Source organism: Hypanus sabinus, chromosome 8 (genome assembly GCF_030144855.1).
Source record: "Hypanus sabinus isolate sHypSab1 chromosome 8, sHypSab1.hap1, whole genome shotgun sequence".
Classification (NCBI taxonomy): Eukaryota; Metazoa; Chordata; class Chondrichthyes; order Myliobatiformes; family Dasyatidae; genus Hypanus; species Hypanus sabinus.
Genome location: NC_082713.1, coordinates 75,930,471 through 76,002,559, shown reverse-complemented (window position 1 = coordinate 76,002,559; position 72,089 = coordinate 75,930,471). Strand labels below are relative to the sequence as shown.

At 45.6% G+C, this 72,089-nt stretch overlaps 1 protein-coding gene across 1 annotated transcript; it reads right to left on the bottom strand.

The window, feature by feature from the left end:
* Positions 1–11,901: 11,901 nt before the first annotated feature.
* Positions 11,902–58,056, bottom strand: LOC132397765 (proteolipid protein DM alpha). The gene is made up of 7 exons (XM_059976531.1): positions 57,959–58,056; positions 23,926–24,112; positions 22,179–22,335; positions 15,929–16,097; positions 14,934–15,007; positions 14,143–14,208; positions 11,902–12,366 (listed from the first exon to the last, which is right to left on the bottom strand). Exons 1-7 carry the CDS (start codon positions 57,960–57,962, stop codon positions 12,286–12,288), a joined length of 738 nt encoding a protein of 245 aa, XP_059832514.1. The 5' UTR covers positions 57,963–58,056; the 3' UTR covers positions 11,902–12,285.
* Positions 58,057–72,089: the final 14,033 nt, after the last annotated feature.

The window sequence follows — 72,089 nt, the reverse complement described above, 5'->3', positions numbered from 1 at the left end:
GGTTTGCCATTGCCATCTGCCGGGTGAGTTTTTCAAAGAGATCACCAGCTCTTAACCCAGCACGATATAAAGTGTGCAGGGGAGCCGGCTGGATTCGAACTCGGGACCTCCCGCCCTGCAGTCCGGTACTGATGCCATTACGCTACATTATTGTATTGTAAGACCATGGAAACTGATCCTAAAGTATCCAGTCAAACCCCCATCCCTACAGATCAGTAGACACATTCTACTTGTATCCAGACTGTTGAGGTCACCCTCATTCCTCTCAACTCTACCGAATACAGAACGAGTTGACCCAAGCTCTCCTCATATCGTAGTCCCACCATCCTGGGAAATGATTTGCTCTTCATCCAGGTAAGTTATGACTGCCCCTAGGGCTAGGTGAGGAGACGATGAGTTTGGGTATCATTAAGACGCTGAATGGAAGTCGTCCCTGATCTGAGCCTGCTACTAACAATCAGTGACAAAGCACAGCTTGTTACTAATTCGCTCTCAGGGTAAATTGTACTAACTCACAAGTAAAGCCAATAGAAAAGTTGGCTTTCTACAGAGAAATTGTTGAGAGCTTGGGTATTGCTTGAATTATTGACATTCCTTACAGTATTTGTTTTTAGAAAATCAGTTACAATGAAACAGCACATTCTTGTCATCCCGATTCCTTACTTCATCACATCTTGAACGCTGACCAGCATTTGCCTCTCTTGTTCCTTCAGCCTGGCTGTAAATGAGATGAGGCCATTTGTTATATTAGCTACAGTTTGTATTACTTATATTAAAATTCTCAGCCTTGTGCTTAATTCATTCAGCCGCTGCCTTGCCCTTGTCTCTAATCTCCTGTCCTACAAAACCTTTGAGAGCTCCGCTTTTCTCCAGTCTTCAAAATTCAAGATTGCCTAACGTCATTTCCAGCACACAAATGTAAAGGAGGATGAAATAACTGATACTCCTGATCCAGTGCAGCACAAAAACATAATAAAAATATATATAAATGATATAAATACATAGCTTATATATTGATTGTACATCCATAAAGTGGCTCTAGACATAGGAATGTCTGTTCATAAGTTGACTCTGACTGGAAAAATATTAGTGGTGGTGTGATCAACTGAGTCAGTGGGTGGAGGTGTTGATCGGACTTGCTGCATGGGGAAAGTAACTGTTTTTGGTCTGGTGGTCCTGGTGTGGATGTTACATAGCCTCACCCTTGACAGGGTGTGTGGGATCCTGCATGATGTTACTGGCCTTTCTCTGGTACATTTCTCTATACACATCCTTGAAGGCAGGTAGGCTGGTGCCAGTAATGCTTTGGGCAGTTTTGACTACCCATTGTAGAGCCCTCCTGCCTGCCGCAGTGCAGTTTCCATGCTGTGCATCTGAAGAAGGATGTGAGCGTCAATGTGCATAGTCCAGCTCTTGTCAGCCTCTTCAGAAAGTAGAGACATTGGTGTATTCTTTCTTGATGGTGTAGGATGTGATCTGGGACTGTGAGATGTGCGCTCCCGGGAGTTTGAAACTGCTTAGTTTCCACTGATATAAAGAGGAGTGGGAGTGGTGTGAGCTCCCCTGAAGTTGATAACCGTCTCCTTTGTCTTGTTGACACTGAGGAAGAGGCTATTTGCCTGGCACCAGGACCTGAGCTCTTCCACCTCCCTCTGTAGACCATCTCATCATTTCGGGAGATAAGCCCCTGCGATGAAGCCCACCGCTGTCATGTCAGCAGCAAACTGACAATGTGATTACTTGGAGGGTCGGCCGTGTACTCGTGTGAGCGGAGTGTACAGCAGTGGGCTCACCTGTGTTGAGGATGATGGGAAGGGAGGTAGCAGTTGTGCATCTTCTCTATCTGAGATCTATTCATTAGGAGATCTAACACTCAGCTGCACAGTGGTGCATTTAAACTGAGAATTAGGAGCTTGCTCACCAAGGTCTGGGAGACAAGAGTGTTGAATACTGAACTGAAACCCAGAAACAGCACTCTAATACAAGTGTCCTTTTTTCTCTAGACGTGTCAGCAAGGCCAGGTGTTGTAGGGTGGTTCTGTTGGTGAGCACACTGGTGAGTGCCCAGTGTGGCAGGAATGGGGTGTTTGATACGTGCCAATACCAGCTGGGCAGTAGTCACCTAGACCTGAAGTTGTAGAGTTCATTGTTAGAGGAATGATGTTGACAGAGTTGGGGAGAGCAGCCTGGAGGAGTGAGGTGTTGAAGACGTCAGTGAGCTGAGATCTGTGAACTCTGCTTGGGGTGTTTGTCTTGGTCTCATAGAGTTCCGAGATTTGAAGCAATGCAGGCCTCCCTCAACCCCACCCCACCTGGTCCATTTCTAGATTTGCATCTTGAGGTACAGACATCCCACACATTGGAGTTTCTGTTTCCAAATTATCTGCCTTCCATTATCTCCTCTCCTCCACAATATTCCTTAAAAAAATAAACTGCCCAATCAACCAATTTTTTCCAGAAATCTGAATATCTCTGAATATCGATTGATAATGATGCTCTTGTTAGTGTTAGTTTGATTAAAGGACTTGTTATCATACACATTATTGGAAACTGAAATTTGTGGAAAAGATATTGCAGTCTGCATTTTTCAGTTCCTTGAATACTATTTGCACAAGAGGTTTATATATAACAGATCCAGTGATGACATTTGTCTCACAGACTGAATAGACGGCAGAGAGAGAGCGAGAGATAGAACAGGGAGCTGAGTCACCAGCCCATGATTTAACACACACTGCATAATCTGGTGAACAGTCTCCTTCCAAATGATTGAGGGAATTGGTAACCCCTTCATTTACTGAGTCTCTTTTGCAGTTTCTTTACTGTTACCTTGATTGTATGAAAGAGGGTGTGGTACTGTTTCTCAGCAGCAATAACACTCCCAAGAAGGCAAATTATGGGGAAGCTTTGCTTCCTGATTTTGTAAGTCCTTGGGGAGGGGGGGGGGAAATGGTAGTTTCCAGCTGATGTGTTTGAAATACAACAGAAAAGGAGATTCATGCAGTTGTGAGGATTCTACATAGAAAAGCAGAGATCGAGATGTCTAGGAGTGGAATAATAGTGAATTGAGAATAGGAAAAAAAATTCATGCAAAACAGAGACTGCCCGAGATACTCAACAGGTTAGGCAGCATCTGTGGAGAGAGGAAGAGGTTGAGGAGCTTTCATCATAACTGTGAGAAGTTGGATGTAGAACAAGGTTAAAGTTGTAGAGAGAGGAGGAGGAAGACAGGGATGCAATCAGAGGAGAGGACTTTATCACCTCCACTGACAAAAGATCCTGAATCACAGGAAGGGCTAGAGGAGACTTCAGTCAGATTCTGGCAAACTTTAGCCAAATAATTTCCATGCTCATTATATGACAAATATCACCTTTTCTTTCTGGGATCCTTCACCCACTGACCACATTTTAGAAGCAGGTTATTTGATATAAATGAAGCCTTTCGAAGTTGCAGAATTACATGGTGCAGGAATGAATTTTTCATCCCGCCACATCCTGCTAACTTTTGTGTCCATCTACACTAACGTGCTTTGCCTGTATTGGGACTGTTATCTTCCTAAGCTTTGCCTACTTAGGTGTCTGTCTCACTGGCACTGATTGTATGACTCCACCACCTCTAGTCGTCAATCACTCTCTATGGAAAATACTTACACCTTGGCTCTCCTTAAAATCATTTTTGTTACCTTAAACCTAAGCCCTCTTGATTTTAATATCTCTGTCATGAAAACACAGACTCTATCTTCCAGATCAACACACATGAAATGCTGGAGGAACTCAGCAGACCAGGCAGCATCTAGGAAAAGAGTACACTTGACGTTTCAGGCTGAGACCCTTCAGCAGGACTGGGGATAAAAGGTGAGAAGTCAAGAGTTAGAAGGGAGGGGAGGACCACAAGGTGATAAATGAAATTGGGATGAGGGAGGGGCGAAGTAAAGTACATGGAAGTTGGTGAAAGAGATACAGAGTTGGAGAAGGAGGAATCTAATAGGAGAGGACAGAAGGCCATGGAAGAAAGAAAAGGAGGGAGGAGCACCAGAGGGATGCAATGGGCAGGCAAGGAGATAAAGTGAGAGATGGAAAGGGGACAGGAAATAGAGAAAGGGAGGGGTTATTACTGGAAGTTTGAGAAATCAATATTCATGCCATCAGGTTGGAGGCTACCCAGACGGAATATAAGCTCTTGCTCCTCAAACCTGAGTGTGGCCTTATTGTGACAGTAGAGGAGGGAATGGATGGACATGTCAGAATGGGAATAGGAAGTTTAATTAAAATGGGTGGCCACTGGGAGATCCCACTTTTTCTGGAGGACGGAGAGTAGGTGTTCAGTGAAGTGGTCTCCCAGTCTATGCTTTTCATAACTTTAGATACCAAGGTTCCCAATATTCTTCTTTGCTCCAAGGTAAACACCCAATCTCTCCCCACAACTAAAGTCCTCCAATCCAATCTGTGGATTGGCAGCTGATTGGGCCTCTGTAAATTTCCCCTGGACTGTGGGTGAGTCTTAGACTGTGCTTCCATCAGCAGAAGAGAGAGCCTCTTTTCATTTGGCCCAGGGCAGGCATTGCCTCCCCTGTAGAGACGGAGTTTTGTTTGAGGCATTGGCAAAGATGGTAGGACAATTCTGTGCATGAGGGAGTGTGGGTTACCTCCCAGGGCATCTGTGAGCTAGGAGCATACACAGCTGCACACTCAGCTGGTGTAAAGCAGAAGAACAGTACTGAGTGAGAAAGGACTGGTCTTTCCACAGGGTACAGTACTTTCCATGGCTCTTCCCAGAGGCTGAAGGACAGTTATCAACACGGAGTGGGAGGTGCGTGAACCAAGTTGATCAGCTCCAGCACCCATAGCAATCAAACATGTAATCTGCTTTCTGTGGAGAGCTAAATGCTTGGCAGTGCTCACCCTCCTTTCAGCAGCACCCCAACGTTGACTACACGTACCAGAGGAGGATGGGATGCTCAGTAGTGACTCAGCAGCATTTCCACATTCTCCAGGTACTCTGGTTCTCTCCTACATCCCAAAGATGTGCTAGTTAGTTGGTTTAATTGGTCATTGTAAACCGTCCCTAGCATGTAGGTGAGGGGTAGCTTCTGGAGGGGAGGTTGTTGGGGAGAATAAACCGAGATCAATGTAGGGATAGTGTAAGTGAGTGGTCGGTGGCCAGCATGGATGGCTTAACTATTTCAGTACAACATCATGGGCCAAACAGCCTGCTCAAAGCAACACACTCAAAATGCTGAAGGAACTCAGCAGGTCACGCAGTATCCATGCAGAAGTGTAAACAGTTGCCATTTTGGGCCAAATTTCTTCATCAGGCCTGCTCCATGTTCTGTGTTTAGTAGAAATCTCAGTGAGGGAGACTGAAGCTCAAATGGTCTCCGTGAGAGGGGAGCTTCCCAGCAGAGCCCAAGGGCGCAGTGAGGCATGGGCACAGGCCCAGGCCCACCCTCACATCAGGAGACCTATAGGTGTCCAGCTGCTAATCACTAGACCAACAATCAGAGGGTGCTGGATCAGACCCTTGATTGCTCCTGATCAAAGAATGAATTGTTGATCAATAAGCAGGACAGGATACTCATAAGCGAGGACTGTTCATGATGTCCTCCTTCTGAGGAGACCACTGACCCTATCATAGAGTTACGTAGTGCAGAAAGAGACCCTTCAACCCTCCACAACCTGGCTGACCATTTGCCCATCCATCTTAAATTCAACTTTAATGATGGTAGGTCAGTGTAAAACAGCAGGGAAAGTTCACCCCAGGGCTCAGGCCAATAGTTATCTCTCATCCGCACATACAAAACGATGGAGGAACTCACCAGTCAGGCAGCATCTATGGAGGGAAATGGACAGTTAATATCTCAGGCCAAGACCCTTTGTCAGGACTGAAAGGAGAAAGGGTGGAAGCCAGAATAAATGGGCACCAGGAAGAGGAGAATTGACGAGTGATAGGTGAACCCAGGGCAGGGAGAGAAGCCAGGATGGTAGGAGAGGGAGGAAAAGGAATAATGGGAGAATCTGAGAGGTGATAGGTGGGAGAAGGAAAAGGCTGAAGATTTATCTCCCATCATAGGTGATCAGTGCTGTTCCTGGGAACTTGCTGTGTGCACAATAGGTCAGCCCTGCTCAGCCAGACCCATTGCCAGCCACTTGTGTCAAAGCCACCCTCTGATGTTTCTGTGAGCGAGACAGGGAAGAGGTAATGTATACTGCACGTTAATGTTTCTCCAGCATTTCGTGTGTGATGATCAAAGACTCTTCTGACCAACTGTTTCCATCCCCGTGGTTTAGTGATCAGGCTTAACGTCTCCTTCATCTGCTGCTCATCCAACCCAGCACCACAGCAGCTGCGTTAGGGTTAGGGCTGGTTTGCTGAGTTTGGAGCGGAACAGTGGCACAGTTGGAAGCTCTGGAGACAGGTGTTCAATGCCTGGGTGCTGTCTTTGAGGAGTTTGCACATTGCACCTGTGATCTCGCGGGTTTCCCCTGGGTGCTCTGTTTACTCCCACATCCCAAAGATGCGCTGGTTAATAGGTTGATCAAATTGAACCCAAGTGTGAGGGTGACTGGTAGATTTGGGACGGGGGAAGACAGCTGGAGGAGGAAAGACAGGCTGGTCATGGGGAGCTATCCAAAAAGCTCGACACGGCCAGGAGTTCCAGGAATATTCCTCGGTCATTACCAAGCCCCAAAAACACCAGCTGCTCCGAAACATGACACAGGAAACAAAGGGTTAAATGTTCCTCTCAGCTCAAAACACCTCCTTGTTTTGCATGTCAGTGAAAAGTTCCCATGTTCACGGAACTGATTTCAGAACAGATTAACTGGGAACTGACAAGGAGGCTCCCTCCACATTACACTCGTTTCTTGTCCCATCTTGCCTTTCAGACAATCAGCTGCCTGTTTTATTTATAACAGCCCAAGCCCTTGCTCATGACAGAGGAGCAGGCCATTCAGCCCAATGAATCCACGCTGACTCACTGGAGCACCCTAAGCTCTCCCTGATCCCCCACCGCAATGCTCCCTGCCATCCATTCTCCCCCACATTCCCATCAGCTCCAAGATGCTACCAGGACCCATGTGTAGGGCAATTTACAGTGGCCAATTAACCCACCAATTAGCAGGAAATTTAAACACCCAGAGGCAAGCCATGCAGTCATGGAAGAACACACAAAGACACAGACAGCACACAAGGTCACGACTGAATCTGGGTTTCTGGAATTCAGTGATAATAATATACTTCTTTTATGCATACCTCGGATTTCAGAGGTTGTGCTTTGTCTGTACTGAGAATAATCCCAGCAAAATACATTTTGCTGGGATATTTTTACCCAATTAGACAGAGTGGAGTGACACAGTGCAGAGAGTACAACAGGATTTGGGGCATGGGTTGGAGGGAGAGTAGGTGGGGATGGGGTGGTGTTTAGAGAGAGGAGACGGTGGATGCCTCAGAGGATGGCCTAATCATCAGTGAGGGGTGGATTCCAGAGAAACAATCCTGTGTGCTTCGATTCCTAACCCCATCTCTCAACACAGCAGCTGCTACCCACCCATCCAGCCTCTTGCACCCCCCAGAACTCCACAGCTACCCTAGAAAGGGCACGGCCACAGACACCCACTCCTATCACAACTCACTGTGGCCCAACATAGGTTTTGTTCAGCTACTTATCCCAGCCACCCCAACCCTCAAAACCCACTTTACGCCAGGCTATGACACAACTGCAGCTTGCCTAATGTCTAAGAAAGAGGTGATAGTTTCTCCTGTTCATGTAACCTGTTCTTTTAAAAAAAAACTTCTCTCACCATCTATACAAAATGATCTTTGTTGTGGTATTGTTCAACTCCATCACCACCTTGGGTAAAAATGTCCCAACTTCAATCCCCTGTCAGTCACATCTCCTTAAATGCTGAATTTTTAAGTGTGGCAAGCACTTGTGCTATACGATCTGCCTCCAAATCAGCCCTTGTTCAACCAGGGCCTTTAGTGCCAGTGATTTCAATATTGCTCAGGACCCCGTCAGGCTGCCCTCCGACTAGACTGGGTTTTTTAACAACGGGGTAGTATTTTACAGTCACCTTGCACCAGGACTGAAGAACATTGACAATAATGATCAGCACCTGCACTATTCTCTGCCTTGCTCCTCCTGAGAAATTGTGGTGCACTTTAATCAACATTTTCCATGACATTTATCCCATCCTTACTTCACCTTCAATGGTCACCTGCACAGAACGGCAGGCACAAAATATTCCTTTAGAACCATTCCACTGTCTGCTGCTACCACATTCAACTTGCCTTCTTGGGTTCAAAATAACCCTGTTTATCCCCTCGCTAACTTGCTTTACATGTTAACAAAGCCTGTTCACTTTGACTTTACTTGCTGCTATTTTGCAGGCACTTTCCATGATTTCAATTGCACCTCCACACAGTTTCTACTCAAAGGCTTTCTGCAACACTGAGTACCTTTCTATCCAGTGAACCAACGTCTTGCCTTCCCTCGTTTGTAAATATAAATGTTGAGAAGCACGGGCAAACTCCTTCTTTGAACTGATGATCATGCAACACAGAAATAAGCCCTGCGGCCCAACATCTGTCCCTACTATCAAACACCAACTTTTTCTCTCCTCTCATTCCATCCCCAATTCTCCTACTCACTCAAGACAAATTTACAACAGCCAATTAACCCAACAACCCGCATGTCTTTGAGACGTGAGAGAAAATGTTTACTGTCTTAATGCAGGCAAATAGGATTGATGTGGATAGACAAACATGTCAGCATAGATGTGACAGGCTGTAGGGTCATTTTCTATATTGCACAACTCCGTATGAAACCAGATCACAGGAAGAGCTTGCAAACTCCACACAGACAGCACTGGAGGCTAGGCTGTGTGTCCAACTTCACTGTACGTGGGACTGTGCCATAATAGGATATGGTGCTCCACAAATCCAGGTATTCACTTTCATCCAAGGCACAAGACTTTTTTTTAAATCAGGCATCCAATTCCCAATTGAAACTTGTACAGGCTAGAAATTTCTGGAATTCTTGTCATCAACTCAACCTCTCCTGGTCTCCACATTATCAAAGGTCCAAGATGGCAACAAAACAATTAGAACAGAGGCCTTTGCAGCTTTGTGAAAATACAACTGCTGGGTGAGATCACAAACAAGTCTCCAAAACACAGAGTTCCTGGACCTCCTCTGCCTGCAGCTCCTTGCTCGTCTTCATTGTGTTGACTTCCTTTATGTACACCCACTTGGCCAAAAGGGAGAGGAGGACGCTGACCTGGAATGAAACGATATGGAGGACACTTTCAGGCAGCTACACTCAATATTGTACTAAGCCTCACCCACCAGCCTCCAGTCGAGAGCAGGCACCATGCACAGCAGTGTCCAGAGGTCCATACTTGGCTTCTTGTGGTTACTGAGATGAGGCCTTCAGCAAGCTGGCCTGTTCTGGTATTAGATCTCTTCACAGACCAGGTGAACACCCAGCTATTATTTTTTGGTCTAAAGTAAAATGGATTACTGGCGTCTACAACTGTACTTGAGAGGAACGCCAGGAACTCATTCCTGGCAAATTAAAATATGTACAAGATATGCAACCACACTCAGTGTAAACCCTCATAATCAACGAGTGATTCCCATCTGATCAGGGCTCAAATTTAGCATTGGAAATAGGCCGATCTCCCACAGACATCTTCGCACCTTTCCAAATCCACAGTGAGGTGCCAAGAGATCCATGTAGTTGCTTTTGCCAGTAATGTACTGAGGCAGCACCTTACGAGTGTGGGAGGCCCCATCATATCTTGGGAACAAGCCCTTACATACAAAAGCTTCATCACCTAACACCAAGGACTACTGCTGCCCAGTCATCTACTGCATGGGAGGGTGCTGAGCTAAGGCTATTGATCAAGACCAGATGTACTGCACTAGCTGAATATTTCTCAGCCCTGTACTAGGTTTAGATAGAAACTAAAGTGCTTGCTACAGGAGAGATTAGTCTGGGGAATAAGGAAGTAGCAGAAAATGTAATCATTATTTGTATGTGGCTGTTTCCACTGAAGCAGGCACAGAAATAGCAGGGAAGAGATTGAGAGAATTAAATTTAGAAACAAAATTAATTGTATTGGAACAATTAACGGTACTAAAAATCAATAATTCCAAAAACATGGTGACCAGCTTCCAAAGTTTTGGAAAGTGGCAGCTGTGAATTCAAAAGATGGACTGATCATTCCCTTTCAATCTTTCAGAAATTCTACAAAGCATCCCATAGAATGGAAGGAAGCAAATGTACATAACATTAGAGATAGAAAATGGGAAACTACAGATCATTAGTCTGACATGAGTTGGAAAAATGCAACACTGTATTATAAAATTGGAAACAGGACACAAAAAATAATAGCAGAGCCAAGAGTGCCTCATGAAATTAAAGCATGATGAATTGCCATTTCTGATGTTATAACCAGCAGCATCGATAAAGGGTGAATCAGCGGATATGATGCATCAAAAGACCTTTAATAAATTGCCAAACAAGGAATGTGGAACAACCTCAGTGTAAATGGAATTGAAAGTAAATTTCCTAGCAAGGATACAGGATTGGTTAATGGCCAGTGAACAAACTCGAATAATGGGATCTTTTCCACCTTGGGGCAGTAACCAACGTGGGGCACAAGGATGTTGCTGGTGCCTGCAATATTCACAGTGATTTATGGATCAATACCAAGTATAAAAAGAAGACAAACAACTACAGGAACTGTACTAGAATTAGATGTGAAATGAGAACGTTGGAAACGCTCAGCAGGCCGGGCAGTATGTATGGTGAAAGGAGTAGAGTTTGGATAATGGCCTCTAATCAGAAGGTTAACTTTACGGTTCTCACTCCGAAGATTCTTTGCAATTTGTAGATTATCCATATATCTAAGTTTACTGATGGGACGTAGCTGGACTCGAGGGAGGGATTTGAGAATGATGGGAGCAGAGGTGTATCGACAGGCTGAATGAACATGGCGAATGGAAGACCAGGCAAGAAAATATGGGGTTATACACTTTGGCATATTCACTTCTAAATGGAAAGGCTGAAAAGTCTCGGTGTTCAACAGACGCTGGGAATTCTTGTACATAAACCTCTAAATGTTATCATGACAATACACAAGAAAAAAAGGAAAACTCAAGTCCTTTTGCCATAAAATACGGGACTTTATTGCAAAAGGATATGAGCAAAAGCATCCTTCTAGTCAGATAAAAGTCTTGGTCAAACTGGATTACCATGATCAGATGGTCTCCGTATCCAAAGAAGAATAGTCTTCCCAAAAGAGATTCCTTGGTGGGGGTAGGGAATATCCCAAGGAGAGATTGAGAAGTCTGAGCTGAGGCTATACTCTTTCCACATTAGAAGAATCAGGAAGACCTCACTGAATGATACAACAGTGTGGATGCAGGAACAACACATCTACTACCTGAGTGTTTAAAAACGGGGACCACAGACCAAAATACGGGGGAGCGTAACAGGTAAGTCACTGTTCATTAGGGCTTAATGCCAATTGGTGTTGGGTGGGGCACCAATTTTGGGTATCAAGTCAGCGCAGCAAAGTGAGATAAAAGATCACAGAACAAACACAAAGGGTTGGATGTCCTGTTCCAACCTTCTGTTTCTTATGTTCTCAGGTACTGTATGTTGTCCCAGTTAAAACCACCTTTTGTTCCCTTTCCAAACCAGCCTACACCATCATTCCAGCACATACTCTCCTACTGGTTCCCAGTGAAATATTGATAAAAGCCCACTGGCTGTCAGTGCTGTGGGCTACTACCAGGGGAGGAAGACAAACCCATAATGTCCTCAACAGTTCACAGATAGTCGGTGGTTTTATTTCATAACTCCAGACTCGCACAGGGATCAGGCTCCTGGTGAGAAAGCACAACCCTGACCATGTTAATCTGGTCAGAAAGCAGAATCCGCAACTATTTGCACAGTCATATTTAGCAACTAGCAGTTTCAAGCTCGGAGATTCTGTTGTCGCATTTGTCTCTGCATTCAATAGTGTTAAAATGCACGTTATATTTAATACTAAACCAGCAGTTAAGAGTGTTCCTCGTATTAAATGCACATCCTCGACACGACGTTCCAGCTTATGTGTAGGTTACAAGGCAAGTTCAGGATCCTTGTGCAGCTATTATGCAGGATTCAGAGGAAGTGAGGAATCACCAACAGTCCGTGAAATTTCCCCGGATTAAAACTGTGCAAAAAAGGCAGAGGAGTAAGAGGGAGGGGTAGAGGAGAGGTGGGCGCAGGTGGGGTTAGAACTTAGTGCAGCAGTTGTCCCGGCTCATAAACTTCAGAACAGCATAGTTATAGGTGGAGGACATCATGTAGGTGAGCTGGAGAAGAGAGTGGGATGGATGGGTTGTGTGGATGGGGAAAAAAAGAAACAAAAACGTTAAAGTTTATTTGGTTTGTGAAATCAAACATGCCTAATGCACAATCATAATGATCAACAAAGTACCATGTCTGTAGACAGGCACAGACACTTTGCCCCACCATGCCAGACATCAAGGACCATTTACTTGCATTGATTAAAGTACCTTTCTAGGGTACCAACTCATACTGAGAGTCCCTCCTTCCATCGCAGGGAGATGCAGAATTCCAGGTTTCAACCACCATCTGGGTAAAAAAAAGGAATCTTCCTCACTTCCCCTCTTAAGTTCTTATTGTTTACCTTCAAACTTATGCCTTCTGGTAAAAGGCAAGGCTGCAAGAGGATATGGTTCTAATTCAGGCATAGGGTTCAGTGTACATTTGCTGGGCAGAAAGGCTGGCATTGGCGTGATGGGACAAAGGGCCTATTTCTGTGCTTAATCCAAATGTGCCCTCACCATTGTTTTAAAAAGCTGTTTCATAGCTTTTCAACTCTTGTATTCTGTACTCTAATTAAACAAGACCAGCATCCTGTGTCCTCTTCAGTGCCTTACCTACCTGTACTGCCACCTTCAGGATCCCCAGACTTGTACACCAGTTCTGGACCTGTACATCTCCTCTCAATGCTCCCCATTCAGTGCACACCATTCAGTGTGTTTGTCTTACCCTTCAGTCTCCCCAAATATGTATTTCTCAGGATTAAACTCAATCTTCTATTATTTTGCCCACTTTGCCAGCAGATCAAAAACATGAGAAAGTCTGCAGATGCTGGAAATCCAAAGCAACAGACACTAAATGCTGGAGGAACTCAGCAGGTTAGGCAGCATCTAGGGAAATGAATACTTAGAAGTTTGGGGCTGAGACCCTTCTTCAGGACTGAGAAGGAAAGGGAAAGATGCCAGAATAAAAAGTTGGGGGGGGGGAGGGGATAGAGGTTAGCTGAAAGGTGGAAGGTGAAGCCTAAAGGGGGAGCAATGGGCAGGTAAAAAAATATTAAAAAGTCAGAGTGGGGAATAGAGGAAGAGAGTGGGGGGATATGTTCACCAGAAGGTGAAATCGATGTTCATGCCATCAGGTTGGACGCTGCCCAGACAGACTAAAAGGTGTTACTCCCTGACCCTGATGGTGGCCTCATCTTGGCACAAAAGGAGGGCACGTATTAACACGTTGGAATGGGAATGGGAATTAAAATGTTTGTCCAATGGGAAGTCCCACTTGTGGTGGATGGTGCAGATCAATATCGTTCTGTAGCCTGAAGCTATCCCACCGCACCACCAGCACAGCACTACCAGCTTGGCTCTGAGGTTAAGCTTCCATGGACATCCTAGCAATGCATGTCAAGATGCAGCCACCAGAAATGTCTAAAGCAACACTGCATCATCTCCTGCAGGCCAATTAAATGTGACTTGCTGGAATAACATTGTCAAGGCCACAGCTCCGTAACTGGGGCCAACCTTTTGCACACACTGTGCTCATTCATGTGAATTGCTGTGATCCTTCCTCTTGCTGGGCAGTTGAGGGTTGCGGGGCAAATTGTACACAAGAGGAGTTGCGGTGGGGACATTCATGATCATACAGACTGGTGGGGCAGGTTCGAGGGGGTTGATGCTCCATTTCCCCGCTTACTGTGTTCTCATGTGTCGAGAGTTCCTGAGTACAATGAGATTCAGCCTCTTTGCACACAAAGAAATGCATTCACACCATCCAACACCCCAGTTATCCGCCATTCTACAACTTACCAAAGCAATGGCCGTTGCTGCAGCTCCGGCAAACGTTGCGATGAACAAATGGTAGGTCAGCTCCAGCTATAGCCAAAACACAGAAATGCAGAGAAGAGAGTTGATTTTAAATCCAATATTGATAGACCAAAAAGCATTACAATGTCGGTGAGAGGACTGACTGTTTCCTTCCACTCGGAGGGTTCAGGGACAGCGATACGTCTGGGGAATTTTGTTCTACTATTTGGAATGCAGCAGTGCCCACTGGAAATCTTCAAACATGATACAAGGAGGCATAATTTTAGGGTAATTGGAGGAAAGTATGGGGGGGATGACAGAGATAAGCTTTCTTTTATACAGGGAGGGGTGAGTGTGTTGAACACCTTGCCGGGGTGGTAATAGAGGCAGATATATTAGGGGGATTCAAACAAACATTTAGCTGGATGGTAGAAAAATGGAGGGCTTTGTAGGAGGGAAAGGTTAGATTGACCTTAGATTAAAAGGTTGACACACATCGTGGGCTGTAAGGCCTGCATTGTGCTGTAACATTATAAGTTCTATGTGATGCTACATCAATGTAATGTAAATCTCCCTCTGCATGGTCTCGTCATACAGAGAGACAACAAATCACTCCACAAAGCCTCATCGTACAGGTTAAATACAGAGTGAAGATGGCCCACTCACACCCTACCTAGATTTGGAACCAAAGCTGAGGTCCAAATGGGAATGAGTGGGTGAAAGTTGGGAATGTCCCAGCTCACCACAGCACCTTGCCAGGTGAAGCGGTGATCTAAGTTAGGGCTGCCACTTACGTTTGAGTTGTTGCAGACAAGGGATAAATTCATGCCACAGATCTTCCCTGGACTGGCTTTCCATGGTAGCATTCCTAAAACATGAGGACATGAGGCACAAGACTCATTATGTCCTAGTTATGAATGATTTAGTGTGCATACGATTTGTTCATACACTACAATCTTCCATCAGTAAATCACAATGGGAAAAAGAAAGGCAAAGACTAGCTGATCACATCGATATGCAGCCATTCTAAAGACCACATCACCAAACACTATATCCAACCATACTCCACCTCATGTGAACCACAGCTCAACAACTAGTCATTTGTTTCATTCTTCAGGATTGCAATGAAGTCAGAGCTTTTCAGGAGGTGGGATGATGGCAGGACCAATTAAAGGTAGGATTCCGGGTAGTAGGCTTCCTCAGTCTTGCATTGTCCCTCACTATGGACAGAGTGAATACTCAAACTCGACTTCATTTTATCAGCAATACCCCAGCCCCTCATTAGCTAAGACTGAAAGGTCCAATAATCTTTATATGAAAATTCTCAGCATCTCACCCTCACCCAGGGTGGGCACCTTCTCAGGCGTAGATTCTCCCAGCAGAAAATTGATTCCCGAAGATATCCAAGAACTTTACAAATGTGATTGAGATCCCACTACCGCCACCAACAACATGTTGTAACCCTTCCCCTTTTACTCCCACTCCCCCTCCCAACAAATTCAGACTGAAAAGCCTAGGCACTATCATGTGCCCCCCCCCCCTTCTGATGGCCCTTGTCGCTGCTCCCGTAACAACTAATCCTCCTTAAGACTAGTAACTTGACCATTGACTAGTAAGAAGAAAAACCTTCCTTGTTGGGTTAGGCACAAAGTGCCACCCTGGCCCCAACCCCTCAGAATTGCCAGTATTGTGAATCTTGCCCCAAGATGAGGGCAACTTTGCATTGGAAATTTTGTCCCTACATCGTGGCATCTTCTGCCACCGGGCCACACGGAAACACCATCCATACCGTACTGTCTGGCGTCAATGCAGACATCATCGAAGCCAGTCCCATTCTCGGTCACTTGTCTGACTGTCTGGCACGTGGACCACATGGTGAAGTAGACGTAGACGGGCAGTGCAGAGAAGGCGAAGACTCCCATCCAGATCACACTCATTATGTGGGTAAGGAAAATGAACTGCAGCAAGAGAAGTTGACAGCAGACTTGGTAGAGATCATCACAACATGTTTATAGTGACAGGGGAATGGTCGGAAACGCTGACCAGGAGAGGTTAGGGGGGATTTCTCAATACCTAGAAGGGTGAAACACCCTGGACAATGAGTATGAGTTTGATAGCAAATTTACAGTATAAAGCTTGGAATACTAATTCCTCCAGTACTAGTGCACAGAGGCTGCGGGGTGCACCATTCTACTGACTCACCAGGCTACTCGGCCAACCAGTCCCAAGCCTACATTCTCTACCAACCAGTCCCAAGCCTACATCCTCTACCAACCAGTCCCAAGCCTACATCCTCTACCAACCAGTCCCAAGCCTACATCCTCTACCAACCAGTCCCAAGCCTACATCCTCTACCAACCAGTCCCAAACCTACATCCTCTACCAACCAGTCCCAAGCCTACATCCTCTACCAACCAGTCCCAAGCCTACATCTTCTACCAACCAGTCCCAAGCCTACATCCTCTACCAACCAGTCCCAAGCCTACATCCTCTACCAACCAGTCCCAAGCCTACATCCTCTACCAACCAGTCCCAAGCCTACATCCTCTACCAACCAGTCCCAAGCCTACATCCTCTGCCAACCAGTCCCAAGCCTACATCCTCTGCCAACCAGTCCCAAGCCTATACCAACATGCACAAGCCCAGCAGGTGCAGGAAAGTACAAACAGCGCCATCTTCCCCAAGTCCCGCACCACCCTGGACTGGAAACACATCATCACTCCTTCACTGTCACTGGGTCTAAATCCTGGAATACCCTACAGCACTTTGAGGGAACATTTTCACAGAGTGACAGCACTTGAATCACCAAGGCGCAGAATGCTACTGACCAAGTACTGTAAATGGGCACAAAATGCTGATGGAACACAGTAGGCCAGGCAACATCTATAGGGAGAAGCACTGTCAATGTTTCGGGCCGAGACCCTTCGTCAGGACTAACTGAAAGGAAAGATAGTAAGAGATTTGAAAGTAGGAGGGGGAGGGGGAAATGCGAAATGATAGGAGAAGACCGGAGGGGGTGGGATGAAGCTAAGAGATGGAAAGGTGATTGGCGAAAGTGATACAGGGCTGGGGAAGGGAAAGGATCATGGGACGGGCGGCCTTGGAAGAAGGAAATGAGGAGGGGAGCACCAGAGGGAGATGGAGAACAGGCAGAGTGATGGGTAGAGAGAGACAGAGAAAAAAAAACAAACTAAATAACGTATTTAGTTATCCCTGACGCACCTCATAATCACAGCTGTTTATTCCCACTTCCTTTTCTAGTTGTTAACCATTCCTCAGTCCATGGTAACCAACACAGTGCCCACTAATAATAATCACTCTTGTATCATCTAATCAAAAGCCTTTTGAAAGTCCATCAACTATTTTGCTCTATCTGTTTTGCCCATGTCAGTTTTGCCAGAAATAACCTCTGAGCTATCAGAATTGTCAAACATGGCTATCTTTCACAAATTCCTACAGATTATGCCCAATGGTTTTCTTATTTAAGTATCCAAAACCCATTCCCTCATTACAGATTTCAGTACTTCCTCTCCCACAAATGCCAGGCTTACTACACGCCAGCTTTCCATTTTCTTTCTCCTACCTTTCTTAAACAGTCTGGTTATATCTTCTACCTTTCAAGCTGTGAGAACCAGTCCAGAATCCATGAAAGTTGGCAAACGGTGCACTCCGTCTCTCTATCGCCAGATTCCACAGAACCCTTGAATGCAGGTCACCGGTTCCCAAGAATTTATCATCTTTCAGCCACAGTAATGTCTCCAAGGAATTTTCTTTTAACTAAATTTAATAACTTCCACCTCCTCGTTCACTCTGGACCTGTTGCCCTCCAGGAAAGCTCTGTGATTCCTCAATGCAAGATATTTGTTTAATTACTCTGCCATTTCCCTATTCTCTCAAACAATTTCTCTTACATCAGTCTGTGAACCCACATTAAACTTTGATATAGGAAACTTCAGTCTGCTTTTGTGTTTTACACAAATTGCTCCTCAAGTCTACATCACTGTCTTGATTTAATCAGTTGAGGCAAATGGAAGAGATTCCACTATGACCTTGATTTATACCCCGTGATTAGTGGGGAAGTCTAGTGGTGTCAGGAGTTTAGTAGCTTTCAGAGTCACAGAGTTCAACATCTGGCTCCTCAACCCATGTCATCTATGCCGAATATGATACCCATCTACACTAAGCACCTTTGATTGTGTGGTTAGGCAAAGCTCAACTGCCATCTGTAAATTCACTGCTGACGCCACTGTTGTTGACAGAATCTGAGATGGTGGTGAGGAAGTGTACAGGAGCAAATTAGATAGGTTGGTCGACAAGCATCACAACACCAACCTTGCACTCAATGTGAGGAAGACCAAGGAACTGAGTGTGGCATTCAGTAAGGGGAAGCTGGGAGAACACACACCAATCCTTACTGAAGGCTCAGCAGTAGAAAGGGCAAGAGGTTTCAGTTTCCTGGGCATCATCATCTCAGAGGATCTAACCTGGGCCCACCATACTGATGAAGGCAGTTCAGTAGGAGATTGGAATGCCACCAAAGACTAGCAAATGTCTGCGTGTGTACTTGGAAACCATCCTGACTGGTTGCATCACCGTCTGGTGTGTAGGCACCAAGGCACAGGATCAAAAGGCCCTTCAGAGGACCGGGGACTCAGCCAGCTCCATCACAGGGACAAGCCTCCCCACCGTCGATGACATCTTCAAGAGGCAGTGTCTCAAGAAGGGGGCACTCATCACTGAAGACCTTCTCTACCCAGGATATGCCCAGTTCTCATGCTACCATCAAGGAGGTGGTACAGGAACCTGACAACAGCTTCTTGCCCTCTGCCATCAGATTTCTGAACAGTCCATGAACATTAGCTCACTATTTCTCTTGTGCACTAGATAATTATTTTTACTGTAACTTGTAGTATTTTGTCACTCCTGCACTGTACTACCATCGCTATACAACAAATTGAACCTGAGTCTGATTGGGCCCGTATGTCCTAAATTTTTCTTATCTATCTACCCGTCCAGATGTCTTTTAACCATTGTTAGTGTACCCACCTACTACTTCTAGCAGCTCGTTCCATATACCCACATCACTTTGTGTGAAAAATTTGCCATAAAGGCCTCTGTTAAATCTTTCCTCTCTCATCTTGAACCTGTAACCTCTTCTTTTCAGTCCTCCGTCCCTAGGAAGAGACTGTGACTATCTATACTATATATGTCCCTCATAATATTATAAAGCTCTAAAATAGAGTCTACAGCCCCCTTTGCTCCAAGGGAAACAATCCCAATCTCTTACAACTCAAACCCTTGAGCCTTTGAGTCCAGGCAGCACTACTGTGAATCTTTACTGCACCTTCTCTAGCTTAATCATATCCTTCCTACAATGTGGCAACCACAGGTACACACAATGCTTGCCATGGGCTAACCAGCCTGTGGCAGGATTTATACTGCTGCTCCATTATCCTGCTGAAGCCTCGTATGCACATACAGTAAACACTTTCCAAGATCAGACACTACAAACTGCTCACTCTGCCCTTAGTGTTGATAGATCATTTCACCAGACAAAAGCATGACTTCCATCCCCTTGGGCCAAACACCTTGATGACATGATTATTATTAACTGTCTTTCTGCTTATTTTCTGTACCAGCCCAAAGCATTTTTATGAACTTTAGAACACGTGCCATTAAAAACAAGTATTTAAAACTGAGAAACACACACAAAATGCTGGAGGAACTCAGCAGGCCAGGCATCATCTAGGAAAACAAGGATTTCAAACTAAAACGTTGACTGTACTCTTCTCCTAGATGCTGCCTGGTCTGCTGATTTCTTCCAGCATTTTGTGTGTTGCTCGGATTTCCAGTGTCTGCGGATTTTCTCGTTTGTGATTTAAAATTGAGAAGTTTCTTCTCAAGGGGATGGGGATCTCTGTATCTCCAAGGGGTTGTGAAGCCTAGATTTTTGGAGGTATTGAAAGAGGAGGGAGATTGTTTTTAAACTATATGAGAATCACAGAAGAGTAATTGAGACATAACATGTACTGAATGAAAAGGCGGCTTAGAGGGGCTGAGTGGACCGAGGATTAAAACAGCGGACACGATTTTAAATAAGGACTCTTTCCAGCTGTATGGAAAATGGAGGCAGGAACTATAGGCCCTCCAGCTGTCAACCAAGTTCCCATTCCGATCAAATTCTCAAGGTACAGTGTACTCCTGGAGCTGTTTAAGGCTGCCCAATGTATTGTTGTGATGGGCAGATTACTGGCCACGAGTGTGAACAGAGCAAAGTCAAAAGTAAATTGCATGTTTGGATGTGGCAAACTCAAGCCAGTTTGTTCTGATGTCAATGAGAAATGTTACTGATATACATGTCAGACGTTGCAGCCAACACAGCTGAGAGTCTGGGCTGGTCTTGGTGGCATCATCCTCTGGAAAGCATTTATAACAGCTCGACATGTGCTACCCTTGGACCTTTGGCTGAACATCCCATATAAGACACCTAGGTTAGTGCCGAGGGAATGCTGTACATTACAGATGTCCTTATTCAGACAAAACACAGACGAAAGTCCTGTGACACTTTATGAAAAGCAGGGTAGAACTAGCCAAGCAAAACCACAACTCACCACCTCAGTCCTGCACAAACTGGCTTCTGCTTTCATGTCTTGTGATCTGGACATCAGTGGCAAGACCAATATTTACCATCCATCCCAGCCTGCCCTCAAGTAGGTGCCAATGAGCAGTAGAGCCATTGATTTATAAATGAAGTTATAATTCTGATCTACCTGGTCCATGCCCACCAAGGTGCCTTACTGACTTCGTCCCAAATCCTACTAATCCTTTCCCATTCTTTCTTTCTTTTCCCCTTTATAAAATTTTAACTTTGTCTACCTCTACTGCTTCCCCTGGCAGCTTGGTCCATATATTCACCACCCTGGCTGTGAAATTTGCCATTTAAATCCTCCCCTCTCGTAAACCTATACCCTGAAGTTTTTGACTCACTCTGGGGAAAGGACTGGTACTATTCACCCTATCTAAGCACCTCATGGTTACAAAAACCATTATAATTCTTCCTACGGTCAAAGGAAAACATTCACAACTCATCCAGCCTCAGTTTACAATTCAAGCCTTTGGATTCCAGCAAGAACCTTGTGAATAGTTCCTGCAACCTCTGCTTTAATCACATGGCCCTGCATGGTACAATGTCCAGAACTGCACACAGTCCCTGTAGCACACCACTGGACACGGGCTACAAACCCTCTCCTTCCACCAAGCCTACTCTGTATACAACAGGTAGCTCACCATACATCCTATGTGATCTAACCTTCCAGGCGAGCCAGCTGTGTAAGACTACTGATCTACTGAAGTCCACGCAGTGAAGGTACTCCCACCATGTATTGGGAAGAGAGAGCCCGGATTTATACCCAGTGATGATGAAGAAACTATATACTTCCAGGTCATGGGGAACGTGCGACTTCAGAAGGACCCTGTAGTCAGTGGCATGTCTGCTTTGTCCCTCACATTATGAAGGTGAGTCAGGGATATTTGTTCACTGTAATATTTTTGGAGTAACCAGATATTATGTAGGGTGCTACATAAATTCAAGTCCTTCCATTTTACATATACTTGATGGAACACATGAAATGATCTGAATGGCTTCTCAGTGCTTTCCTACCAAGAGAGTGAAACAAAAATTCACCAGTTCTCTCCATGAAGTTTTGTAATGCTTCCTAGTAATGGAAGTCAAGAATAGCCTCCCTGGACAATCAAACGCTCTTCGTTCTCTTGCCTGTCAATCCCCCTCTGTCCAACGCACAGCACCAAGCTCCACAGGCCTGTCTGCATTGTGTCACCATACTTGCCTGGGTCTTGAAGAAACAGTGGATTACTGACAGCAGAAGTATACCATCCCAGAGCAACACGGTCTCCAATGGGGCACCAACTCAGATCAAGGGTCAGTTTCTAGTTCTCCCTACCCATCAAAAATTCACCAAATGCAAGGGTAGGCAGCCAAGCGACGGAAGGGGTCGGAGCAGAGGCTCCACGAGACTTACTGTGGCACTGACGCATCTGCCGCACATTGTGGTCCTGAATTCCCCAAAGAGGGACTTGACAGCACTGGTGGTGTAGAATCCTTCGGCCAGCAGCAGCACGCCATACAGGAAAAAGAAGGATGCAGTCCCATAGATAACGTACTGGAAGATCTGGACCCTGGAAGCACAGAGAGGATGGGTACTAATGAGCAATCATATCATCAGTATAGGTCCAAGGAAGGGAATATTGTGGGAGCAAGGGAACCCAGCTGTGGGGCAGATCTGCATGGCTTGGGTAGTTAGACTCCCACTGCACCCTCCCAGGTAACAGGAACAATGAGTAAATTGGGACAAGAAAGGGACACAAATGGAAAGAATTCATCTCAAGACAGTTCTGAATTGATTCCAGTGACCTCTTACCTAGAGAAGCCTCTGACACCCTTCCCCAAGAACATTAATGGAATAGGCAGCTGAACGGTTACTTCCACCTTTTACACTACCACCCCTTCTGACTTGCCCGCTGGCTTTTCTCTTTCTGCACTTGATCCACAAAGTCCTCAAAAGGCTGGGTAAGAGCAGGATGCACCCCAAGGCCAGGAGCTCCAGAACTGGGGCTCTCACAGTCAGAATAAGGGTTTGGCCATTCCTCACTGCAATAAAGAGAACCTTCTTCACTTGGAGGATTGTGATCCTTTGGAATTCCCTTTCTGGGGGTGGAGGGTAAGTTGAGTCATTGAGTTCATTCAAGATGCACTGGCATCTGGATATTAAGTGAGTTTTGAGAATGGGAATTGTACAAGAGGGGGATGTCAGGAGATTGAGTGCCAATTCCAATTGGTAGGTCACTGGTGGACAGTGTTAGCAGCTTTATGTACTCGGACCAATTGTCCAGTGTTCAGCACATAGACAGAATAATGAAAAAGACATTCCAACATCTCTTTTTTTTAAGCTTCAGAACATTTGACATGTCATGAAATACTCTAATAAACTTCTACAAGTGCACTGTTGAAAGTATTGCAACTGCTTGCATCGCAGGCTGGTACAGCAATTCCAATGCATAGAAATACCAGAGGATGAAGACAACAGTAAACTCAACCTGCTCCCGTGCATGCATGGCTCTCCTCACCACTGGGAGCCTCGACATGAGGAGCTGCCTCAATGTGACATTCATCAAAGATACCCATTATACAGGCCATACCCTCCTCTCACTTCTACCATCAGGCAGAATCCAAAAGTTCCACACCAGCAGCTTCAGTACCAGCTGCTCTCTTGTAACCTTCAGGTTCTTGAAGTGTCCTTCACAACCTATTCCTCCTGACTACAAAAGACTGGAGACCATCTCTTGCACTGTCACAGACTTGTTTCTCATTGTTTTTTTCATTATTGTCTTGTTTTCACAGTCCTTTAGTTGACTCTCTTTAATAATGTATGTCTATTTTGTGCTCTGTGAGTTGCTATCTGAATCGGCATGCCTGTGATGCTGCTGCAAATCAGTTCTTCATTGTACCTGTATCTGCCCTGGTGGCAATAATCAACTTAGAAAATAGGGCCATGGTCGTGATATGGGTGGAGCATTTCAGAAGGCCAGATCTCCAACTTCTATACCTTACCACTTTGCTTCTCCAAACATTTTAAAAAACCCAAATTTAATTTTATTCCTCAAATTTCCACACATTGGACAGAACCTGCCTCACATGTCCGAAGATACCACACTGCCCCTGCGACCTTCTACAAGGGTAGAAAGCAGGAAAGAGACGGAGCTACTTACAGGGTCACCAGGACAGCGTAGTCCATAAAGTCATGGGAGAAGTGTTCCTCGATAAGCTTCTCGGTCCCAGTTAAGGCCTCGTGACCACAGCCACAGAACAGAGCCACACCCACAAAGCATAGAATGGTAGCGATGAGGGAAGCGTAGGGAACTCCCCTGAGGCATCGTACACAGCACTCCGAGCAGCCTGCAAGGGAAAGGTACAGTTCATAACACAGTGCCGGTCCACCCCCTGCTCGTCTGCATCCATCCCATCTACTACAGCAAACAGTCTGACTGACCAGAACCCGTATCTCTCTCTCTCCAAATTTCACCCCATCCTTGGTAACATAACTACAACACCAAAATGCATTATCGTACAATTCCCAACACTATTCCGTCTGCTACTTTCTTGCCCATTCTTCCAATTTGTCTAAGCCCTGCTGCAATCGCATTGCTTCCTCAGCACCACCTACCTCTCTATCGCTCTTTGTATTATCCACAAACTTTGCCACAAAGCTATCAATTCTATTATCCAAATCATTGACAAACAATGTGAAAAGCAGTGGTCTGAATACGACACCACTAGTCACCGGCAGCCAAACAGAAAAGGCCTGTCTCCTGCCTGTCACCATTCCGCTACCCAGGCCAGTATCTTTCCCACAACACCATAGGATTTATCTTGTTAAGCAGCCTCATGTGTGGTACCTTACCAAACGCCTTCTGAAAATCCAAGTAAATGACATCCACTGCCTCTTCTTTGTCCATCCTGCTTGTTGTTTCCTTGAAGAACTCTAACAAATTTGTCAGGCAAGGTTTTCATTTACAGAAACCATGCTGACATAGACTTACTTTATCATTAGTCTCCAAGTACCCCGAAGCCGCATCCTAAGTAATCGACCAACACATTCCCAACCACTGAGGTTAGGCTAACTGGCCTATCATTTCCTTTCTCTTGCCTTCCCCCCTTCTTAAAGAATGGAGTGACATTTGTAATCTTCCAGTCCTCCAGGACAATGCCAGAATTTTGCCAATGCCAAGTGATTCTTGAAAGATCATGACCAATGCATCTGTTATCTCTTCAGCACCCTCGCTCAGGACTCTGGGATGTAGGCCATCTGGTCCAGGTGACTTTCCAACCTTATGATCTTTGAGCTTGCATACCACTTTTTCCTTTGTAAAAGCAATGGCAGTCACTCCTGCTCCGATGTTTCTCCCCGTGACCGTGTGGGTTTTCTCCAGGTGCTCTGGTTTCCTCCCACATTCCACAGATGTACCAGTTGATAGGTTAATTGACCATTGTAGATTTTCCCGTGACTAGAGCAGGCTAGGGTTAAATCGGAAGTTGCTGGAAGGGCCAACTCCAACCGTATCTCAATAAAATTAATAAACCACTCACCAGAATCATGAGATATGGAATAGAGTTCATTCTTATGTGAGGAAGAAGTTAGTGAATCAAATGGATTTTTTTCCATCTCATGCTTATTGACTGGTTCATTTGTGTATCAGAGCCTTAGGGAATTATGGAAAATAATGAGATGGATCATTTTTTAGGAATGCAACCATCCCCTCGTTCCCCCATAACGCAGGGGACACTCGTCCCTCAACACCAGCTGAGAGAGGTTCCCAACACCAAGTGTGGATGCCTTTCACCAGTCCCACCCTTTACCTGGAGACCTTTCCCCCATTGCTGCACACTCCAACCAGAGGAATCAACATGCCAGCACATACCCGATCATTCTGGTCACAGCAAGATCTCCTCTCGTTCTTTAAAAATCTGCTGTAGCTTGCCTTTGACTCTCTTCAGCCGGAAGACGCTCACATCCTTTTAGTTAACAGTGGAACAAAGCTCTAAAGCAGGTAAGGCTTTCTTCAGATATAGAGCACAACGCTGTGAGCGCTCTTCCTGCTGACGTCTCGCTCACCACATTCCTACACATGCAGCAAGGCTGCTGGCCCCGACAGAGATCAACGCATCACTTACTTGCTGTATCTGTGTATGTTCTTGTACACCAACACTTACTAATTAATTCACCGTTTAAAAAACATTCCCTTTTGTATGCTTTCTAAAAACACGAATATCTCACATTTTCCAAGGGGTCCAACTTGCCAGTTTTAACCAATAATAAACAAAAAGGCAAAAGATAGAAATTTTATTTTCTGCACCAATGTAACAAAGCTCCATTTTTCCAATAGATCTTAAAATATCAACCATGCATTTTTCTCAAGCACTATTTCTTACAAAATGCAGAAATGGAATACTGTCTACAGTGAATAACTATGAAAATATAACAGAACCGCCGGTCAGAGGCAAAACTGAGCATCTATTTGGGGACAAACTGCCCAGAATAGAAGGCTTTAATCAGCACTATCATCACCAGCAATTTGACTGCAGTTCTTATAGAAAGCAAAAGTAACTGTGACTGCCAAAAAGTTATATTTAAAATAATTACAAAGACCCCGTCTTCCCAAACAAGGAAAATGACCAAAGCTGAACCAAAAATAGTGAGTGACTGATTCCAGCCGGAATTATGCCCTGGGAAACAAGAACCTTTTCCCATCTCTCGAGAGTCAGCTCTAGGCAAAGGCAGACATTGATGATGAAGCTCACCATTGCCTTCAATGCCCTGCATGACATTCAGTCAATTAAGGAAAGGAATGTCTGAAGATTAACATTCAACATGCAGCAAAGTATGGGCCTTTGGCCCATGATGTTAAGTGGACCTATATTAAGCTACCCCGTGATTAATCTAACTTGTCCTGCCTACACAGCTGATAACTCTTCAGTAATCTTCCATCCATGTGCTTGAGTCTTTTAAATGTCCTCATTAAATCAACCTCTCCCATCACTCCCAGCAGTGTTTTCTAGGCTCCCACCGCTCTCATGTAATTTAAAAAAAAAACAACTCTAACACTTCTCTAAACTTTCTTCTACTCACTTTGAACAGTTGTCCTCTTGGTGTTGTCCATTGCTGCCCTGTGGACTGTCCACTCTGATTTAGCCTCTTATAAACTTATACACCTCCATCCTGGTAAATTGCCTTTGTGCCCTCTCTAAGGCCTCAGCACCCTCCCTATGAGGTGACCAGAACTGAACACAATACACTGTTGACCAACCAGATTTTCATGGAGCTGTATCAGTACTTCATGGCTCTTAAACTCAACCTCAGGATATTTAAGGCCAGCACAACATGTGCCTTCTTAACCATCCTATCACCTTGCACAGCAGTTTTGTGGAATGCCTGGGCTTAAACTACAAAGCTCTCTGTTTCTCCACACTGCTAAAAATCCCAATGTTAACCTTGTACCCTGCCTTCAAGTTCGATCTTCCAGAGTGAATCACTTCACACTGAACACCATCTGCCACTTCTCTGCCCAAATGTAACCAGCGACAGCCTTCTACACTATCCACAAGGCACCCAACCTTTGTCATCTGCGAATTTACTAACCTATCCTTCCACTTCCTTGTCCTAGTCTTATAAAAATCACAAAGAGCAGGGTTCCCAGAAGAGATCCCTGCTGAACACCACTAGTCACTGACCACCAGCCAGAATATACTCCATGTCCTACGACCGTCTGCAAGCCAATTCCTAATCCACACAGCCAAGATTCCATGGATCCTGTGCCTTGTGACTTTCTGGATTAAGCTCTCACATCTATCATGGAACTTTTGGTCTACTGAGCAGAAATGGCCACTGCCTCCTCTGTTTCTGAGGCCTGGACTACCTACAGCAGAAATCTCAAGCTGACACAATACTACCAATGCCGACTCCTCAAAATACTCCAGCCTCACTGGAAGGACAAGGGAGCTAACACCTCTACCTGTTGTGGTCAGGTATGTTAGGTGGGCTATATTGTTTATACACCACAGTCCCGTGAAACATTACTCTATATTCCAATCCTATCCAAAGTCAGACAGAGAAAAAGATGTGAGGATGTGCTCAAAGCTTCCTCGAAGGAATACAAAATCTTCACCTCCTGTGCATCAGGGGCACAACTGAGGCCAAGTACAAGCAATGGAAGGAGCACCCTCCCTGTGGGAAGTTTGTAGCTCCCACATTCACTTCATCAGTCACTTCAGAATCCAAACAAGCAGAGCAAAAGTAAGTAATCTTCGGTCCCCAAGGAGGAAATTAAATTATGCTTCACATTGTGCCGGGTTTTCCAGAGCACGGCCCGTTATTTAGATTCTAGAGTCTGATCTGTAGCTCACTAATATGTCCTCTTCCAATTTCCAGCCAGAGGCTTGGTCAAAGGCACAACATGCCTACAGTACGGACATACTCTTTACAGCGCAGTGCTTGACTCAAACTCAGTCTAAAATGCTTTGTTTCATTTATTGCCAACTGTTGGAAAAATCTAACTCTTTCTCTCCAGACCACAAGACTGTATGACTGCCATCACCACCATCTCATTTCCAAAATTATGGAGTTTCACACACAAGATGCTGGAAGAACTCAGCAAGTTAGGCCGCATCTGTAGAGGGGAATAAGCAGTTGATGTTTTGGGCTGAAACCCTTCATCAGGCCCAAAACATCGACTGCTTATTCCCCTCCATAACTGCTGTCTGATCTGCTGAGTTTCTCCAGCATTTTCTGTTTGTTGCTCTGGATTTGCAGAATCTATTGTGTTTATGACAGTGAACGTTTGGGGTAGTTTTCCCAAATGCCTCTACAATGTTACTGCTGTAGTCTATTGTAGGGCAGAACTGTGGAGGAACTTTGGCACAAAATGTACACACCCACTGATGGAGCTCTGTTTATCTTCTGACCCTTAGGGCTCTTTTGGGATTCAGGAATGACGAGGTCTTAATTGGATTGATTGCTTATGTTAGAGTACAAACAAACACACAAGTAGTAAGCAAACAAAATAAAGAGCTGAGAAACGATGCTGAGAGGTAAATGAGCAGCAAAGAATGCAAAAAGTTGGCGCCTCTGAAAAATCCATTGCTTTTATAGATAAGGAAAATTGCTTATTAGATAAGCTGAACCAAACAATGATTGCACAATTACATCACGTGGGTAATATGCTAATACAGAGCCAATGAAAAATGAGGAAGGTGATAAACTGTTAGTTTAGTTGCTATACCGCTTTCTGCCAGTGAGTGGGGATGAATCTCCAGACTTTGAAAAATACATGTCAATCACCCCAAGCTAGGGCTGATTATTCTGTTAAATTCAAGCCGCAAACAGATACAGATGATTTATTCATCCTCTTATTCACGCATCTACTGTCACCAAGTTATTCTACTCCTGTTTCTGAAAGCATCTCCCCACTGTATCTCCAGACTGATCTCCGTTCACCTGCAGGACATGGAACACACAGTGTCACAAATAGAGCCAACAATACAGCTCCTCTTTCCAAACTCACCACACACGGGACCCCGCTGCCACTCTCTCACACACTCGCTTCACCTGCTTATATCCTTTACAGGGGTTTTAAATTCTGAGCCTGACTCACTCCGCCCCCCCCCCCCCACCCCAGCGTCAGAAGACCAGCAGATTTGTACACTCGGCACTGTCAGTTCTTCCAAATTGTCAGCGCAGACTAAACTCAGCCCAACAGACACACAGATTAGCATCAGGATCCAACAAGTCACAACTGGTAAACTCTATTTTAAAACCAACCTTTACTCCATCCTCTTACCAACCTCACCAAATAAACCCAACACAATTCCCAGGCCTAAAGCACAGTAAACGTTCAGTGTGATAGAAAGATAGCACTGTGCAATGTCATACCCAGTAATTCAGGAACAAACCCTTGTTCAGGACCACCCCCCCCCCAATCCATCCCACAATTGCTTTCACCTTCTACCGTCAGGCAGAAGGTACCACAGTGTAAGACGATGGACTGTCAGGCTGGGAGCAGCTCCTCGCCCCAAGCTGTGAGACTCCTGAACACTCCGTTACTGCCCAGGTATTGATGACAAGTCAGTAACATCGTGCTGTTGTATGTTTAACCACCTGTATGCTGAATATGCACTTTATGTTAACTTGGACATCTACGTAATTTTATATTAATATAAATATAAATATAATTTATGTTAAAATTATTTTATGGTCTGTATATGATATATATGCTGTGTTCTTCACGGCCCCAGAGGAGTGTTATCTTATATATATATAGATAGATAGACAGACAGACAGACTCACTCACACACACACACACACACACACACACACACACACACACACACACACACACACACACACACACACACACACACACACACACACACACACACACACACACACATGATTGACAATAAACTGGATAAACTGGAACATGAACTTTCCTCCAATCCTTTGCCCAACAGCAATTCCCATGATCTGAACTTTGACCAAAATGTACAATCATCCCGAGTCTGCACACAGCCAAGGCCTCGCTCAGCAAGCCTGCTGGAAACACAGCACATCTGGGCACTGCTCCCAATTAAACTGCATGGAATGGACTAATGGGGTAGCAGCACAGGGGCACATGGGATTTCCATCAGCCTGTGAGTAACAAATTTAAAGCTCAGCACTGCACTCTGCTGCCCGCACGACACTACAACAGACTGCCAAAACCGTGGAGGGGAGTCAACCCGATCGAGCAACATCAAGCTAAACAGAGTTACACCAACTACATCAACACCAGTAAATTCAGATGCCATGGAAATAAACTCAGCGTACATCTGTAAGTTTTTATTACGCACACCTGTACATCTGCTCGTCAATGCAAATGTCTAATTAGCCAATCATGTGGCAATGAGTCAATGCACAAAGGTATGCAGACATGGTCAAGTGGTAGAGTTGTTGTTCAGACCAAACATCAGAATGGGGAAGAAATGACCATGGAATGATTGCTGGTGCCAAACAGGGTGGTCTGAGTATCTCAGAAACTGATGATCTGGCATTTTCACACACAGCAGTTTTGAGTTTACAAAGAATGGGCGATAAGCAAAACATCCAGTGAGTGAAAGTTCTGTGGGCAAAAGTGCCTCGTTAATGAGAGAGGTCAGGGGAGAATGGCCAGGCTGGTTCAAGCTGATGGATAGGTGACAGTAACTCAAATAACCACGCGTCACAACAGTGGTGTGCAGAAGAGCATCTCTGAACGCACAGCATATTGAACCACGAAATGGATCAGCTGCAGCAGCAGAAGCTAATGAATGCACACTCAGTGTGCCACTTTATTAGGCATAAGTAAGGGTAAATTTCCTCCCTGCACCTTGTTTGATGCATCAGGCTCAACCTTGCTGGCTTACGAGGCTGAGAGGCTAACTCAACGCTCAACCCAGTTTGGATGCTGGCTGGATTCAAACCTGGGACCACTCACACCAAAGTCCAGTGTGGATGCAACTACACCACTGGGGGTACCTAATAAAGTAACCACTAACTGTAGATAGGGTCAGTATCTTTATCCCACAGAACAGTACAACACAATACAAACCCTTCAGTCCATGATGCTGTACTGACCTTTTAAACAGTTCCATAGTCTAATGCTTACCCAAGGCATAACACTCCATTTTTTCTCAACCATGTGCCTATAAAATAGGCTCTTAAATGCCCCTAATGTGTCTGCCTCTACCACCACCCTTGAAGGCACATTCCACAGGCACATCACTCTGTGAAAAAACCTCCCTTTAACATCCCCTTATACATTCCTACACTTACCTTAAAATTATGCTTTCTCTTATTAAACATTTCCAACCTGAGATAAAAGCACTGCCATCTTAAACACCTCTATCAATTCACTTCTCATCCTCCTTTGCTCCAAAAAGAAAAAGCCCTAAGCTCACTCAATCGTCCCTCATAAGGCATGCTCTCTAATCCAGGCAGCATCCTGGTAAATCTCCTCGGCATCCTCTCTAAAGCTTCCACATCCTTTCCTTAATGAGGCGAGCAGACATGAACACAATATTCTGTGGATCCTAGGTCTCCTGATTTATTGAATGAGGAACTTTTTCAAATGTCTTACTAAAATCCGTATAGATCACATCCACTGCTCCACCTTCATCAATTTGTTTAGTCACTTCCTCGAATAATTCAATCAGGCTCGTGGGACTTGACCTGCCCTTCATAAAGCTGTGCTGACTGTTCCTCATCAGTGCTTCACCAAATGCTCGTAATTCTTAAGAGTCCTCTGCAATAGTTTGCAGACCACTAATGTAAGACTCACTGCTTTACAATTCCCTGGATTATACCTATTATATTTCTTGAACAAAGGAGCAAAATATTCCACCCTCCAATCTTCTGGTACTACCCCTGTGGCCAGTAAGGATGCAAAGATCATTGCTACAGGTACAGCAATCTCTTCCCTTGCTTCATGTAGTACCCTGGGGTTTATCTCGTCTGGCCCTAGGTAATTATCTATTGTTAAGGTATGCTTATCCATTCACAAATTCCAGCACATCCTCTTTCTTAATATTGACATGTTCAAGCATGTCAGCTTGGCTTACACTGTCCTCACATTCATCAAGGTCCTGGTCAATATTGAAGCAAAATACTCATTAAGGACCTCCTCTATCTCTCTGACTTTGGGCACGTTTTCTCTTACATCTCTGATCAGTCCTACCCTCACTCTAGTCATCCTTCTGTTCTTCACATAGGTGCAGAATTCCTTAACCCAACTTGCCAAAGCCTTCTCATATCCCATATAGCTCTCCTAAGTCCGTCTTAAGCTCCTTCCTGGCTACCTTATAACTTTCAAGAGCCCTATCTGATTTTTGCTTTGTAATCCTTAAGTATACTTCCTTTTCCCTCTTGACTAGACGTTCCACATCTCTTGTTAGTCATGGTTCCTTCACCCTTAAATTATTTCCCTTCCTCAATGGGATAAACCCATACAAGTGCTCTCTAAACAACATCCTCACTTCTACTGTGTATTGCCCCCTGACTACATCAGCTCCCAAGTAATAGCTTCATAATTCAGCCTCATCCAATTAAATGCTTTACCATACCCAGTCCAGGGCTATGCTAAAGGTCAGAGAGTTGCAAACACCGTCTGCAAAATGCGAACCTAGAACAGATTTGTCACCTGTTCATTGTCTACTACTCGATCCAGGATGGCCTCTCCTCTAGTCAGCCTGTCCACGTACTGTGTCAGGAATCTTTCCAAATGCTCCTCACGAACTCTGGTCCACCGAAACCTTTTGTACTAAGGAGGTGCCAATCAATATTAGAGAAGTTAAAGCCACCCATGGCAACAACCTTGTTATTTTTGTACTTTGCCAAAATCTTTCTCCCCCAATCTGCTCCTCAGTGTCTCAGCTGCTATTGGGGGGGGGGGAGAATAAGAATAAAATAATTGCTCCCTTCATATTTCTAACTTCCACCCACGCTGACTCAGTATCTCTACAACTGAGATATTACCCCTGATTAGCCTCTCCTCCACATGTTACCTCCCTTCTTGTCCCTTTTGAAATATCAAAAAACCTAGAACATTCAGTAGCCATTCCTGTCTTTGTAATGACCAGGTCTCTGTAATGGTCACATCGTTGTAGTTTCACGTAATGATCCATGCTCCAAGTTCGTCACCCCTAATCTTGTGATTTCGTTTTAACCCATCCAACTAACTGAACTCATGCCCTGTCCACTGTCTACCCTTACTCACAGTCTCTGTCTCTCCCATAGTTGAAACCCTCCCTGACAGCTCTAGCAAACAAGCCCCACAAGGATATTTGATGCCCCCCCAGCACCCCCCTGAGACCAGGTGTAACCTGTTCCTTTAGTAGAGGTCATAATTTCATCAGAGGAGATCCCAATAATCCCCAAAATCTGAAACCCTGTGCCCTGCACCAATTCTTCAGCTACACATTCATCGGCTATTTCATCGTATTTTTATCCTTACTGGCCTTTGTCACTGAATCAAAAACAAGAGGGCATAGGATTAACCTGAGGAAGGTTTTAAAGCAGATCAGAGGGGTAAATTTGTTTTAAACACAGAGAGTGGTTGATATCTGGAATATGCTGTCAGAGGAGGGGGATGGAATCTGGGACAATCACTGCATTTAAGAAACATTTAAATAGACACTGGAATAGGATATAAAAGGATACGATACTCATGCAGATAAATGGGATTCCGCAGAGCCCCATTTCTGAACTCTATCTTGGACCACTAGGGGGAGCACATGTGCTGCTGTTGGAAGCCAGAGTTAAATTCTAAATGCTGGCATTCACACCGAGCTCCTTTAGTGTCCAGGAAACACCATGCTTGTCCGACATCTCACCCAGATTACACCCATGGGTGTCAGAGCCCAGGAAGATGCATCCTGCGGAGTACAGGATCTTTTTGTCATTGGACATCAGGCCATTTGGTAATTCATGTGCAAAGAATTTGATTACAATTTGGATGAAGAGAGGCAGAAGACAGAAATGCAAATTTACATACAGCATTTGCTTTGCATGGTGCCTCTCTATGCAACCCAATGTTCTTTGCAGTCTATGAATTTCTTCCAGGATCTCAGCAGTGGCACTTGTTTATAAATTGGCTCACTGTGTCTCATGTTACAAGATACTGTGAAAAGTTTTAGTTAGTATGCCATGCAGGTGGATCACTCCATACACAAGTACATCTGGGTGGTGCCAAAGGAAAAAAATACACCAGATGTGCTGGTCTGATGACAGAGAGGTGCAGTGCAGGGCTGGGACAAGGGAGACTAGGAGATCAGATCACTCAGCTGGCTCCACCATATCATCATCACATCCACCAGTGCTCTTCCGAAAAAGATGTGCTATTCTAAACTTTGTCATGGAAAAAGATTACCAGGCAGAGAGGGAATGATTAATAACATGCTCAAAGAATTACAGCTTTCTCAGTGGGGAAGCCACTGAGAACTTTAACTTCACTATAAACAGTGAGAAGGGTCACACCACTACACAAACCAACCTTACCTCATCTGTACCTCGCTTCCTGAGAAACAGATGTCCTCTCTGGCCGCAGCCAAGGTGAGGAGGACCCCAGCCGGATCTAGCTACCTGTGGTGAACTATGTGCCTGTCTGGACACGCCCCCTGCTGACTGCTCCTGTGGCTCCTCCCACAGGCCCCTGTATGAAGGCGATCTGAGGCCTGACGCTCGGCCTCAGTCTCCAGGACAAAGTATGATGGACACTCACTCCTGGTTCCTTCTTCCAGTCAATAAAAGCCGATATCTCGCCTTACGTCTCAGTGTGAGTTATTGATGGTGCATCAATCTCTCACAGTTGTGGACAAGTGCCTGGGTTGCAGCAAAGTTCTCTCTGGTCCACTCTGTAATGCTGCTGCCATTTTTTCCTGTCTGTCACTACCGTTCCCTGAAGAATGGTGTTTGAGAATCCACTTGATCTTGTTATGTGGCCATATGATCTCAGTTTCCTCTTCTTTATTGTGGGCAATAGATCTTCGTAGTGTCTCGTGTACTGAGTGATGGTTCCTAATGTTTCATCGTTTGAGACACAGTCTGTGTAGGAGATGCCGAGGAGCCTTCTGAAGCATCTCATTTCTACTGCCTGGATCACCTTTTGCAGTTCTGCTGTCAGTGTCCATGATTTGCATGCGTACAAGAAGATGGAGAGCATGAGTACATGCAGGAGTTTCAAATTGGATCTGAGATCAATGTTATTGTCTCTCCAGACTGGTTTTAGTTCAGCCAACATTGTTGTTTGGACTGTCCTTGCAAGGACTTCAGACTTTGATCTTTCTTGGTTGATAGTGGTGCCAAGATACTTGAACCATTTGACAATCTCTAGTTCTTGTCCACTGACTGATTTTTGTCATAATTGGCTTCTCACTGTCCTCATCAGCTTGGTTTTCTCTGTGTTGATTTCCGTGCCATACCTGCTAGATGTATTGTCCAGGTGGTTCACAAAGCAGGCCAATTCATCCTCACTTCCTGCCAGCCCATCAATACTATGAGCAAACCTGAGGTTGGTTATGATCTGCCCTCCAATGCTGACTGTGCCGATATGGTCTTCCCGAGCACCTATCATTATTTGCTCCAGGAAAATGTTGAACAACGTGGGTGAAAGGAGGCAGTCTTGTCAGACTCCAACTGATGTGTGGAGCCACTCTCCATCTGTGCCTTGAACAAGTGCCACACTGCAAGCTTTGGGGTAGAGCTGCTTGACGGCTTGGATCAGCTCTGGCGCAGAAACAACAGGAGGAATGGAGACAGGCTAGCCCTTATTGACATCGATGGATCTGGGGTTGAGAAGGTGAACAGCTTTAAGTTCCTCGGCACTTGGGTCACCAAGGATTTCACATGGTCTGTACACACTGACTGTGTGGTGAAAACAGCGCCTCTTTCACCTCAGATGGTTGAAGAAGTTTGATATGGGTCCCCAAACCCTAAGGACTGTTGTTCCTACTATTTATTACAAATTAGTATAAGCTGCTCATTGCACATTCAGATGGAGTCGTAACGTGAAGATTTTTACTCCTCATGCATGTGAAGATTGTAAGTAATAAAGTCAATTCACATTTAATTCAAATGTTGTATCTCTTCTTTGTGACCCAGAGTACATCATGCCACACCCTATTGAACGCCTTCTTGAAGTCCATGAATATGTGGAAAATGTCCTGTCGATGTTGGAACAGCAGAGTTCCAAATTTTCTGCCAACTGTACCTTTGAAGTACTTTGTGATGGAGGGGTCCTTCAGTCTGTCCAAGTTGATTTTCATTCTGATGTTCTCGCATTTTTCGACTTTCTTCAGCTTGATTTTAAAGTTCACTATCACCAGGTTGTGGTCACTTCCGGTATCTGCACCTGGGAATGTCCTTGTTGCTCTCTTGATCCCACTGGTTCTGCACCAGTATGTAATCGATCTGGCTATGATGGAGCCAGGGTAAACCCACACAAAGCTGCAGAGCCAGGTAGCATACCTGCTTGAATGCGGAGAGACTGTGCGGCCCAGCTAACAGAGGTCTTAAAGGACATAGTTTATATCTCTCTCTGAAACTCTCCGCTGTCCTTGCAGGCCTCAAGGCAGCCACCATCATCCCAGTGCCCAAGAAAGCAACAGTACCTGGCCCAGGTGATTACCGCCCAGTGGCACTGATTTCAACAATCATGAAGTGCTTTGAGCGGCTGGTCATGGATCGTATAAAATTCCACCTTCCAGCTACACTGGACCCTTCCCAGTTCACCTATCACTCATTGATGATGCCGTAGCCTCAGCCCTCCACTCTGTCCTGTCCCACCAGGAAAACAATGCCTCATATATCTAGTAGTTGTTGAACAATTTAAGTCAGTGTTTAACCTGATGATCCCTCAGGGGTTGGTGGGTAAACTGCCCTCGCTGGGACTCAAAACCCCTCTCTGTAACTGGATTTTGGACTTCTTGATTGGCAGACCCCAGTCAGTTTAGTTGGCAGCAACATCTTAAGCTCCATCACGATGAGCATTGGTGTCCCCAGGCCTGTGTGCTCAGCCTGCCATTGTTCACGCTGCTGACTCACGGCTGCACTGTCAGATTCAGCTCAAACCACATCACCAAGGTCGCTGATGGTACTACAAGGATGGCCTCTTCAGCAACAATGATGAGTCAGCACACAGTGAGGAGGGGCAGAGGCTTGTCAAATGGTGGGAGAACAACAGCCTGAGACTCGATGTGGACAAGACAAAAGAGATGACTGTGGACTTTGGGAAGGCACAGTTCATCCGCTCTCCATTACACATCAATGGCTCAGCCGTGGAGAGAGAGGGGAGCATGAAGTTCCTTGGTGTGCACATAATAGGCCATTAACCTGGTCTAACACCATCTCACTATTCAAGAAGGCACAGCAGCATGTACACTTTCTGAGGGGATTGAGACGTGCGAGGCTCCCTACTCCCATCCTAGTAACTTTCTACAGGAGCACCATTGAGAGTGCTGTGTCTGGCTCCATCACCGTGTGGTATGGAAGATACAAGGCATCAGCAAGTAAAAACTGCTAAGAGGTTTCCCTCCCCCAGTGCGTGACATTTACCACGGAGCGTTGCGGACAAAGGGTCCAAAGCATTGTTGAGCCAGCCATCCCACAATATCTTTGACCCACTGGAAGGAGGTACAGAAGCATCAGGACTAGGGCTGCCAGACTGGGTAACAGCTTCTTCCCTCAGGCTGTGAGACTCATGAATACCCTGCCACTGCCAAGGTCTTGTCACTAGGACAGCGAGCTGTTTACCTGTGCTGCACTTTACTACATGCATTTTGAGTTACATTTTATTAACTTACAGTATAATATTTTTGGGTGTGTGATGTGTGGGTCCGGTTTCATTTGGTTGTATATATCTAGAGTCAGACAACAATAAACTTGAACAGCCTAAGGGACCCGCATCAACCTCATCTGTCGCCCCAAAAACTCACAGAACCAGAAAAGATGCAAGTTACCCTCAAGCCCAAAGGACTAGCCAAGAAAACACAATGTACAAATAAGCGAATGACTCAATAAATGTAAATACAAGTCACTGAACAAAGAGCTCTCTTGTCAGGCTGGCCAGAGCCAACACAAAAGAGCGTGAATGTGCCTGGAGAAACAAGGTGCTGCCAAACCGTCAGCATGCAAGGGGAAATGCAAGGGGGATAAAAGCAGCGGAATCTGTGTCACAGAGGCCAAAAGGGTACGGGCACAAGAAGAAAATGGAGCCGAGTGTGAACTCATCCCCTTTAGCCACAACTTTTCTCCAAGGCATATCTGGCACCAATGAGGGACAACTGTGGATTTGAAGGATGAATGACACCCATTGCCAAAAGCTGCCAGGCAGAGACCAGAGGTGGTGTTCCCACTGCCCAGTCAGAACCCACCATCACACATCCCGAGAGAGGTGCAGACCGCTGAGTGGCAGGAGGATTATATCCCAGACAAGAGGGTGAAATTAGGGAAGAACTTATAAATTTCACATTTAAAATTCACGGGATGTAGACGCCGCCAGTACTTACTGTCTGTGCCTAACGGCCCTCAAACTACAGGGCCAGTATGAATCAAACTTGACTTCCTCCAGAGGTCCCCCACCACCACAGCAGGCACTCCAGCCAATTTGTCACAAGATTCATGAAGCTATAATAACACAGAAACAGACCTTTTGGCCCAACTCATCCATGCCAACTATGACGCTAATCGTATTTGCATTTGCCTGCACTTGGCTCACATCCTTCGAAAACTTTCCTGCCCATTTACTGGTTCTAATGTCTCTCAAACATTATCAATGTACCCACTGCCCACTATACAAAGACATCTTGCCCTTTCAATACTTCCTCTTTCAACTTGTATCGGTGCCCCTTTAGTTTTAGACTTGCATACCCTGGGAAAAACATTGTAACTATCCAACCTATCCATGCCCCTCATCATTCGACAAACCTCAATTAGGTCACTTCCTCCATTCCTTAGCCTCCTTCACCCAGTAAAAATCAGTGTCTATATCTCCAAATCTTTCCTCATAATTCAAGCCCTTCAATTCCAGCAGCATCATCTTTTCTCAATTCATTCACCAGTTACAATACTGGTATTTACCCAACACGGAAGATTGAATTGATTAGAATTGACTTTATTTCCTACACCCTTCACATATACGAGGAGTAAAAATCTTTACGTTACGTCTCCGTCTGAATGTGTAATATGTAAATTGTAGTAATTTGTAATAAATAGTATGTACAGTAAGACGTACAACAGGACGGGGGTATGGCCTGTTCATGAAAAGCAAGACAAATTCAAGCTGCTAACTATTACTCAGTTAATAGTATTAACATTTCCAAGAACCCATTTCAGCATTCTGGTTAGCATTGACCAGAAACTAAACCAGGAAAAGCACAACCAGAGCAGGGGAGCAACACCACCTGCAAGTTCCACCCCTACTCACCTATCATCTGATTAGGGAAGACGGCAACTGTCCTTCATCATTGTCGGGTCTAAAGGCCAGCACATCCCTCCTACAGCATCTCCCCACACTGATCGCAGCAGTCGAAGGTGGAAGCTCTCCACCCACTTCTCAAGGGCAATTAGCAGCGGGCCAGATCCCGGAAAAAAAGAATAAATGAGGAAACAAAATTGGTGGGCGTGGAACTTTATGTAGACCAGTTTGAGTGAGGATGGCTGAAGAAATACTGAGCAGGTTTCTACCACAAACTGGATGCCTCTTTTCACCATTACTGGGGCCAGACCTTTTGTAAAACATCGGTCTGACTTAATTCCCCAGATCTCACGGTGGGATTGCGACTTGTGACTCTGGATCAATAGGCCAGAACTCTGGCTGCTAGCCTGGCAACTTAAACACTGTTTAACCAGTAAGTTGCAAGGCTAGTAGAGATTTAATTAGGTTTATGCAGTTACTAAAAGGGGAAATTGAAAAAAGCAGATGATGGAAATCCGAACTAAAAACTGAAAATCCAGGAGATACACAATAGGTTAAGCATGGCTGTGGAGCGAGAAACAGGGTCAACATTTGTTGAATGTCTATGAGATAGCTTTTTAGAGCAGCTTGTGCGTGAGCCTAATCAAGGAAAGATTATCTTAGATTGGGTGTTGTGTAATAATCCAGATTTCATTAGAAAGCTTAAAGTAAAGGAACCCTTAGGAGACAGTGATCATAATTGAATTCATACTGCAATTTTAGAGGGAGAAGCACAAGTCAGATGTATCGGTATTGCAGTGGAATAAAGATTATTACAGAGGCATGAGAGAGGAGCTTGCCCAGGTGGCTTGGAGGGTGTTTCTGATAGGATGATAGCAGAGCAGAGGTGGCTGAGGTTTCTGGGAATAGTTCGCGAGGATAGAAATGACTCAGAGAATTACAGTTCTCAAATGGCAGTGGTAGCAACTGTGGCTGACGAGGGAAGTTAAAGTGCATAAAAGCCAAGGAAAGGGCAAATAAGGTGGCAAAAGTGAGTGGGAAGTTGGATGACTGGGAAGCTTTTAAAATCCAACAAAAGGCAACTTAAAAAGCTATAGGAAGGGAAAAGATTAAATATGAGGGCAAACTAGCCAATAATATAAAGCAGGATACCAAAAGTTTTTCCAGTTATATAAAGAGTAAAAGGGAGGTGAGAGTTGATATTGGACCACTGGAAAATGCTACTGGTGAGGTAGCAATGGGGGACAGTGAAATGAATAAGTGCTTTGCATCTGTCTTCACTGTGGAAGACACTAGCAGTGTGCCAGAGGTTTGTGAGTCTCAGGGAGCAGGAGTGAGAACCATTGCTATTACAAAGAAAAAAGTGCTAGGCAAACGGAAAGGTCTTAAGGTGAAAAAGTCACCTGGACCAGATGGACTACATCTAAAAGAAAGGAAATTACAGGCCAGTGCTTGGGAAAGTGCAGGAATCTATTATTAAGGATCAGGTTTGGGGGTATTTGGCAACTGATAAAGTAAGTCAAAGTCAGCATGGTTTCTGTAGAGGGAAGTCTTGCCTGACAAATCTGTTAGAGTTCTTCAAGGAAGTAACAAGCAGGGTGGAAAAAAGAGAGGCAGTGGATGTCATTTACTTGGGTTTTCAAAAGGCATTTGATAAGGTGCCACACATGAGGCTACGTAACAATATAAAATCCCATGGCATTACAGAAAAGATACTGGCATGGATGGAGGAATGGCTAACAGGCAGGAGGCAGTGAGTGGGATAAAAGGGGACCTTTTCTGGTTGGCTGTCAGTGACTAGTGGTGTTCCTCAGGGGTCAGTATTGGACCTGCTACTTTTCACATTGTTTGTCAATGATTTAATGGAATTGACTTTGTGGCAAAGTTTGCAGGTGATACGAAGGTAAATAGAGGGGTAGGTAGTGCTGAGGAAGCAGTGCAATTGCAGAAGGACTTGGACAAATTGGAAGAATGGGCAAAAAAGTGGCAGACTGAATACGGTGTTGAGAAATATACAATAATGCATTTTGGTAAAAAGAACAAAAGTGCAGACTATTACCTAAATGGGGAGAAAATTCAAACCTCAGTGGTGCAAAGGAGCTCTGGTGTTTGAATTTTCTCCCCATTTAGACAAAAGCCTGCGCTTTTGTTCCTTTTACCCAAATGCATTATCATGCATATCCCAACTCTATATTCTACATTAGGGTCCTCGTGCAAGACTCCCAGAAGGTTAATTTACAGGTTGAGTCTATGGTAAAGAAGGGAATAGAATATAAAAGCATGAAGATAATGCTGAGCCTTCATAAGTCACTAATTAGGCTGCACTTGGAGTATTGACCATAGTTTTGGAAACCATATCTCAGAAAGGATGTGTTGTCATTGCAGAGGGTCCAGAGGAGATTCACACGGATGATTCTGGGAATGAAGGGGTTAACATATGAGGAGTGTTTGGCAGCTTTGAGCCTGTGCTCACTGCAATTTAGAAGAATGTGGGGGGTTTTCATAGAAACCTACCAAATATTGAAAGAACTAGATAAGGTGGATGCACAGAGGATGTTTCCTATGCAGGGGGTATCCAGAACTACAGGGCATAGCCTCAAAATTGAGGGGTGACCCTTTAGAACAGTTAAGGGGGGCTTCTTTTACTCAAAGAATAATGAACCTGTGGAACACTCTGCCAGGGACAGCTGCAGGGGCCAAGATGGGGGGGTATCTTTAAAGCAAAAATGGGGAGTTTCTTGATTGGCCAGTGCATCAAAGATTGTGGTGGGAAGGCAGGTGTATGGGGTTCAGCGGAATCCAGGATCAGCCATGGTGGAATGGTTCAGCAGACTTGATGGACTGAATGGCCTAACTCTGCTTCTATGTCTTAGGTCCTCAAGACCATAATATAATAATTCTGGTTCTTTTTCAGCAGATGCTGCCTGACCTGCTGAATGTGCAAAGCATTCTGGGCTTCGGTTAAATCAGGTGCAGGGGCTCTTTTGATTTGTCATTCGAGGACGAGAGGACCTCAGAGCAAGACAACGGAGGACCACGCTGTAGGGTTTCAGTAGAGAACTGCGTAGAGTCTGTTCTCCTTACCCAAGGGATCTATTTGACACAGAGGAAGTGTGGTAAAGATTTACTAAACTAAGACTGCAGAATACACTGAGGATAGAGGGTGAACTTGGACTCACACTACATGAACCTGTGGAAAACTGACTGATTTAGAAACATAGAAAACCTACAGCACAATACAGACCCTTTGGCTAACAAAGCTGTGCCAAACATGTCCTTACCTTAGAAATTACCTAGGGTTACCCATGGCCCTCTATTTTTCTGAGCTCCATGTACCTATCCAGGAGCCTCTTAAAAGACCCTATCATATCCACCTCCACCGCCATCTCTGGCAGTCCATTCCACGCACTCACCACTCTGTGTAAAAAACTTACTCCTGACAGCTCCTCTATACCTACTTCCAAACACCTTAAAACTGTGCCCTTTCATGCTCGCCATTTCAGCCCTGGGAAAAAGCTTCTGACTTTCCACACAATCAATGCCTCTCACCATCTTGTACACCTCTATCAGGTCACCTCTCATCCTCCGTTGCTCCAAGGAGAAGAGATCGAGTTAACTCAACCTGTTCTCATAAGGCATGCTCCCCAGTCCAGGCAACATCCTTGTAAATCTCCTCCGCACCCTTTCTATGGTTTCCATGTCCTTCCTGTAGTGAGGCGACCAGAATTGAGCACAGTACTCCAAGTGGGGTTTGACCAGGGTCCTATATAGCTGCAACATTACCTCTCGGCTCTTAAATTCAATCCCAGATTGATGAAGGCCAATGCACCATATGCCTTCTTAACCACAGAGTCAACCTGCGCAACAGCTTTGAATGTCCTATGGACTTGGACCCCAAGATCCCTCTGATCCTCCACACTACGAAGACTCTTACCATTAATACTATGTTTTGTCATCGTATATGACCTACCAAAATGAACCACTTCACATTTATCTGGATTGAACTCCAGCTGCCACTTCTCAGCCCAGTTTTGCATCCTATCAATGTCCCACTGTAACCTCTAACAGCCTTCCACACTATCCACAACACCACCAACCTTTGTGTCATCAGTCAATTTACTAACACATCCTTCCACTTCCTCATCCAGGTCATCATGAAGAGAAGGAGTCCAAGAACAGATCCCTGAGTGACACCACTAGTTATCTTATGGATTCATGGAGGCATATCAAGTTGAACATCTAAAGGATTTAACAGGCTAGAAAGAGATTATTATCTCTCATGAGGAATACAGAATCAGAAGCAATTGTTAAACTACAGAGAGACGTTGCAGCAAACTGAACAGGTAAGGCAGCATTTGTAAAGAAAAACATGAATTAACCCATTAGATCAAGGCCGTTTCATCACAACTAGAAAAGTTAGAAATCCATTATTTTGTGAACAGTCCACCATGCAAACCAACCTCCCTTTCATTGTCTCCATTCCAACTCCCCATTACATTGAGAAAGAAGTCAACATAATCAAACACCCCTCCCACATGATCGTCTATCTTCTCCAAACTCACCCTGCAATGAGACTGAAGATACCAAACAAGACTACAAAACACTAGGCAACAAAGACTGGACTTCCGAATACTTCTGGGTGTATCTTATGGAAATTTCCCTCCCATGCACTACTTTTTTTGAAATTGATTATATTTGTTATTTCAATTCATAATTCAAATCAGAATAACTGATGCCAAGATTACAGAAGGCATTTCTTATGGTCCACAAATCAAACAGGTAATTAATGACAGGCAATTCAAAGAACTTCTAGTGAGACCAGAGAATGCCGCATGGAAGGCTTTCAAAAATGTTGTTGAAAATTTTCTTGGCATCTGCAGAGCACCAAGCTTCGTGCAGCCAGTTGACAGCATGCTTCAAGCATACAAAACCATGAGGTATAACATGTCACTAAATATTCATTTCGGACCCATTTGGACTTCTTTCCTGCAAATCATGTCACTGTCAGTGACGAGCATGGTGAAAGGTTTCACCAGGACATTGCGGTCATGGAGATACAGTATCAGGGCAACTGGAATCCATCACTGCTGGCTGATTATTGTTGGGCACTTCAGTGAGAAGCCTCAGACACTGAGTACAAATGCATTATATTATATAAAGGTTAATTTACTGCTTCTTGAAATTCATATGTGATACAAGTAGTCTGAAATTATATTTGTGTTCAGCTGCAAGCAGTCTATCATAAACAAAAAAAAACTTCTGAGGAAGCAACACTTTTGAAAGAATTTGTTGCCTTTTGAAATAAACTCTTGATCTCTCATCTACCTTGCCGTGCCCGTGCACTGCACTTTCTCTGGAACTGTCACACAATATTGTGCATTCTGGTCTCTCCCTTTTCTTGTACAGTGCTACCTTGATGCAATCATGTATGGATTGACCTGTCTGGATGCCACATAAATAAAGTTTTTCACCAATATCTCAGTATATAATACAACAATAAACAAAGAAAGAAGGGTCTCAGCCTGAAACGTTGACTGTTTATTCATCTCCATTGATGCTGCCTGACCTGCTGAGTTCCTTCAGCATTTTGTGTGTGTTGATTTGGATTTCCAGCATCTGCAGTCTTTCTCTTGTTAACAAATTACCACTTTGAAGTTCCATAGAAACAGAAGGAAACATCTGTGGGAGGACGGGAACCAACAGAGACTGTGTACCACAGGTGATGCTGGCTGAAGATGTTGGTGGTTAACGACAGCGGTTCAGTCTGTACGAGGAGTGGTGGGAAAACAGAGGGCAGAGATAAACACTAGAGATTCTGCACGATGTTCACACGAGGAGAAGGTACAGGTGTAGATCTCCTCAAATGTAAACTTTACAAAAATAAAACTACAGGCGCTGAAAATCCTGGAAAATCCCTAAAAACTGCGAGATTTCTGTGGAAAGAGGATTTGTGTCAGGACTGTTAACACAGAAGGCTGCTCTCTGTTCAGCCTGGATGGGACAGGCAGACAGGCCTGTTTCCATGTTGAATGACTCGAAAGCCCTTTGTTGGGAGCGGGAAGGGGGGGGAATAGATTTCAGTAGGAAGGTGGGGGGAGGGATAGGTAGAACATAATGTTTAAGATAGAAGGAATCAAAATGGCTCAAAAGAGCCAGTTATCAGCATGTTAAAAAATGTGCCAATGAAATGTTGTTAAAAGTGGGACTTGCCCGGTAGTCCAGGCTTCCAAGAGGACCACATTCTTGTCGTAGGGTTTGGAGGCTTGTGTGCCTCAGTGACCCGGAGAGCTACGTTGGCTGGAGTCATGGCCTTGTTAGGGTCACCCATGCTAAACAGGTCAAGGGGTAGCAGGCAGACTAGGAGTGGTCCACCAGTCCTCCAGGTTTGGGGGTTCAGCTCAGGGCTTACAACCCCGATTGGTAAAACAAAATTGTTACGGAAACAGCAATGAAGAATCCTTCTGCGTCTGAGAGTGACGGTATTCCTGAGTCTCCACCCGGGACTGTGTGACTGACAGTAGTGAAAACCGAGCTTCTGACATGATGAAAGAAGCCCTGAACACTGCCAGAGATGGAGGACCTTTTCCGCTGTCCGAAACGCTACGGTGTAGCGGGCAATTTAAGTAAAATGGAAAATACCGGAAACATTCAGCAGGCTCGGAAGTATTTGTGGAAAGAGAAACAATCAAAGTTTCAGATGAGATGAGACCATCACCCTTTCCTGTTCATTCTGATCCAAGGTCACTCATCTGAAACACTAATTGTTTCTTCACAGGTATTACTGAGTTTCTCCAGAATTTTCTAGGAAACTAGGGATAAGAGAGTTGAATTAACAAGGAGGGAAACTGGGATTGTTTTCCTTCAGTGAGAGGGGATGCTCTGGGGTAGAAATTCATGATCAAAGTCATTAGGGCTTTGCTAGGGCAAGTCAGGAGAATCGGTAGGAGGGTGAATAACTAAAGGACACGACTGCTTGTATTGTCTGAAAAAGAATGCAGCATAGTTGAGGGAAAGTGCAAGGGTGACTGAATAGCTCTTTCAACGAATTGGGATAAGCTGCAGGGATGAATGGTCACATCTCAAGCTCGTGCATGACTTCAGACTGAGTGGAAGTGGTTAAGTCCCAAGGAACAATGAGCTTTGTCGGGGGAGAGTCGAGAATGAGTGAAGCTCTGTTGAACAGGGTAAACAGTGCTCTGCAAGAGGGAAGTGGCTGATTTTGAACCCTGACCTTCAACAAAGAGACCATTCAGCTTCAGCCAAGGCAGCTCCCGCTCAGCGAGAGATGGACAGGCTCTGCACAGTACCAGACACTGCCTCACTCAGTCACCGGGCTTCTGGGAACCAGAACAGCCAGGAGAGGGGAACAAATTCTCTCCCTGGCATACAATCACATTCCTAACCCTCATTGGATTATAGCAGTCCAGTTATCCAGAGACATGCCCCTTGCCCAAGTTTCCTGCAGAGGGCTATACCTGAAAACAAACTACCTGAGCCTTCAGCAAGAGCCAATGTAGGAAGATGCTGGAATGGTCGTGGGTGAAGGAGGAGGAGTTTGTTTATCTATGTATTTATTTATTTAGTTTGTTATTGAGATACAGCACAGCATAGGCCCTTCCGCCCCTTCAGCCATGCTGCCCAGCAGTCCCCGTCCCCTCCGATTTAACCCCCACCTCATCATGGGACAATTTACAAAAACAAATCAGTACATCTTTGGACTGTGGGAGGAAAATCGAAGCACCCAGAGGAATCCCACACAGTCACAGGGAGAACGTGCAGACTCCTTACAGGCAGCATCAGGAATTGAACCCTGGTTGTTAGCACTGTGTGCTGTGTGGCCAAGTGGTTAGGGTATTCGACTAGCGACCTGAAGGTCATGAGTTTGAGCCCAGCCGAGGCAGCCCATGTCCTTGAACAACGAACTTAACTGTTAATGCTCTAGTCTACCCAGCTGAAAAATGGGTACCAGCATGAAAAATTCTGGGGGTCAATTTCGCGATAGACTGGCGTCCTATCCGGGGGGGGGGGGGGAAGTCTCGTACTCTCAGTCACTTCACACAGAAACCAGCATAAGCACCAGCCTGATGAGCCACAAAGGCTCGGGACAAGACTTTGACTTGCTAGCACTGTAAAGGGTTGGGCGAGCCATGACACTACAGTGCTGGTGGAAGGTGCTGGTATCCTGCCAGTTATATCATCTTAAAGTCCACTTGGCCTCTTACAATCTTCCAAAACAAACCAATGCAAACCAAGAGGACCTCACCTTCTCAGCAGGTCATAATACCCTTTGAGATGTCACTGATGCCCTGCTCCATCCCTTTGATGGATCAACAACCTGTATTATTGTCTTTTCTTCTCTCCAGCTGGGTACTTCCAGCATTCTCGTTCATTTCAGATTCTCTGCACTTGCAGCATTTAGTATTCGACCCTCCCCACGTTCTTTCTTTCCTTTCACCTCTGCCTCATTCTTCTCCTTCCATTTCCTCATCCAGCCTTCACTCCCACCACCACCTTGTTATTCAACAGAAAAAGGCTTTTCAGCCCACTATGTCTAAGCTGACCATTTACCAGACAGTCCCTAACCCCCTACACCTTGGTGATTCAATCTCTTAAATGTGAGAGCCTCCAACTCCAACCCACAAACTGTACATTCCAGACACCATCATCAGGGAGAAAAGAACTATCCTCAGATCACCTCTCAAGTTTTTAACCCTCATTTTGAATCTATGCTTTCAAGTCTCAGACATCTTTACTATGGGGAAAAGCCTCCCCTTATCTCCCAAGTCTCAGACACCTTTACTACGGGGGAAAGCCCTCCCACTATTGATGGGAGACAGGGGCCTCCCATCACCGACTATCGACGGGAGACAGGGGCCTCCCATCATCGACTATCGACAGGAGACAGGGGCCTCCCATCACCGACTATCGACGGGAGACAGGGGCCTCCCATCATCGACTATCGATGGGAGACGTAGGCCTCCCATCGTCGACTATCGATGGGAGACAGGGGCCTCCCATCATCGACTATCGACGGGAGACAGGGGCCTCCCATCATCGACTATTGACGGGAGACAGGGTCCTCCCATCATCGACTATCGACGGGAGACAGGGGCCTCCCATCATCGACTATCGACGGGAGACAGGGGCCTCCCATCATCGACTATCGACGAGAGACGTAGGTCTCCCATCATCGACTATCGACGGGAGACAGGGGCCTCCCATCATCGACTATCAACGAGAGACGTAGGCCTCCCATCATCGACTATCGACGAGAGACGTAGGCCTCCCATCATCGACTATCGACGGGAGACAGGGGCCTCCCATCATCGACTATCGACGGGAGACAGGGGCCTCCCATCATTGACTATCGACGGGAGACAGGGGCCTCCCATCATCGACTATTGATGAGAGACGTAGGCCTCCCATCATCGACTATCGACGGGAGACGTAGGCCTCCCATCATCGACTATCGACGGGAGACAGGGGCCTCCCATCATTGACTATCGACGGGAGACAGGGGCCTCCCATCATCGACTATTGATGAGAGACGTAGGCCTCCCATCATCGACTATCGACGGGAGACAGGGGCCTCCCATCATCGACTATTGATGAGAGACGTAGGCCTCCCATTATCAACAGGTGATGAAACCAACTCATTATCGATGAGAGATGAAAGCCTTCCATTATCTCCCAAGTCTCAGACACCTTTATAACAGGGGAAAACCCTCACATTATCGATGCTATCTGCACCTCGAGGTTTTATATACCTCAGTGCCTCTTCTTATTTACTTAATGGCCACTGGCATTTATGGCAGAAATGAAGGTCGTCCTTCTCTTTCTGTCCATACTGTCACACACAGATATAGAAGGATTCTGCATTGCTGTTTCTGTAACAATTGTTTTTGACCAGTCAGGGTTGTTGGCCCTGAACTGAAGTCCTGAACCAGGAGGACTGGTGGATCACTCTTAGTCTGGCCTCTGCCCTCCCGAGAGCCAAAGAACAAGGCCCTGACTCCAGCCAGCTTAGCTCTCTGGGTCACTGAGGTACACAAGCCTCTGATCTGCGACAAGGTTGTGCTCCTCTTGGAGGTCAGCCTCTTCTGCTGCAAGGAAAAGAAAGCCAGCCTCTCTGGTCTCTCTTCATATTGAGACACTCAATGCCAGGCAACATCCAGGAGTATCTCCTGCCCACCGCCTGCAGGGGAAATCACATTCCCTCCTTTGGAACACACAGTATCCCAGTTATGGCTGTAGCGATTTTTAGTAAACATGAAACATGACTTCCTTACTCTTGAATTCTCAGCCCTGGCTGATAAAGGCAGGTATGCCATGCTCAGTAGTCCTGAGGAACCCACCACTTGTACCAGTCATAGACATCCGTTCTGCTCTCTTTGTCCCTCATCCTTTACTCAAGCTCAAAGCATGCTTGCTTTCCAACTATTCCTAGTGTGGATGAAAGACTGATTAGCCCTGTTTCTTGCTCCACAGATGCCGCCCGACTTGTTGAGTGCTTCCTTTAAGCATTATTTTGTTTCTAAAGACCAATCGGGCCAGGAATGCAACCTGGCTCATATACTGGTGTAATTTACAAGGGAATGCAGTGGGGATCAAATCAGGGGATTTTGGCTTTGCAGCAGGCTGTGGAGGATGGAGAGAACAGACTGAAAGCCATGGATTTGTTGGAGACAGGAATAAAAATCGCAGAGCAGTACGTCGGTGGAACTGTTTCAGATCTCCCAGGCTCGCACTGGGACGTGCGACAGACACCACAGTGTGAACAGGCTGACCTTTGCCTCACACTGCTTTCCCCCTTCAGAAGTTGGCTGGCCTGCTGAGTTATCTCCACAAGTCATCTTGTTGCTTCAGATACTCTGTGCCTGAAATTATTCCCCATCACTGCCAGTGAGACTGGCGTGGCAGAAAGCAGAATAAAGTTGCAGCACAACCATTTCCTCTTTTTCCCCTATCCTTTCCGATTCGGCCGGTTACGTCCAGTGGTGCAGCTGGGAGAGCCACGGCCTCACAGCCCCGGTGGTCTGGCTTGAATTCTGCCCTCCAGTGCTGTTAGAGTGTAGAGCTTGTCCATGTAGATTCCCCTGGCGTGCACAGATTTCCAGCCACATCCTTTTCATGCTGTTAGTTAGCAGGCCACTGTAAAAGTGCCCCAAATGAAGTGGTTACTGATGGGCAGATGGGATGGAGAATAGGTCACAGGATGACATGGGGGAAAGGGGATTGGTGGAAATAGGTCACATGGGGGAAATAGGATTGGTGGAAATGGGTCACAGGGTGACATGCAGGAAAGGGGATTGGTGGACATAAGTCACAAGGTGACATGGGGGAAAGGGGTTTAGTGGTCACACAGTGACATGGGGGAAAAGGGATTGGTGGAAATGCTCCAAGAGACATCTTAGACCCAATGGACCAAATGGCTTCCTATTGGTAGAGAAATACAAGACAAGTCCATCCATAAATCTGAACCCAGTGTATTAAAACAGAGGAATTTAGAATGAGCAGTGTTTTAATCTACCAACACTTCCAGACTCCTGGAGAATTCCAACAGACTTTATTATCACCACTGTTCCTGAGCAACAAGAATGCACAGGGGCCATTGAAACAGAGCTCATTTAGAAAAAAAAAAGGTCCAACATTTGCATTAGATAAATCAAATGTGCCGCAACTGTTTCATAAGAAGACCGGTGGAACAAGAACGTCTACAATGAGGGAGTGAGACACATTGGGCAAAGCGTACCACTGGAAGAAAGACACGGGAGGCTCTTGCGACAATGAACCCTCCTCCTCTCCCTCCACCTTCCTTCCTTCCATCACACACTTTCCAATTTTCCACAATAAATCTCAACACAATAAGGTGCGAGAGTGAGTCACTGAGACAGCAAGATACTGACTCCACCTGCCCCCTCCAACAATCACACAACCTTTGCCTTCAACCTGTCAAAATGTCACCCTCACCCCTCAGTTCCTGCAGCACCTTCTCTATCCATGCTGTCCTCCACTTCCTCTCCAAATTCTCACTCACCTATAAAGAAGCCCAAACCTCCTCCCCTTTCCTGCAACCTCACATTTCCATAAGGACAGAAAACTGAGACGGCTCAGCAGGTTGGGGAGCTTTATAGAGCATGTTCCAGGCTGGTGATCGTTTCTCAGTGCTGGGAAAAGTCAAGAAATAAACAGGCCTGGGGGAAGCAGAAATGGGCACATAGTAACTACCTAATATTGTAACATTGACAGTTTAGAGTTGATCTGTCAATACCCTGAAATGCAGCCTCCATGTGTCTACATCTGCTTTAAGCATCTCCGCAGCCCCGAGTGCAGGTGTACCCCACTGCCCACACCTCCGAGTGCAGGTGTACCCCACTGCCCACAGCCCCGAGTGCAGGTGTACCCCACTGCCCACAGCCCTGAGTGCAGGTGTACCCAACTGCCCACACCTCCGAGTGCAGGTGTACCCCACTGCCCATACCTCCGAGTGCAGGTGTACCCCACTGCCCACACCTCCGAGTGCAGGTGTACCCCACTGCCCACACCTCCGAGTGCAGGTGTACCCCACTGCCCACACCTCCGAGTGCAGGTGTACCCCACTGTCCACAGCCCCGAGTGCAGGTGTACCCCACTGCCCACAGCCCCGAGTGCAGGTGTACCCCACTGCCCACAACCTCCGCAGCCCCGAGTGCAGGTGTACCCCACTGCCCACACCTCCGAGTGCAGGTGTACCCCACTGTCCACAGCCCCGAGTGCAGGTGTACCCCACTGTCCACAGCCCCGAGTGCAGGTGTACCCCACTGCCCACAGCCCCGAGTGCAGGTGTACCCCACTGCCCACACCTCCGAGTGCAGGTGTACCCCACTGCCCACACCTCCGAGTGCAGGTGTACCCCACTGCCCACACCTCCGAGTGCAGGTGTACCCCACTGTCCACAGCCCCGAGTGCAGGTGTACCCCACTGCCCACAGCCCCGAGTGCAGGTGTACCCCACTGCCCACAACCTCCGCAGCCCCGAGTGCAGGTGTACCCCACTGCCCACACCTCCGAGTGCAGGTGTACCCCACTGTCCACAGCCCCGAGTGCAGGTGTACCCCACTGCCCACAGCCCCGAGTGCAGGTGTACCCCACTGTCCACAACCTCCGCAGCTCCAAGTGCAGGTGTACACCACTACCCACACCTCCGAGTGCAGGTATACCCCACTGCCCACAGCCCCGAGTGCAGGTGTACCCCACTGCCCACAGCCCCGAGTGCAGGTGTACCCCACTGCCCACAGCCCCGAGTGCAGGTGTACCCAACTGCCCACACCTCCGAGTGCAGGTGTACCCCACTGCCCACAGCCCCGAGTGCAGGTGTACCCCACTGCCCACAGCCCCGAGTGCAGGTGTACCCCACTGCCCACAGCCCCGAGTGCAGGTGTACCCCACTGTCCACAGCCCCGAGTGCAGGTGTACCCCACTGCCCACAGCCCCGAGTGCAGGTGTACCCCACTGTCCACAGCCCCGAGTGCAGGTGTACCCCACTGCTCACAGCCCCGAGTGCAGGTGTACCCCACTGCCCACAGCCCCGAGTGCAGGTGTACCCCACTGTCCACAGCCCCGAGTGCAGGTGTACCCCACTGCTCACAGCCCCGAGTGCAGGTGTACCCCACTGCCCACAGCCTCTGGTCACTTGGAAGCACTGCACTCACTTCCTGCTACCAGACAGACTTGGACTCAGCCATCAGTCACCCATGTAATTTAACTTTCTCAACTCTTGTCCACATTGGACTGCCTCACTGAAATCCAGATAGCTGTATCACCAGCACTACCATCACCACACCAAAAGCCACAAACAGTTGCCCATGCCCCAGCACCCAGGGCTATCGACTGCTCTTTCCCCCTTGCCTCCTGTCTGCACCTTCACACACTGGACAATCACCCTCTTCCAAGACATTGGCTCTTTGCAATTCCTTCTCCTTTCCTACCTGTCCCACTATAGCTTGAAAATAAACTTTATATTTCACCTGTTGTTCCACATCCATCCCTGGCTTCTGCCCACTCCCATTACTGATCTGCCCTAGATAATGTGATCCAGAAAGAACATGGAGAAACTGCCTCTTCGACCAACTGTCTGTCTTCTCTGCTCTGTCCAGCTCCGTCAATCATTATTCCTCGAGTCCATCTGATACAACTTGCCCTCATTTTTCATCCCTCCCCAGACACCATAAGTTAGTACTTCACCACACCCTCTCTCCCCTTCCAGTCTTGTTTTGGATTGAAACCCTGCAACACTGACGATTCCTTTACCCCTGCAGATGCTGCCTGATCCGCTGTTCATTCAGCAGAGCACCAGAAAGATCATGTTGACTGGAACATCCTTGGTTGAAACTTACCAACTCCTCTCTCAGTAATGATAATTCCTACTAATTTGTCATTCACCACCAATCCTTCTCCCTGGCTACTCCAAGATGGAATCAGATTGTTCCTAATTAAGAAGACTACCCATTACACTAGCATTACATCAGGCAGGTGATCTTTGCTGAAACCTTAGATGTCTTGGCCACTTTCAGCCTAGACTGAACCTTCTTCAAAAACCTCCCACCTTCCACTAAATTTATGTCATCCAAAACTCCACTGCATAACAACTCACCCGCCACCAGCCATATACTACACTAGTTCACAGAACAGCAACATTCTCCAACCCTGCAAGCCCTGCTCAACTCCAGTCCTTAGCTTTAGGCCACCATACACTGGGTATAGATTGGTTAGACTGCAAGAACCTTTTTTCCCCAGGGCATGGGTTTGAAGTGAGAGATATGAGTTTAGAGGGGAGCTGAAGGGGATTTTCTTACTCCCCCCACCTCCAGAGGGTGGTTGGAATGAAGAATATCCTGGTTAAGGGGTGGTGGAGGCAGAGGCACCCACAACATTCGAGCAGCACCTGAACTTCAGTTAGCAAAGTGCAGAAGGGATCAGAATAGATGGTTGCAGATGTCAGCATAGACAGTGTGGGCAAAGGGCATCTTTCTGTGTTGTTTGACTCTATGACCAGTTGTGCCATCAGATGTAGAGACCCAACTTCTTCAAATCCCCTCCCTAAACCTCTTCCTTTACTGTCTTTTTAATCCTTTTTTTGTTTTGTTTTGAAACCTCGCTCTTTCACCAAGCCTTTAGCTCATCTCCAAGTCTTTGATTAGCTTGGCTTCCAGCTTGCCTGAATTTTCTCTTGCTGCTGGAGGAACGTTTCCCATGCTTCCACAGAGGGCTTGATACATTGATAGATTACAAAGCGCTATTCAAATGCAATGTATTCTTCCAGAAATAAAACTGTTCCAAGTCAACTCCCTGAAACACTCTTTCTAGTCAACCCATCAGTTACCGACAGTATCAATCGTATCAGGACAGTATCAGTCGATGCCGAGACTGATGAAGCAAAATAAACCAGTAAAACCCCCTGCAGCCTCCAGAAACTTGAGGAAGCTTCTCAATGATTGAGGAAATGGGTACTTCACTCTGTCCTTAATCACAGAGAGGTATCCAACCTCTTCATCTGTCTCTCACCCCTCTCTCTCCCCCCACATCCTCTCACTTTGTCGATCCTTCTCTCCTCTCAGCCTGGCACCCCCACACCCCCCCCCAACTCCACTCACTAGATGAGGAACACATCCATGGTATGAAAACAAAATGGCTTCAGCAACAACAGGCCTCAGCCAAACTCTCCTCTGTATCAGTCAGACGTTGTCCAACGGTCCTCTCATCCCAGCCTGGTCTTCTCCACTCACCGCATTCCCTGCCCTCCTCCCCTTGACTCCAATGTCCACCACATTCACGACAGCAGATTGCTAGTTGTGAATAACAGGAATCCTTATTTCGGAGAGTGAAAATTCCAGCCTGACAAATATTTCCAGTATGAGGGATCATCTCCACATTCCTGGGCATCCATGAATTCAGCTCAAGAAGGGTTAACGTTGTGGTAACTGCATTTCCAAAGTTCTGCCTGTCATATTGTGAACAATTACTTATTCAGTTTGTTCAGCCTGAATGACTCCGCGTGATGGGAATTAAAATCAAATAAAGACAACAAAACTAAGGCAATAATTTAACTCAAAAACTGTTGGGAATCTGCCCAGATCAGAATAAGCTGGCTGCTGGATCCGAACTCCAAATCACCAAAATTGCTTCTCAATGTTCAGCAGCACCAACTATACAACTGAAAGCCACACAACTGCCCAGCGCTCAAGCAGGGCTTGGCTCCAGAGGAAAATCCACCCAGCGATAAGCACCTGCTCTCAGTCAGAGGCACAATCACAGAAACAGTCAGCTAACTAAAAGGGGGGAGGGGGAGGAAGCAACTCTTGGCCAGCCAAGTTTCAAGCGAGTCAATGCCCCACTTCCCCCAACCCCCAGATCACTTGGGGAAATTGTATTACAGAATGGCTGAAGGGACGGGAGTGGTTTGCAGGAGTCTGCGGGGGTTTGTAGATGGGTAAGCGAATAGGCAGAAGGAATGTTCCGTATGGAAAAATGAAACGGAAAATGAAAAAGCAGAATCTGGTTTGAAAAATGGAGAAATATTATAGTATGCCTTTACTATGTATCAAACCTTGTACACAAAGTTGGCCTGCCAGTACTGCAAGTAACTGGGAAGGCAAGTGCAAAGCGGATGGAGGCTTGTACAACTATCTAGTGAGACCACACCTGCATGGTTCCATTACCTGAGGATGGATACTGGAGAGTTGGAGGAAGTCCAAGGACGATGCAGCAGACTGATATCTGCAGTTCCCATACAGGATGAGCAGATTGGGCTAACACTCATTTGTGTTTAAAAGAATAAGATATAGACTTCATGAAACACAAGATTGAGAAGGAGGAAGCTGAGAGAAAGATCCCACAAGTTGGGTATTTTTAAAAGCAGGCAATTGGTTCAGCATAAAAGGTGGCCTATTCAAGAAGGATCAGGAGGAATTTATTCCATCAGTGTATCCTCTCCTCCAGTGAGTCAATGAACATATTAAAAGTAGAGGAAGATGTCTAAACTAGTCAGGGATCAAAGCTTATAGGTAGTGCCCACAAAATACAGCCAAGATCAAGGTTGCACAGAAAGTGAAGTGAACCTGACGACTCCCTGTTCCTATCTATTACAGGAATAAATGGGAGGATCAGGACTCTGCTGCGAGGTGGGTGTAAATTGTAGACCACCCCATCAAAGGCTCAGTTACTAATCCTGATCCTATTTCCTCAACCGGGGAAACACGGGCATTGAAGTAAAGAAGTGAGAATGGGTAGTTTTATGATAATGTGGGGCGACACCTCCACTCTCATTTGAAAGGCAAGGGACAAGGGGGTGTCCTCAGTGTGAGGCAAAGGACAGAAGCTCAGAGGACAGGAATCTAACCTGGTGCTCCAGCAGGCACAGCACCAGGGACAAATACACACACATGGGGGGGGGGGGGCAGTGTGGAAGGAGAATAGAAAGGATGGGGTGGGGGTTGAAGATTATGCATGGAAGGGAGGCAGGGGGAGAATGGGGGCAGGGCCAAAAGCAGGTTTGAGGACAGGATGGCAATGGTGGGGTGGGTGGGGCAGTGAACAGAGAATGGGGGGGAGGGGCACAGGGGGGAACAGGGTGGGTTGCAGTGGTGGGATGGGGCGGGGTCGGGCAGCAGGGTGGGGCGGGAACGGGCTCAGGGCGGTGGTGGGCGGTTGAAGTGGCGATGAGAGGGTGAATGGGCTATGGAGGTGGGAAAAGGGAGTGGTGGTGAAGATATGAGAGGGGGCTCAATGAGGGAAGCAGTCTCCCACACTCTAGTCTACAGCAGCGTGTCTGGAGTGGAACTCTGGCGGGGATGAGGGGGTAGACGGTGACAATGGGGAGGGGGAGGGAGGAAAAGCGCAATAGGGTTGAGGTATGAGGAGGCAGGCGTAGGGGTGGGTTGAACGGGAAAGAGTGAGGCGGTCGGGAAACTGGAAGAGAGACGTGGGTGGAATGGGAAATTGGGAGAGATGGAATCGATGGGGAGAAACCTGGCGAAAAGATGCGCGGTAATGAGGGTGGGTCCGGGTGTGTAAGCGGCGGACCCGGGCGGGCGGGCCGGCCGGCCAGACAGACAGACACCCTCCTCCCTCTCACTGTGAGTTATGTCTGGGGAAGTAGCGGCATTACAAGTCCGCTTCTGATAGTTTGAGTTAAACTGCAGCTGTACTACACCGTCAGAGATTGGGTCCCGTCCCTTTCTACCCCACCCCATTCCCCCCCGTACTGTCCCATCCCCACTTTCACTCACCCATCTCCACACCGCTCCGTATACTTGAACCACTGATCAAAGAGTCTGAACGCTATTCCTTGTCCACAAACTTCCCTCAGGCAGAGCAGCACCACAGCCCAATCCAACAGCTCCGCTCCTCCCGCAGGCTTCAACCTGACTGGAATCTTTTAAAGACTCCGCTCCTGCCACAGCACCAGCAGAACGCAGCCCACACACAATCATACCACCAGCACACCCATAGCAGGTACACTGTCTCCTCAGAAATATAATACCAGCAACACACAGCAGCGGAAAAAATGCCGCACCAGCAGAACACAACGCAAACTGCCCCAGGAAAATTCGGCATCAACACAGCACCAGTAGAACACAGCTCCAACACAACACCAGCAGAACACAGCTCCAACACAGCACCAACAGAACACAGCTCCAACACAACACCAGCAGAACACAGCTCCAACACAACACCAGCAGAACACAGTTCCAACACAGCACCAACAGAACACAGTTCCAACACAGCACCAACAGAACACAGCTCCAACACAACACCAACAGAACACAGCTCCAACACAACACCAGCAGAACACAGCTCCAACACAACACCAACAGATCACAGCTCCAACACCACACCAGCAGAACACAGTTCCAACACAACACCAGCAGAACACAGCTCCAACACAGCACCAACAGAACACAGCTCCAACACAACACCAGCAGAACACAGCTCCAACACAACACCAGCAGAACACAGCTCCAGCATAACACCAGCAGAACACAGCTCCAACACAACACCAGCAGAACACAGCTCCAACACAGCACCAGCAGAACACAGCTCCAACGCAGCACCAGCAGAACACAGCTCCAGCATAACACCAGCAGAACACAGCTCCAACACAACACCAGCAGAACACAGTTCCAACACAGCACCAACAGAACACAGTTCCAACACAGCACCAACAGAACACAATTCCAACACAGCACCAACAGAACACAGCTCCAACACAGCACCAACAGAACACAGCTCCAACACAACACCAACAGAACACAGCTCCAACACAACACCAGCAGAACACAGCTCCAACACAACACCAACAGAACACAGTTCCAACACAGCACCAACAGAACACAGTTCCAACACAGCACCAACAGAACACAGTTCCAACACAGCACCAACAGAACACAGCTCCAACACAGCACCAACAGAACACAGTTCCAACACAGCTCCAGCAGAACACAGCTCCAACACAACACCAGCAGAACACAGCTCCAACACAGCACCAGCAGAACACAGCTCCAGCATAACACCAGCAGAACACAGCTCCAACACAACACCAACAGAACACAGCTCCAACACAACACCAACAGAACACAGCTCCAACACAGCACCAGCAGAACACAGCTCCAACACAACACCAGCAGAACACAGCTCCAACACAGCACCAGCAGAACACAGCTCCAACGCAGCACCAGCAGAACACAGCTCCAGCATAACACCAGCAGAACACAGTTCCAACACAGCACCAACAGAACACAGTTCCAACACAGCACCAACAGAACACAGCTCCAACACAGCACCAGCAGAACACAGCTCCAGCATAACACCAGCAGAACACAGCTCCAACACAACACCAACAGAACACAGCTCCAACACAACACCAACAGAACACAGCTCCAACACAGCACCAGCAGAACACAGCTCCAACACAACACCAGCAGAACACAGCTCCAACACAGCACCAGCAGAACACAGCTCCAACGCAGCACCAGCAGAACACAGCTCCAGCATAACACCAGCAGAACACAGCTCCAACGCAACACCAACAGAACACAGCTCCAACACAGCACCAGCAGAACACAGCTCCAACACAGCACCAGCAGAACACAGCTCCAACGCAGCACCAGAACACAGCTCCAACACAGCACCAGCAGAACACAGCTCCAACACAACACCAGCAGAACACAGCTCCAACACAGCACCAGCAGAACACAGCTCCAACGCAGCACCAGCAGAACACAGCTCCAGCATAACACCAGCAGAACACAGCTCCAACACAACACCAGCAGAACACAGTTCCAACACAGCACCAACAGAACACAGTTCCAACACAGCACCAACAGAACACAGCTCCAACACAGCACCAGCAGAACACAGCTCCAGCATAACACCAGCAGAACACAGCTCCAACACAACACCAACAGAACACAGCTCCAACACAACACCAACAGAACACAGCTCCAACACAGCACCAGCAGAACACAGCTCCAACACAACACCAGCAGAACACAGCTCCAACACAGCACCAGCAGAACACAGCTCCAACGCAGCACCAGCAGAACACAGCTCCAGCATAACACCAGCAGAACACAGCTCCAACGCAACACCAACAGAACACAGCTCCAACACAGCACCAGCAGAACACAGCTCCAACACAGCACCAGCAGAACACAGCTCCAACGCAGCACCAGAACACAGCTCCAACACAGCACCAGCAGAACGCAGCTCCAACACAGCACCAGCAGAACACAGTTCAAATACAACACAAACAGAGCACAATCCCAATACAACAGAGTCCCAACACACCAGTGAAATACAGCTCAAACAACACACCAACAGAACACAGCACAAAAACACCACACCAACAGTACATGGTGCGAGAGAGTATAGTACCAGTGTAACAGTGCACCAACAGAACACAGCACTAATGGAACGGGTTATGACTGGAATGCAGCACAAAGGAATGCAACGCCAAAAGAACACAACAGCCACCTGCACTGCACCAAGTAAACTCTCCACCTAAAGGATACGTCCACATAGCAACACAATTCCCCTTTTCTGTTCGTACCTTTGCTTGGAATGGTGTCTCAGCTCTCACTAAGCTTCTGGGGTCCATTTTTATCTCTGAATCTTTGCTCAGCTTCCCATCCACCTGCTGAACTGAGTGAAATGCCTACAAGCTCGCAGTTGAAGAGACAGATCTTGGTGCTGTTCCAGCTGGTAAAAGTACCTTCCCTAGAACAAGTCCCAATGCCGCAGGAATCTAAAACCTCCCTCTTGCATCACCTCCCTAGCCACATGTTCACCTCCTGGTGACATCCTATCTCACTGGTGCATGGCACAGGGGGTAATCCAGAAATTACCACCCTTTCCTCTGTCCCTGAAATCCACTCTTGGGCCTTCAACTGTCTCCCTATCATCTTGTTCATAGTGACATTAATTTCAACCATTCAACTCTCCCCCCACTCCAGAAACTGGGGTATCTGCTTAATAACCCAGCCACAAGGGAGATGCCCTTGGTTAAGGATTGTGATCACAGGCCTCCCCTTACAACAGAATCCCCTGTGCTGTTCTCCTGATACTTTTCCTTCCGCAATGCTCTGATCTTGATTCTGGCTGCACTCCCGAGGAGAATCTTCTCCATAATCAGTAGTCAAACCTGAATACCAGTCAGCAGAAGAGAGAATACTCCTCAGGGCCTCCTGGACTAATTGACTGCATCTGCCCTTCCCTCTCTGCATGCTCTCAGAATCAGATCTAGAATAAGCTTCAATAGCCAAAAAGGGTGAGGTAATGCTCATGGCTTGGCTCATTGTCAGTTCCGAGATCTGATGGTGGAGGGGAAGGAACTGTTCATAAAACTTTGACATTGAGTGTGTGTCTTCAAGCTCCTGGATCTCCCCCAATGAGTAACAATGAGAAGAGGACATGTCCTTGTTGATGGGAGTCTCCAATGATCTCTGCCGCCTTTTTGAGGCATCGTGTTCTGAAGAAGTCCTCAATGCGGGGGCGGTCAGTGCCCATGATGAAGCTGGCTGAGTCTGCAACCTTCGGCAGCTTTTTCTGAATCCCCTCCACGCTGAAAAGAGATGTAACCTGTTAAAATGCTCTCCGTGGTACATCTGCGGAAATTTGCTAATATTTGTTGACATACCAAATTTCTTCAAACTCCTAATGAAACAGAGCTGCTGTCAGGTTGACTTTGTAATTGCATAATTGTATCTCTCCTGAACTGAGAGGGACCACCACTGGAAACATGTTCTCCACAAAACTCTCAGCCCAAAGATGGATGGCAGTGACATCAGCTGCTGGTCAGGCACCAAAATCTGGAGCTTCACCACCTGATGACACGGCCTATCCCCATGGGACAAATAGCATCACTGGGGACACAACAAGCACCTTGCCCTTCCAACACCCTATAGCTACATAGGTTGTATCCCATGAATATGAGGTGGCCTGCCCTACCTCCATTCATTAGATTAACTCACTTAGCAAAAATAAATTATTTAAAAACAGAAGTATTCACCAACCAGCTCCTTCACTTGAAAGCCAGCTAGCCGTTTCTTTCATCCTGTGATACAACACTTTCATTCTTCAAAGACCAGCACTTTAGAACTGGAACAAAAGAAGGAAATATTCAAAGGGTCGAGCAGCATCTCTGAAGGCAAAAAGTGTAAGTCAATGGTTTGGGTCAGACTGTGCATCAGGTCCAGAGATGTGGACCCTGCTAATTCATCCAATCTTGCCCAATCTCTCCTCACTGCTTGTGAGATTCTAGAACACCTCCTTTAGGCACTTTCTAAGGCTTGAATTGTAATGACTGGAACTGTGCACAGGCCCTGGATGATAAGATGAGAATGTTATGCTCTATTTGAATCAATATTCTGTGTTCATTTAAGTAATTCAAATAAATTTTTATCCACATTCCCACTTACCATAGAACCTGTGTGTATCCACACATCTCTACACATCTAATTTTCAAAACCCGCTATGATCGTCTATCCACAGGGCCTTTCCAAAGTTCAGGTGCCTCACTGACGTAACTATATCAACCACAATTCTGTCTAGTTCATTATCATTAGTCTCATAGAGTCACAGAGTCTTACCCCATGGAAACAAACTCTTTGCCACCCTTTTAGTCCATCTATAATAAACCCATTTGCCTCCATTAGGACGATATCCTTCTATCCCTGTCTACTTGTGTCTGTCCTAATGCATCTTAAATGTAGCAATTGCATCTGATCCCACCACCTCCTCTGGCTGCATGGTCCAGGTATCAATCTTCTTCACACCTTAAATGGATATCTTCTTGTTCTGATACCCCGTGCTATTGGAAAAAAGTTCAACCTATCTTAGTTATGCTCATGGTGATTTTATATACTTCTGTGAACCTTCCTTACCTCAGGAAAAACAATCCTGGCATATCATGATCTGCTCTGAATTCTGCAGTCTCATCTTTCTCACAGGATCTGTTGCTGTGCAAGCTTCAGAGGACGTGCAGGTACCTGCCTGCCTACATTATCCTTCCCACCCAGTTCATACTGGTCCCACATTAAACCAATCGATTGACTCATCATAGGCAGGCAATGCTAACAAGAACTAAATCAAACTGAATCATGTTGGGTCAATTTTAGCCAGAGCTTCTACACCAGTCTTTGACTTGGACACTAGCCCTTGCCCTGGGTTGTATTCTGACACCCATGAACCTTTCTCACACCTCCCTTGTCCTGGGCTGGATTGTACACGGGAAAATAGCCCTTATTTTGGATGACAGAGACACAGGCTTCTGATCAACAGCCTCTGTTCCAGACTGAACTCTACAGTGATTCACACTTTCTGTAACCGATTGCACATTAACACCACGTGCACTGTTCTGAATGACCGTGAAACTCTGTGTAACATACAGTTCCATATGGAAGGATGTAAGCAATCGCAAGGTTGGGAATGACCATCTGGGCATGAATGCAAATCCCTAGTCCAATATTTAACTATGCAGAAGGAGGCCATTTGGCCCAATGGGTCCATGCCTGCTCCCACAAAGCAATTCCATCGGTTACACTTCCCACATCCTTATTTTCCTGCTGCTGTGCACTTCATTCTCTTTCATTACCATTCACCCCCATTGTGTTGTTTTTTGGCACTAGGGGCAATTTACAGCAGTCGACTAACCCATCAGCTCATCTCTGGGATGTAGAAAGAAGCTAGAAACATTCACAGGGAGAGTACAGGGTGGAACTTCAGTCAGTAGAGCTGGGAGGGAGCTATGTGACTGTATCACAGCTGGGGAATCAAAATTCAGTTCACTAGAATAAAATTGTCAATAAAATGTTAAAACTTCAACCACACCTCACCATTACAGGACCTTAGGGAATGAAGCCAGTCATTTGAACAGAGTATCGCTGGAGGAACATTTTGAAGATAGAGACCGTAACTTTATATTTCAAAGTGATTGTAGATGAAGGCAGGAACAGACCAGGAATAATTGTCTTAAAGTGGAAGACTGGCAACTGCATTCAAATAAGACAGGACCACCAGGCAGAGGGAGACCTGAAGCGTCTACTTGTAGTACAGTACGACCACATCGGCACTGTGGGAAGCATTCAAAGGAGAAATAGTGACAGATCAACAGGTCCCCAGCCAAGCATAGCAAGTAGAGGGGACCCTGTTGAAGGATATTGAGGTTGGATAAAGGGATAAAAGGAAGACATGAAATGTATAGAGAACTAATAACAGGAGTGGCCTGTTGAAAGTATGAAAAGTGTGCAAAATTGAATACAAGAGCAGGAAGTTTTATGTTTCAGCTTTATAAAAATTTGGTCAGACCCCAACTAAAACTAGGATGAGGGAACATATGGCTCCCATCCTAACTACTCTGCATTGGCTTCCCATATCTTTTAGAATTGATTTTAAAGTTCTTTTACTTGTGTTTAAAGTTCTCGATGGTCTGGGACTGAAGCACATGACAGAATTGTTTTTGGTTTATAATCCTGTTCAAGCTCTCTGATCTTCTCCCGTTGGCCTCTTAAATTTAAACAATCTCCCTCAAAAGCTAATTGCAGGTCAGCTTTTTGGAACTACGCTCCTAACATGTGGAACTCAATAACTAGAAACACAAGGGATGCAGACTCAGTTCAGGATTTGAAACACCAAACTCAAAACCTATTTATTTATCCATGCTCATAACCAACACCTTTTTGTCTTTTACTTTCATGTTTTCACTTTAACGCATTGTAAAGCACTTTGAACTATGTTGTCTGTATGAAAAGTGTTCTATAAATAAAGGTACGATAATAATAATTATTATTACAGTACTGTTTGCAGTTCTGGTCACCACGTGTAGGAAGTGTGTGACAGCACTGGCGAGTGTTTTCATCACCGTGGTTGGTGAATTCAACTCCAGAGTAAGACGGGAGAAGTTAGGTCTTTTTCCCCGGTATGGAGGAAGTTAAAATGGAATAAGTTTATGGCACATAAAATTACAAGCAGTGTTAGATTGGGTGGACTGCAGGGAACTTCTGTTCTTTCCAGAGACAGGGAATGGAGATTTAGGATGACATGAGATTTAGTGGAGATTGGAATGGGGACCTTTTTGCCCTGGGAGAGGTGAGTAACTGAACCCTGCTTCCACTGCTCTTAGCAAGGGTGAATTCTCTGCTCCAGATAGCTGTGGATGCTTAGCTTGTATACGTATTTAATGCTAAGAAGTTACAGGGAAAATCTGGGGTTTTGAGGATCAGACAAAATAATGTCGAGACCACTGAAGTGTGCAAAGAGGCCAAGGCGGTAATCGAATCGGTGTGGTCTCCGAGGTCATGTGGTCCACTCCTGCTCTATTTCGTATGCTCTCATTGCACCAAACCGTCAAGAAGGTTGCAGTAGGGAGCACTTGCTTCCTTAGAGCCTCATTCTTCCTCTTCACTTGCAATGTTACCATGGAATCCTATTTTACTGACCTTCTCAATGCAAACTCTTTGTGACCGGACACATGCTACAGACATAAAAACCTCCCCAGGCTGCATTGAGACAGATACCATGGAAACGAGAGCAAAAGGAGCTCTAGCGAGCACATTTCCATGCTATTAGCTGTTAACTCTTTCTTTTCAAACCAGCGATTGGATGGTTAAGTGAGAACCCTGGGATCTCACACCAGTGTGCTGTCTCACAATGCCAGAGAGCTGAGTTTGATCCTGACTGTGGAATTTCCATGTTCTCCTAGTGACCATATAGGTCTCTTCTGGGCACTCTAGTTTCCTCCCATATTTCAATCAAGTGCAGGTCAGCAGATTGGTTGGTCATTGTAAAATTACCCCTCATGAATAAGTGAGAGGGAAATCTTGGAGGAATTGATGTGAATGTAAGGGAGAATTCAACTGTAAAATGAAAGAACTGATTGTAGACTTCAGGAAGGATAAGACGAGCCAACACGAACCAATCCTCATAGAAGGATCAGAAATGGAAAGAGTGAGCAATTTCAGGTTCCTGGGTGTCAAGATTTCTGCGGATTTAACCTGCTCCCAGCATATCAAGGCAGCTATAAAGAAAGCAAGACAGCAGCTATATTTCATTAGGAGTTTGAGGAAATTTGGTTTAAAGTGCTCAAGAACTTTTATAAATGTACTGTGGAGAGCACTCTAACAGGCTGCATCACTGTCTGGTATAGGGGTGGGGGGCAGCTACTGCACAGGACTGAAATAAGCTAAAGAAAGTCATAAAATTAATCAGCTCCATCTTGGGTATTAGCCTCTAGTATTCAAGACATCTTCAAGGAAAAGTGCTTCAGAAAGGTAATGTCTGTTATTAAGGACCCCCGCCACCCAAAACATGCCCTGTTCTCATTGTTACCATCAGGAAGGATGTACAGAAGCCTGAAGGCAAACACTCAGTGATTCAGAAACAGCTTCTTCTCTGCAATTCATAAATGGATAATGAACCCATGAACACTACTACACCTTTTTAATATTATTTCTGTTTTGCAATATTTTAATCTGTTTAATATATATATATACATACATACTATAATTGATTTACTTTTTTCTATATTATCATGTAGAATATTATTGAACTCCTGGTGCTAAATTAACAAATTTCACGACACACGCTGTTGATAATAAGCCTGATTCTGATTCTGAATTTAAAAATATTAAGGTTCTTACTTCAATGGTTGGTAAGTGATGGAGAAGATCCTGAGAGCAACATAAACAAAGCGGATGAGCTTGGAGCGTGGATCAGTACTTGGAGCTATGATGTGGTGGCTATTACAGAGACTTGGATGGCTCAGGGGCAGGAATGGTTACTTAGAGTGCCAGTCTTTAGATGTTTCAGAAAGGAAAGGGAGGGAGGCAAAAGAGATGGGGGCATGGCACAGCTGATCAGAGATAGTGTCATGGCTGATGAAAAGGAGGAAGTCATGGAGGGATTGTCTACTGAGTCTCTGTGGGTGGAAGTTAGAAACAGGAAGGGGCCAATAACTCTATTGGGTGTTAATTATAGACCACCCAATCATAAAAGGGACATTGAGGAGCAGATAGGAAGACAGATTCTGGAAAGGTGTAATAATAGCAGGGTTGTTGTAATGGGAGATTTTAATTTCCCAAATATTGATTGGCATATTCCTAGAGCAAGAAGTTTAGATGGGGTGGAGCTTGTTAGGTCTGTTCAAGAAGGTTTCCTTACATAATATGTAGATAAGCCTACAAGAGGAGAGTCTGTACTTGATCTGGTATTGGGAAATGAACCTGGTCAGGTGTTAGATCTCTCAGTGGGAGAGCATTTTGGAAATAGTGATCACAACCTTAACCATAGCATTGGAGTGGGACAAGTTGGGAAAGCTTTTAATTGGAGTAAAGGGAAATATGAAGCTAGCAGACAGGAACTTGGAAATATAAATTGGGAACACATGTTCTCAGGGAAATGTACAGCAGAAATGTGGCAAATGTTCGGGGGATATTTGTTTGGCATTCTGCATAGGTACGTTCCAATGAGACAGGGAAAAGATGGTAGGGTACAGGAACCGTGGTGTACAAAGGCTGTTGAAAACCTAGTCAAGAAGAAAAGAAAAGCTTACAAAAGGTTCAAAAAACTAGGTGTTGATAGAGATCTAGAAGATTATAAGGTGAGCAAGAAGGAGCTTAAGAATGAAATTAGGAGAACCAGAAAGGGCCATGAGAAGGTCTTGGCGAGTAGGATTAAGAAAAACCCCAAGGCATTCTGAAAGTATGTGAAGAGCAAGAGGATAAGACATGAGAGAATAGGACCAATCAACAGTGGGGAAGTGTGTATGGAACCAGAGGAGATCTCAGAGGTACTTAATGAATACTTTGCTTCAGTATTCACTATGGAAAAGGATCTTGGCGATTGTAGCGTTGACTTACGCCGGACTGAAAAAATTGAGATTATAGATATTAAGAAAGAGGATGCTTTGGAGCTTTTGGAAAGCATCAAGTTGGATAAGTCAGCTGGACCGTACAAGATGTACCCCAGACTACTGTGGGAGCAAGGGGACAGATCCCGACAGGTACAGTGATGCTAGAAAGTTTGTGAACCCTGTAGAATTTTCTCTATTTCTGTATAAATATTACCTAAAATATGATCAGATCTTCACAAAAGTCCTAAAACTAGATTAGGAGAACCAAATTAAATAAATAACAGAAAAAACATTATACTTGTTTATTTATTTATAGAGAAAAATGATCCAATATTACATGTATTTGTTGGAAAAAGTATGTGAACCTTTGCTTTCAGAACTTTGCTTCAGTAACTGGTGTGACCCCCTTGTACAGCAATAACTTCAAACATTTTCAATAACTGTTGATCAGTCCTGCACATCAGCTTGGAGGAATTTTAGGCCATTCCTCCTTACAAAACTGCTTCAAGTCTGAGATGTTGGTGGGCTTCCTTGCATGAACTGCTTGCTTCAGGTCCTTTCACAACATTGCTGTAGGATTAAGGTCAGGACTTTGTCTTGGCCACTCCAAAACACAAATATTCTTCTTTTTAAACCATTTTGTGGTTGATTTACTCTTGTCTTTCGGATCAGTGTTGCATTATCCAACTTCCATTAAGCTTCAGATGACGGGCTGCTACCCTGACATTCTCCTGTAAAATGTCTTGATACAATTTTGAATGCATTGTTCCCTCAGTGATTACAAGCTGTCCAGGCCCTGAGGAAGCAAAGCAGCCCCAAACATAACAATGTGGATTTCTGCCAAAAAGTTCAACCTCCATCTCATCTGTCCACAGAACATTGTCCCAGCAGTGTTGTAGAAAATCCAGATGGTCTTTTACAAACATGGGACGTGCAGCAATTTTTTTTGGAGAGCAGTGGTTTCTTCTGTGGTGTCCTTCCATGAACATCATTCTTGTTCAGTAGTTTTCTTATAGTGCATACAGAGACAGAGACTTTAGCAAGTTCTAGATGTTTCTGCATATCTTTTGCCGTTACCCTTGGGTTTTTTTTCAACTCCATCAGCATTGCAATTTGTGTTCTTGGTGTGATCTTTGCAGGACGCCCACTCCTAAAGAGAGCAGCAACAGTGCTGAGTTTCCTCCATTTATAGTTCCTTTTACTGTAGTCTGATGAACTCTCAGGTCTTTAGAAATGCTTTTGTAGCCTTTTCCAGCTTCATGCATCTCTACAATTCTTCTTCTAAAGTCCTCTGAAAGTTGTTTTGATTGAGGCATGGTACACATAAATAGATCTTTCTTGAGAAGAGCAGGCTGTCAGTAACCTGACTGTGTGTCTTTTTTTTAAATAGGGCAGGGCACCTCTACCATCCACCCATCTCTTCATATACCCATGACTGTGTGGGTATCCGTAGCTCGAAACCATCTATAAATTTGTTGATAAGACAACCATTGTTGGTAGAATCTCAGGTGGTGACGAAAGGGTGTACAGGAGTGAGATAAGCCAACTAGTGGAATGGTGCCGCAGCAACAACCTGGCACTCAAACGTCAGTAAGTCAAAAGAGCTGATTGTGGACTTCAGGAAGGGTAAGATGAAGGAACACATACCAATCCTCATGGAGGGATCAGAAGTGGAGACAGTGAGAAGCTTCAAGTTCCTGGGTGTTAAGGTCTCTGAGGATCTAACCTGGTCCCAACATATTGATGCAGTCTTAAAGAAAGCGAGATAGTGGCTGTACTTTATTAGGAGTTTGAAGCAATATGGCATGTCAACAAATACACTCAAAAACTTCTATAGTTGGACCATAGGGAGCATTCTGACAGGCTGCATCATTGTCTGGTATGGAGGGGCTACTGCACAGGGCCGAAAGAAGCTGCAGAAGGTTGTAAATCTAGTCAGCTCCATCTTGGGTACTAGCCTACAAAGTGTCTCAGAAAGGCAGCATCCATTGTTAAAGACCTTCAGCTTCAGGGTATTCCCTTTTCTCACTGTTACCATCAGGTAGGAAGTACAGAAGCCTGAAGGCACACACTCAGTGATTCAGAAACAGCTTCTTCCCCTCTGCCATCTGATTCCTAAATGGACATTGAACCTTTGAACACTAACTCAATTTTTCTTTAATATACAGTATTTCTGTTTTTGCATATTTTTAAATTATTCAACATATGTAATTGAGTTGCTTGTTTATTTATTATTATTATATCTTTTTCTCCGCTAGATTATGTATTGCATTGAATTGCTGCTGCTAATTGAACAAATTTCACGTCACATGCCAGTGATAATAAACCTGATTCTGATTCAGCAACCCCCAAAACCCTATCTTTTGCACAAAACAGAAGTACATTGTCCCCCAAACAACCGTTCCTCAGCATAAGAAAATTAACAGAAAATTAAGTATCCCCAGCACCAGGGCGTGCCCTTTTCTCACTGTTACCGTCAGGTAGGAAGTACAGAAGCCTGAAGTCACACACTCAGTGATTCAGAAACAGCTTCTTCCCCTCTGTCATCTGATTCTGAAAAGAACTTTGAATCTTTGGACACTACCTCACTTTTTTAATATACATTATTTCTGTTTTTGCATGATTTTTAATCTATTCAATATACGTACACTGTAATTGATCTTATTTATTTATCTTTTTCTTCTATGTTACATATTGCATTGAACTGCTGCTGCTAAGTTAACAAATTTCGCAACACATGCGGGAGATAATAAACCTGATTCTGATTCTGATTCCAATCTCATCTCATTGATTGGAACACCTGATTCCAAATAGCTCTCGTGGAAGGCATTACCCCACATACATTTTTCAACAAATACGTGTAATATTGGTTCATTTTTCTTAATTATTAAATGAACAAGTACAATGTTTTTTTAAATTTGATTAACTTCATCTAGTTTTAGGACTTATGTGAAGATCCGATCACACTTTAGGTCATATTTATGCAGAAATAGAAAAAATACTAGCATTCACAAACTTTCTAGCACCACTGTAGGAAACATGTTGAGAGAGGTACAGTCACAGGTCCAGTTCTGTTTCAGTACTAATACGGAGGATGCAAGCAGGAGATTTGTGCTGTACACATTCACCGGTACACCATTGTGTTGTTACGTACCCCGTAACTGGGTGTCTTACCAGCAAAGACAGAAGTATCCGTTTGAGTCTGGTACTATTTGCAAAACAGTGTTTATTAGTAAAATATACAAATCAATATTAACAATGCAAATATACAGATAATACATGTTAGCAATACTAAACCTAAAAGTGTGGGTATAATAATAATCAATAATAAACAAGCTCTATCGTTGTTTAGGGGATAATGAATTATCATGGGAAAGTATAAAGTTCAGTTCAGTTCATACAAGCTAAGGTAGTTGTTGGTCGATGTGTTGTAATTGTTGGAGAGAGAGAGAGAGAGGGCGAGCAAACAGTGACAGCCAGTCAAACCTTCCTTTATGTTCTTGATCCGTCGATGTGTTGTTGTGGTCATTCAGGTATGACCCCTCTGTCCTTTAGCTAGACCGTTCTTCAATGGTGGACTCGTCACCCAGGCAAGGGTGGACACACACACACACAAGCCCCAACCGGCCTTGCTGTAAACACTGAGTTAAAATTGACCGATCCTTTGTTCGGTCTCCGATGCTCCACAAATTCTCGTGGGTTCCAACACTTAAGCAGTGCTCACTAGTGTGTCTCCTGGTGCGTCTGAGGGGCGTCTCCCCAGACCTCACTTTTATCCCCACTCACGGGTCTCAGGTGTCAATCAGTTTTGAATGGCTTAGTCCATCAAACCAGCCCACTCCGGCTGTCCACTGAGGAATTTTAATGAACAGAATGGTACCAAGTAAACAGCCCTCTCCGGAGCCATAAGTCTTACAGGAGTCATAATATGGTGGGTCAACAAGTCTCTCTTTCCCGGTGTTATCTCTCCCTTATCTGAACCAAATGTTCCAGTCCAAGTATGTTTTTGTTCC

Excerpts from the sequence above, each read along its gene's own strand:
- LOC132397765 (XM_059976531.1), bottom strand. Across the intron at positions 14,209-14,933 it reads TTGTCTGCAACAACTCAAAC|CTGGAGCTGACCTACCATTT; the intron begins GTAAGTGGCAGC and ends TTTTGGCTATAG. Across the intron at positions 12,367-14,142 it reads CAGCAACGGCCATTGCTTTG|CTCACCTACATGATGTCCTC; the intron begins GTAAGTTGTAGA and ends TCTCTTCTCCAG.